This window comes from Triticum dicoccoides, chromosome 2B (genome assembly GCF_002162155.2).
Source record: "Triticum dicoccoides isolate Atlit2015 ecotype Zavitan chromosome 2B, WEW_v2.0, whole genome shotgun sequence".
In the NCBI taxonomy this organism is placed as follows: domain Eukaryota; kingdom Viridiplantae; phylum Streptophyta; class Magnoliopsida; order Poales; family Poaceae; genus Triticum; species Triticum dicoccoides.
This window is the reverse complement of record NC_041383.1, coordinates 46,974,195-47,031,834: the sequence shown is the minus strand read 5'-3', so window position 1 is coordinate 47,031,834 and position 57,640 is coordinate 46,974,195. Positions and strand designations below refer to the sequence as shown.

At 44.6% G+C, this 57,640-nt stretch overlaps 1 protein-coding gene and 1 long non-coding RNA gene across 6 annotated transcripts; both read left to right on the top strand.

The window, feature by feature from the left end:
- Nucleotides 1-26,562: 26,562 nt before the first annotated feature.
- On the top strand, nt 26,563-29,086 carry LOC119362036. 5 transcript variants are annotated; one of them, XR_005173103.1, is made up of 5 exons: nt 26,563-26,806; nt 26,920-27,007; nt 27,679-27,751; nt 27,943-28,388; nt 28,711-29,085. It is a non-coding gene; the product is annotated as an uncharacterized LOC119362036 (long non-coding RNA). The 5 variants fall into 5 exon arrangements; XR_005173100.1 differs by having other exon boundaries at nt 27,943-28,403; XR_005173101.1 differs by having other exon boundaries at nt 28,343-28,388; nt 28,711-29,084.
- Nucleotides 29,087-34,380: 5,294 nt separating this feature from the next.
- Nucleotides 34,381-36,802, top strand: LOC119360393. The gene is made up of 5 exons (XM_037626048.1): nt 34,381-34,465; nt 34,569-34,659; nt 34,846-34,936; nt 35,892-35,967; nt 36,511-36,802. The coding sequence occupies exons 1-5, from the start codon at nt 34,381-34,383 to the stop codon at nt 36,612-36,614; spliced, it is 447 nt and encodes a 148-aa protein (XP_037481945.1). The 3' UTR covers nt 36,615-36,802.
- The last annotated feature ends 20,838 nt before the right edge of the window (nt 36,803-57,640 follow it).

Below are 57,640 nucleotides of genomic sequence, written 5' to 3'. Positions count from 1 at the left end.
CGCGGGGGCGGGATGGGGCAGGGGCTCGGGGCGGCGCGCGCGCGGGGGCGGGACGGGGCTCGGGCTCGGGGAGGCTGGCGACGAGGACGGCGCGGGCTCGGGGAGGCTGGCGACGAGGACGGGTCGGGCTCGGGGAGGCGACGGCCTTGGCGGTGGTGGCGGCGACGGCGAGGTGGAGCAGCCTGGCAGCATCGAGGAGGGTCGGCGTCGTCGGGGGCAACTGGCGATGAGATTCTGAATTTTTGCAAAGTGTTTGATTATATAGCAAAGCCATTGGTCCCGGTTCGTGAATCCAACCGGGACTAATGCACCCCTTAGTCCCGGTTGGTGGCACCAACCGGGACCAATGCCCCCCCTTTAGTCCCGGTTGGTGCCACCAACCAGGACCAAAGCCCCATGTGCTGCCCGTGTCGGGGCCAAAATTTAGTCCCACCTCGCTAGTTGAGAGGGGCGCGCAGTGATTTATAAGCCCCACTGCCGCAGCCCTCTCGAGCTCCTTTCCACCGCAGGCTTTCGGGCCTACTTGCTATTGCTTTTCCTGATGGGCCTTCTGGGCCTACTGCGGGCCTGAATCCTGACCCATAGTAGGGTTTCATGTCGTATTCAGGCCGTGGGGGCCCAGTAGGAGGCATTTTTTTTGTTTTTTTGTTTTCTTTACTTATTGTTGCTATTTATTTTTTTCCAGTTTTTTTGTTTTGTTTTCTGCATTATTTATTTTCTTTTGTTTTTTGCTTTATTTTTTAGTTGCTTTTGCTTTTAGTTTTAGGAAAATTATAAACTTTCTGTTAGTGCCATTAGTTTTCAAATTTGAAAACACATTTTTTATTTTTCTGTTTTCTTTTCTTGCTTTATTTATTTTATTTTGTTTCTACTTACAACAAAATACTTATTGTTGTTTTTTGTTTTGTTTTCTGCATTATTTATTTTCTTTTGTTTTTTACTTTTTTTTTCAATTCTTTTTGCTTTTAGTTTTAGGAAAATTATAAACTTTCTGTTAGTGCCATTAGTTTTCAAATTTGAAAACACTTTTTTGTTTTCTTTCTTGCTTTATTTATTTTATTTTGTTTCTACTTACAACAAAATACTTATTGTTGCTATTTATAATTATTACGAGGGCCGAACCATAAGACAGTAAAGCATTTCAAATGAACTCTGAAAAAGTTGAAAGTTGGCATGGTATCATAAATTGACCCACATAGCATGTGCATGTACAAAACAGACAATGGTATCATACTCGTCAGTTACAAAGTTGGCATGGTATCATCATAATAGTTGCGGGAGAAAGTCTTCACTTTTTCTTCGCTTGTGTCATTTGCTTATTGCGCCGTAACCATGGATAATCTTCATCGTTTATCAGGATGCTGGGGTCAGCCTTGACTTTGAAGGGAGGAATTTCATGAAACTTTTCGTAATCTTCAGACATGTCTGTCTTGTCCTCCACTCCCACGATGTCCCTTTTTCCTGAAAGAACTATGTGGCGCTTTGGCTCATCGTATGATGTATTCGCTTCCTTATATTTTCTCTTTCTCGGTCTGGTAGAGATGTCCTTCACATAGATAACCTGTGCCACATCATTGGCTAGGACGAACGGTTCGTCAGTGTACCCAAGATTTTTCAGATCCACTGTTGTCATTCCGTACTGTGGGTCTACCTGTATCCCGCCTCCTGACAGATTGACCCATTTGCACTTAAACAAAGGGACCTTAAAATCATGTCCGTTGTCAAGTTCCCATATGTCCACTATGTAACCATAATATGTGTCATTTCCCCTCTCGGTTGTTGCATCAAAGCGGACACCGCTGTTTTGGTTGGTGCTCTTTTGATCTTGGTCAATCGTGTAAAATGTATTCCCGTTTATCTCGTATCCTTTCCAAATCAATACAGTCAAAGATGATCCCCTGGATAACAAGTACAACTCATCACAAACAGTGTTGTCACCTCTGATACGTGCTTCCAACCAACTGCTGAAAGTCCTGATGTGTTCACATGTAATCCAGTCGTCGCACTGCTCCGGGTGTTTGGAGCGCAGACTGTTCTTGTGTTCATCGACATACGGGGTCACCAAGGTAGAGTTTTGTAGAACTGTGTAGTGTGCTTGAGACCAAGAATATCCGTCCCTGCATATTATTGAGTCCCTTCCAAGCGTGCGTTTTCCAGCCAGTCTCCCTTCATACCGCGATTTAGGGAGACCTATCTTCTTAAGGCCAGGAATGAAGTCAACACAAAACCCGATGACATCCTCTGTTTGATGGCCCATGGAGTTGCTTCCTTCTGGCCTAGCGCGGTTACGGACATATTTCTTTAGGACTCCCATGAACCTCTCAAAGGGGTACATATTGTGTAGAAATACGGGCCCCAGAATGACAATCTCGTCAACTAGATGAACTAGGACGTGCGTCATGATATTGAAGAAGGATGGTGGGAACACCAGCTCGAAACTGACAAGACATTGCACCACATCACTCCTTAGCCTTGGTATGATTTCTGGATCGATCACCTTCTGAGAGATTGCATTAGGAATGCACATAGCTTCACAATGGCTAATCGGACGTTTTCCGGTAGAAGCCCCCTCAATGCAACCGGAAGCAGTTGCGTCATAATCACGTGGAAGTCATGAGACTTTAGGTTCTGAAACTTTTTCTCTGCCATGTTTATTATTCCTTTTATATCCGACGAGAAGCCAGTCGGGACTTTCATACTAAGCAGGCATTCAAAGAAGATTTCCTTCTCTTCTTTGGTAAGAGCATAGCTCGCAGGACCTTCATACTGCTTTGGAGGCATGCCGTCTTTTTTGTGCAAACATTGTAGGTCCTCCCGTGCCTCAGCTGTATCTTTTGTCTTCCCATACACGCCCAAGAAGCCTAGCAGGTTCACGCAAAGGTTCTTCGTCACGTGCATCACGTCGATCCAAGAGCGGACCTCTAGGTCTTTCCAGTAGGGTAGGTCCCAAAATATAGATTTCTTCTTCCACATGGGTGCGTGTCCCCCAGCGTCACTCGGAACAGCTAGTCCACCGGGACCCTTTCCAAAGATTACGTGTAAATCATTGACCATAGAAAGTACGTGATCACCGGTACGCATGGCGGGCTTCTTCCGGTGATCTGCCTCGGCTTTGAAATGCTTGCCTTTCTTTCGACATTGATAGTTGGTCGGAAAAAATCGACGATGGCCCAGGTACACATTCTTCCTGCAGCTTGCCAGGTATATACTATTTGTGTCAAGTAAACAGTGCGTGCATGCGTGGTATCCCTTGTTTGTCTGTCCTGAAAGGTTACTGAGAGCGGGCCAATCGTTGATGGTCACGAACAACAACGCCTTTAGGTTAAATTCCTCTTGTTTGTGCTCATCCCACGTACGTACACCGTTTCCATTCCACAGCTATAAAAGTTCTTCAACTAATGGCCTTAGGTACACATCAATGTCGTTGCCGGGTTGCTTAGGGCCTTGGATGAGAACTGGCATCATAATGAACTTCCGCTTCATGCACATCCAAGGAGGAAGGTTATACATACATAGAGTCACTGGCCAAGTGCTGCGATTGCTGCTCTGCTCCCCGAAAGGATTAACGCCATCCGCGCTTAAAGCAAACCATACGTTCTTTGGCTCACTTGCAAACTCATCCCAGTACTTTCTCTCGATTTTTCTCCACTGAGACCCGTCAGCGGGTGCTCTCAACTTCCCGTCTTTCTTACGGTCCTCACTGTGCCATCGCATCAACTTGGCATGCTCTCCGTTTCTGAACAGACGTTTCAACCGTGGTATTATAGGAGCATACCACATCACCTTCGTAGGAACCCTCTTCCTGGGGGGCTCGCCGTCAACATCACCAGGGTCATCTCGTCTGATCTTATACCGTAATGCACTGCATACCGGGCATGCGTTCAAATCCTTGTACGCACCGCGGAAGAGGATGTAGTCATTAGGGCATGCATGTATCTTCTGCACCTCCAATCCTAGAGGGCATACGACCTTCTTTGCTACGTATGTACTTTCGGGCAATTCGTTATCCTTTGGAAGCTTCTTCTTTAATATTTTCAGTAGCTTCTCAAATCCTTTGTCAGGCACAACATTCTCCGTCTTCCACTGCAGCAATTCCAGTAAGGTACCGAGCTTTGTGTTGCCATCTTCGCAATTGGGGTACAACCCTTTTTTTTTGGTCCTCTAACATGCGATCGAACTTCAGCTTCTCCTTTTGACTTTCGCATTGCGTCCTTGCATCGACAATGACCCGGCGGAGATCATCGTCATCGGGCACATCTTCTGGTTCCTCTTGATCTTCAGCAGCTTCGCCCGTTGCAGTATCATCCTGCACATCGTCTGGTTCCTCTTGATGTTCACTAGCATCACCGTATTCAGGGGGCACATAGTTGTCATCGTACTCTTCTTCTTCGATGTCTTCCATCATAACCCCTATTTCTCTGTGCCTCGTCCAAACATTATAGTGTGGCATGAAACCCTTGTAAAGCAGGTGGGTGTGGAGGATTTTCCGTCAGAGTAAGACTTTGTATTCTCACATATAGGGCATGGACAACACATAAAACCATTCTGCTTGTTTGCCTCAGCCACTTCGAGAAAATCATGCACGCCCTTAATGTACTCGGAGGTGTGTCTTGAACCGTACATCCATTGCCGGTTCATCTGCGTGCATTATATATAATTAAGTGTGTCAAAAATCATTACAGAACATCATGAATAGATAATTAAGTGACCAAATTAATAGAAGTTTATCATCACATTAAAACCAAAGTACATACATAGTTCTCATCTAACAACATAAAGCTCTGCAGAGCATCTAAATTAATTAAACCATACACTGAAACTATGTAAAACATTTCGATGCGAAAACAAATGCGATCATAATCGCAACCAATGTAACAACTGTTACAACGGCATAATGATACCAAGCCACGGTATGAATGGCATATTTTCTAATCTTTCTAATCTTCAAGCGCATTGCATCCATCTTGATCTTGTGATCATCGACGACATCCGCAACATGCAACTCCAATATCATCTTCTCCTCCTAAATTTTTCTAATTTTTTCCTTCAACAAATTGTTTTCTTCTTCAACTAAATTTAACCTCTCGACAATAGGGTCGGTTGGAATTTCCGGTTCAACAACCTCCTAGATAAATAAAATCTATGTCACGTTGGTCGGCATAACTGTCATAAACAATAGATGAACCAATAGTTATGAAAAGATAATATATACCACATCCGAATCATAGACAGGACGAGGGCCGACAGGGGCGGATACCAAAACCATCGCACTATATAAGATGCAATAATAAAAGTAAGAAAATTATACAAGTATCTAATAAACATACAAGTAAGAATTTTTTTCCTTTTCAGAAAGAAGATAAGAACAAGAGGCTCACCACGGTGGTGCCGGCGACGAGATCGGCGCGGGAGATCAACGACGGTGAAGACGGGGACGGGATGTGACAGACCGCTAAACCTAGACAAATATTAAGGAAAATGGAGCTTGGAGGTCGAGCTTGGAGAGGAGAAAGCTTAAGTAGTGTGGCTTGGGCATTCCATCGAACACCTCGTGTGCATAGGAGGTGAGCTAGAGCACCACAAAGCTCTCCCCTCGCCGGCCACGAAAAACAGAGCACTGGGAGTGCTCTGCTCGCGGGCGAGGGGCATATATAGGCAACTAATTGGTCCCGGTTCGTGCCACGAACCGGGACTAAAGGGCAGCCTTTGGTCCCGGTTCAAGCCACCAACCGGGATCAATGGTGGTGGGCCAGGAGCGAGGCGCATTGGTCCCGGTTCGTCCCACCAACCGGGACCAATAGGTCCAGTCGAACCAGGACCAATGGCCCACGTGGCCCGACCGGCCCCCGGGGCTCACGAACCGGGTCCAATGCCCCTATTGGTCCCGGTTCTGGATTGAACCGGGACTAATGGGCTGACCCGGCCTGGACCATTGCCCCCTTTTCTACTAGTGATGTGAGCCTCGACGCCACCCCTACCAGGAAGACATGCCCCCTCTGGTGCGCCTCGACGGCTGTCCAGCCCGACAGCCGAGCCCCTCGTTGCCTCCTCGCCCGATGCCAGCCAGGTGCAACACAGCCAACCAAACACCCCATTAGTAGTGCATTTCTTGTGTGTTGTTTGCATTGAGATTTTTTTGCCTTATTTTTCTTTGATCTTGTTTTTAAGAGCTTTCTCATCACCTTATACTATTTGGAAGTGTGGTTTTATATATAAAGGAAAGTGAAAACCTATTTTGTGAGTTTAGCCAAATTTATAAACAACACGTAGTTCCTGCATTTTTCAGAATTTTACCAATGTGCTTTGTAAAATTGAGAGATTTATGAATTTTACCATATGTTCCACTCTAATATATACTCCCTCCCTTCCGGTTTATAGGGCTATCTCACAAAAATATTTTTTTCATTTTATAAGTCTCAATTCTATTGCTCTTCATCATAAATTCAGATTTTAAGGTGCATTAAATTGGTGTATACAAGGATTAAGAGAAACTCATCATTGCGTGTAGTAAAAGGTTTTCATTATTTATTGATCATGTATGCATGCATTGCAATTAATGCAGTGGTAAACAATTTTTTTTTGTGGAAAACGAGTGCATTGATGAAGTACTTTTACGAACTAAAAAAATATTTCACCATTCACTGTCTACCTTGGTTAGTGAGATTTACAAATTGAACCCTATAAATTAGAAGAGAGTGAGTATATGCATCTTCTCAATCACCTAAAAAAATCCTGCCGACAAAGTTTGGTTAAGTAACCATGAGTGCCAAAAGGTATTAAATTCTTCACTTCAGAATTGCGTCTTCTCCTACTAGTATATGGTAGCAATTCTCTTGGCCCTGTGATGACATGGTGCATGCTTTATTCTTTGATTGAGATTTGCGTCGTCCCCCCTTAAGCATCGTTTCTTTCCTTTTTCCTTGTCCCCTGATCATTTCATTTTTAAATAGGCATACGTTCTGCTCATAAGCTTGAGATGTTGTAAACTGTATCCGTGTCGGGGGCTTAGCTGCTGCAGCTCTCGTCTCGTCTCGTCTCCACTTCAGCCTTGAGGGCGTCGATGTACATTCCCAACCAATGAAGCTTATAGCAGTAGCAGTACGTATATGTTTATCATCTAACATGTAGCTTGGTGTCGCAGGCATGGATCGAGAACAAGTCTCCAATGCCGCCGCCGCCCCGGACTCCAGCAGATCCATCATCGGCCAGCCAGAAGTAATCAAGATCGACATCCTTCTCGTTGTGCTCACCGTTCTTGTCGTGTTACTGAGGTGTCTAAGCCGGCGCCGGAGCCGTATAAGCCATGACACGCTCGGCCGCTACTTCCTCTTGGGCGCCTCTGCTGTGTACTTTTCACTTACTGCCTACATCTTCTCTATCCTGACCACCTACATGTCATCCTTGGATGAAGGAGACTATTTGTTGGTCCAGTCGATTGTGCTGCTGGTGATGGTCCTCCTCCAATTTCTCAAGTCGAACGCGGACATGGCTGCCCTAGCCGTGGGTGCCGTTGCCTCGCCTACGGCTGGCGACGACATCGACAGCCAAAAGATCCGCCCATCCATGGAGAGCCTTGTGTCCTCTCTCTGGGTGGCGGGCCTCCTCATCTACTACATATATGTCAAGGAAGGAGATGACCTCTACTTCCTCGCCTATGTGGATCTCCCAATATTTCTGCTATGGGCGCTTGGTGTTGCAAGAATGGTGCTCAGGTTTGTCGCATTCCAGCGCGCCAATGGGTCTTTCGCTGTCGGCCGGAATGCTAAGCTGATCGAGGGCTACATGGCGCAGCTCCAAGACCAAGAAGGTTGCCGCCGCTACAGTGAAGAGGCTGCGGTACCCCATCTCATAGTGACGGGAGAGAAGAAACTGGACGTGGAAGAAAGCCGCGAAGGATATCGTGTCAAGGAAGACAACTCCAGCTGCCTGGTCACACTAGACAAAGTCTGGTCATCTCGCTTGCCCTCGAAGGTCAAGGACCTCTGCCTCTCCTTCTCTCTCTTCAAGTGCCTACGCCGGCGGTTTGCCGGCTACCAGCTTGCCGAGGCTGGCTCTAGCTGGGCTTTCCATTTTGTTTGCAATGGGTTGCTCGGCCCGGAAGATGATCACGCCAGGATGTTCAAGGTGATCTCCAGCGAGCTCGCGTTCGCATGCGATTTCTACTACTCCCCACTCCCTGTCGCCTCTCTGGGCGCATGGTTCGCAGCTCTCCACTTCTTCTTGTCTGCTATAATTTGCAGCCTGACATTCATCATCATTCCATTGCTTTTATTCAGCATACCTCAAATTATGGCCATAATGAGTTTAGATGAGGATGATAGTGTTGGTAACACATTCTTGTTGCTCCTGGTCCTTGTTGTCGCCCTGGTCACTCTATGCGTGGAGATAGTGGAGATGGTGACCAGTGTGCGCTCTAACTGGACCAAGATAAGCATGGTTGGCCACTACATCAACGGATCTTGTTGGTCCTGGGTAATCTGTCCATGTTTGCTAAGATGCAAACCCCCATCGCGTTGGAAGGATGAGATCGGACAAAACCTTATCCTCAAGCCCAATCTTCCCTGGGCTCATATGTTCAAACAGATCTTCCATCCGAGGAAAAACCGTTACAAGGCTGTGGTCAAAATCCCACTAGAGGTGAAGGATGCCGTCATCAGATCCTTGAAGAGCACCAGCGGGCAGCTGACCAACAGTATAACCACCGTACGGCCGCGGTGCAGCCCTGACTTCACCTGGACATGCTACGAGAGAATCACCACCAGCACCGATGCCATCCTTGTTTGGTACATTGCCACATTTCTCTTTGAGATCAAATGTTCTTCACCTACTTCAGCGCCAACAAAAAGCATGGTAGTCGCCACTAGCTTGTCGCGATACTGTGCATACTTGGTGGCCGAGGCTCCAGAGTTGCTGCCAGACAATGCTGCCTGGACAAAGCACCGCTACCAGAAGGTGAAGAAATGTATCAAAGCAGCACATCTGGTTGACAACTCCAGCTCCAATAAGACACTGGAAGAGGATGTCGTGAAGATAGGATCAACGCTTGGAAAGGAGTTGGCAGAAGAGGTTAATAGGCAAAGAGATTCCCGAGGACAGAGCCAAGAAATACATGCCGGAGGCGAGGAGGTGGTGTGGGAGAACCTACAGAGTTCTGGTCGGAGATGATACTCTACCTCGCACCGTCGGACAATGTCAAGGGCCACATTGAGGCCCTGCGTCATGGCGGCGAGCTCATCACGCTCCTGTGGGCGCTGCTCCTGCATGCCGGCATCACCTCCAGGCCTGGTCACGATGACGTCCCTAATCCTTGATGAGTACCCATCTTCATCCATTATCCATCCACCACCTCCTGTGTGGGTTTGCTTTACTCTTCATGCAGATTTTGTGTTCAATGTTGTCCTTGTTTAATTATGTGTGTGCCGGTCATAATGAGCCATCAAGAATTAATGAGTGAATATTTTGTTTGTTTGCGTGTGTGATTGTCATGATGAGCCATCAAGAATAAGGACACGGCTAGCTAGCAACCGTTGGCTGGCTAGTCCACTGGAGCACATACCCAAAAATAGCATGTTCTTGTCTACACCTTCCTGTAAAGGAAAGGCTACCCTGCCCATGTGACGTTTAACACAATAGATGGCCTCTTCATGCATGACTCCTTCCTGCAATTGCGCGCAACACACAAGTTAGGAAATGCATCACAGGCATTTAATTCCATTCCAAAAAAATTAAAACGCTACAACTTTTAAATTGAATGTCAAAATTAAGTACCGTTTTCATTGTTACGTTTCTTGCAACAAGCTCTTCAAAACAAGATCCATCATGGATATGTTTCGGCGAACTTTTTTTTTATCAAGCAACTTTGATGCTATATGAAGCAATCTTAGTGCTAAAGTAAGCAACTTGGCAATAGATTGTCTATCACGATTTACATATCTACCCCCAAGCACTTATAAGTTTGCTACCAGGAAGCAACTTTGATATGGGGCAACTTTTTTGTTGCCTAATATCACCTATGCTTCCCCCTAAGTTGGAGACCATGACTGCCAAGTTACGCAGTTGCCTAACGTCATTTCTAAAGTTGCATAACATCATCTCTGAAGTTGCATAACATGACTAGTAAGCAACTTTCGAGATGATGTTATCCTAACTTGCCTATAAGTACTTTCTAGTATTTTAAGCAACTTAGCTTTAGAGGTAGACAAAACTTAGGAACAATGTTGGGCCACTTTACACAATATGGTAGGCAGCTAATTAGCGATTGTGCGCAACCGAGCATCATCGAAAGAAAACTAGTTAGCAATGTCAAGTAATTTATCAGACACAAATAGGCGACTGAAGAATCACAATGACAGACAACTAAAGATCGACAATAGGCAACTTCCTAGTATTGTAGGCAAAAGATAGGGGCAAGTTAGACAAATTCATTAGTACACACTTGTACTGAGCTTGCTTCTATGTACCACTAAAGTTGTGTCCCTTAGTAGGAAAATTGCTTTGTAAAGTGTCGTAAAGTTTTGCCACCCCAGGTAGGTTTGCCCCTTTCCTCAGACAACAAAAATGGTGTGAAGTTGCCAACCCCCAGCCAACTGACCACTTGTCGCGGCCTCGCGGTCAACTAATGGTTTTCATTTAGACAACATTCCCCCTATCCTCCTAGAAAACAAAACTGGTGTGAAGTGTTCCACCCAAAACAACTAGTCTCTTTGTCCCAGGCAATTAGTAGTTATTGTTTAGGCAACTTTCATCTTGTACAAGACAACTACTTTCCTTCTGACGGCGACGGTAGACTAGCGACGATGGGGTAGAAGCCGAGGAGGAAGGAGTTGCCAAAGGTGACGGCATAAACGAGCCTTGTACCAGACAAACAACAATTGAAAGGAGATTTGCCTGTTTGGTGGACCAAAAGAAAAGCTAGTTTAGTGTATCAAAAAGTTGAATAAAGAAATATCTATGAAATTTAGGTGATTTAGGCAAGTATTGTTTATATGTAGACAACGTATCCTATTGGAAATACCAACTTTTTGCAAATTAAATCAATTTTTTGATAAAAATATCCCTGGGCAACTCGAGTCAGCCTCTCTAGCAACTAACTATCATACATTGGGCAAGTTTTGGGCGAAATAAAACAGAACACTCTCATGAGTGGATCTTTGGGCAACTCATGTCATCATCTCTAGCAAATAACAATCATTTGTAATAACAACAACACTTTGCAATTAAATCAATTTGTTGCCAAAAAATATCCTTGGCACCTCATGTCAGCCTCTCTAGCACTAACTATCATGCATTGGGCAAATTTTAGGCAAAATAAAACACAACACTCTCAGGAGCAGATCTTTGGGCAACTTGCGCCATCATCTCTGGCAATTACCTATCTTGTGTTGGGCAAGTTTAGAAAACTTTCAGCTCAAATCATTGACAATTCCAGCCACAACATCCCCATGCCGCAAACCACACCACGCATAAAAAGTGTCGATTCGCCCAAAATCCCGATACCCCACGAACCCCTCTTCAACCACCCTATCCCGCCCCTATCGCACAGAATCGTAAAATGTGCACTCTTAGTGGGTCGGTTCAAAGTAGCATCATGTTCTTCATATAGAGAGTCTCATTTTGTTGTCACTTTCATATACTAGTGAGAATTTTTCATTATAGAACTTGGCTTGTATATTTCAATGATGGGCTTCCTCAAAATGCCCTAGGTGTTCGTGAGCAAGCAAGTTGGATGCACACCCACTAGTTTTTTTTGTTGAGCTTTCATACATTTATAGCTCTAGTGCATCTGTTGCATGGCGCATTCGTTGCATGGCAATCCCTACTCCTCATGTTGACATCAATTGATGGGCATCTCCATAGTTCGTTGATTATCCTCGTTAATATAAGACTTTCTCCTTTTTTGTCTTCTCCACACAACCTCCATCATCATATTCTATTCCACCCATAGTGCTATATCCATGACTCACACTCATGTATTGCGTGAAAGTTGAAAAGGTTTGAGATTACTTAAGTATGAAACAATTGCTTGGCTTGTCATCGGGGGTGTGCAAGATGAGAGCATTCTTGTGTGACGAAAATGGAGCATGACCAAACTATATGATTTTGTAGGGATGAACTTTCTTTAGCCATGTTATTTTGATAAGACATGATTGCTTTGTTTGTATGCTTGAAGTATTACTATTTCTTATATCAATATAAACTTTTATTTTGAATCATTTGGATCTGAACATTCATGCCACAATAAAGAAAATTATATTGAGAATTATGCTAGGTAGCATTCCACATCAAAAATTCTGTTTATATCATTTACCTAATCGACGACGAGCAGGAATTAAGCTTGGGGATGCTTGATACGTCTCCAACGTATCTATAATTTTTGATTGTTTCATGCTATTATATTACCCGTTTCTGATGTTTATGGGGCTTTACTTTACACTTTTATATCATTTTTTGGACTAACCTACTAACCGGAGGCCCAACCTGAATTGTTGTTTTTTGCCTATTTCAGTGTTTCAAAGAAAAGGAATATCAAACGAAGTCCAAACGGGATGAAACCTTCAGGAGCGATCTTTTTAGAACAAATGCAAACCTGGAGACTTGGAGTGGACGTCAAGCAACAAATGAGGCGGCCACGAGGGTGCCCGGCGTGCCCCTTGGGGGTGGGCGCGCCCCCACCCTCGTGGGCCCCTCGAGTGTCAACCGACGTACTTTCCTTCGCCTATATATACTCCCGTACCCTGAAAACATCAGAGGGCACCATGAAAACTTAATTCCACCGCCGCAACCTTCTGTATCCGCGAGATCCCATCTTGGAGCCTTCGCCGGCGATCCACCGGAGGGGGAATCGACCACATAGGGCCTCTACATCATCTCCAAGGCATCTCCGATGAGTTGTGAGTAGTTTACCACAGACCTTCGGGTCCATAGTTATTAGCTAGATGGCTTCTTCTCTCTCTTTGAATCTCAATACAAAGTTCTCCTCAATCTTCTTGGAGATCTATTCGATGTAACTCTTTTTGCGGTGTGTTTGTCGAGATCCGATGAATGGTGGGTTTATGATCAAGTTTATCCATGAGAAATATGTGAATATCCTCTGAATTCTTTTATGTGTGATTAAATTATCTTTGCAAGTCTCTTCGAATTATCAGTTTGGTTTGGCCTACTAGATTGATCTTTCTTGCAATGAGAGAAGTGCTTAGCTTTGGGTTCAATCTTGTGGTGTCCTTTCCCAGTGACAGCAGGGGCAGCAAGGCACATACTGTATTATTGCCATCGAGGATAAAAAGATGGGGTTGATATCATATTGCATGAGTTTATCCCTCTACATCATGTCATCCTTCTTAATGCGTTACTTCGTTATTCATGAACTTAATACTCTAGATGCAGGCAGGAGTCGGTCGATGTGTGGAGCAATACTAGTAGATGCAGAATCGTTTCGATCTACTTGTTGCGGACGTGATGCATATATACATGATCATACCTAGATAATCTCATAATTATGCACTTTTCTATCAATTGCTCGACAGTAATTTGTTCACCCACCGTAATACTTATGCTATCTTGAGAGAAGCCACTGGTGAAACCTATGGCTCCCGGGTCTATCTTTTATCATATAAGTTTCCCATCTACTTTTATTTGCATCTTTTACTTTCCAATCTATATCATAAAAATACCAAAAAAATATTTATCTTATCTTATTATCTCTATCAGATCTCACTTTTGCAAGTTACCGTGAAGGGATTGACAACCCCTTTATTGCGTTGGTTGCGAGGTTCTTGTTTGTTTGTGTAGGTGCGTGGGACTTTTGAGGAGCCTCCTACTGGATTGATACCTTGGTTCTCAAAAACCGAGGGAAATACTTACGCTACTTTGCTGCATCACCCTTTCCTCTTCAAGGAAAACCAACGCAGTGCTCAAGAGGTAGCATGGGTGTAAACCTTTAGGGTGTAAGTGGTTGTTTAAGAAAAAACTTAGGCCCAATGGTACAATTGAAAAGTACAAGGCGCGGCTTGTAGCCAAGGGATATACCCAAAAAGAAGGTGAAGATTTCTTTGATACTTATGCGCCTGTGGCGAGATTGACCACCATTCGAGTACTACTCTCATTGGCCGCCTCACACAATCATCTTGTCCATCAAATGGACGTTAGGACAGCTTTCCTAAATGGAGAGTTGGAGGAGGAAATTTACATGGAACAACCCGATGGTTTTGTAGTAGATGGTCATGAAGGAAAAGTGTGTAAATTATCGAAATCTTTGTATGGTTTGAGACAAGCACCTAAGCAATGGCACGAGAAGTTCGAAAGAACTTTGACATCTATGGGCTTTGTTGCAAACGAAGCCGACAAGTGTGTGTACTATCGCCATGGTGGGGGCTAAGGAGTTATATTATGTTTGTATGCTGATGACATACTTATATTTGGAACAAATCTCAAAGTCATTCCGGAAGTGAAAGATTTTCTGAATAAAAACTTTGAGATGAAAGACTTTGGAGTAGCTGATGTTAGCTTGAACATCAAGCTTCTAAGAGGTGGTGATGGTGGGATCACTCTCTTGAAGTCTCACTATGTGGAGAAGATTCTGGATCGCTTTGGATATTCAGATTGCAAACCTTCTCCGACACCTTATGATTCGAGTGTTTTGATTCGGAAGAATGAAGGAGAAACAAAGGATCGATTGAGATATTCTCAAGTCATTGGCTCGCTTATATATTTAGCTAGTGCTACGAGGCCTGACATCTCCTTTTTCTGTAAGTAAACTAAGCCGGTTTGTTCCAAACCCGGGGGATGTTCATTGGCATGCACTTGAGAGAATAATGCGCTATCTGAAAGGTACTGCGAGTTATGGGCTTCACTATGCCGGGTATCCAAGAGTACTTGAAGGTTATAGTGATGCAAATTGGATATCTGATGCTGATGAGCTTAAAGTGACAAGTGGTTATGTGTTTACACTTGGTGGTGCTGCTGTTTCTTAGAAGTCTTGCAAGCAGGCCATCTTAACAAGGTCAACAATGGAAGCAGAACTCACATCATTAGACACGGCAAGAGTTGAAGCAGAATGGCTTCAAGAACTTTTGATGGACTTGCCGGTGGTTGAAAAACCAATACCAGCTATTCTAATGAACTGTGATAATCAAACAGTGATCGTCAAGGTAAACAGTTCTAAGGATAATAAGAAGTCATCAAGACATGTGAGAAGGAGACTGAAATCTGTCAGGTTCATGAGAAACTCCGGAGTTATAACGTTGGACTATATAAACACTTCGAAGAATCCAGCAGATCCCTTCACAAAGGGTTTATCACCAAATGTGATAGACAATGCATCGAAGGAGATGGGATTGAGACCCACTACATAAGTTGTTCATGGTGGTAACCCATTCTTTGTGATCGGAGATCCCGTGAATTAGAATTGGCGAGACAAGCTATTGGATAACTGAGAGGAGAATATTTATTTGATAAAAATCCACTCCGTTATGATGCAATTCTCTCCTAATCTGTATGGTAGGATGATATTTATCTTAATGTGTTCTGAATGGCTTGGGTAGGCAAAGATGTTGTCCTACAGAACATCTACAAAGAACACATTTATATGAGTTAGACTGTTAAACGTCGCGGTCTGTGAGGGTTGGGTGTTCTCTAATAAACGCATGGAAAGGCCCCAGAGTATGACGTATATGCTCCTACCAGCGGGAAGTTTTCACCGTTCTAGTATCGGTCAAGGCTTTTACGTGAAACTTGTTTGCACAAAACTTGCAGTTCAAGGCGTAGTCCACTGTTCAAGTTGTGAACGAGTGTAGCGTGCAATTCTAGGTGGAAGTTCAACTTAACAGTCTTCACCGAAATACCGGTATATAAACAATGCTTTGGAACCATAGGCAAACTTGATGTGCCTCTGGGATCTGGTGGGGGATTGTTAGAATTATTGGGATTTAGACCATCTGTTATATCCAATAATTTCTAGGAAAATCCCATAGGCCCATGTGGCACGTTCATGCATGACAAGAAACAAGCTAAAATATTTGCGCTAGTGGAAAATGAAACCGAATGGTGGTGAATGATGGCATTCATCTCCTCATTGATGGCATCAATATTTTGGTTTTGGTTTCATTTCTTCATTAGTACTTTGGTTTTTTCATACCATGCATGCTAGCATATTTTTTCATGCAAGAACTTGAAACGATTTGCCTACTAATGGGAGACGAAACTCACCACTTAATAGGATTTTTAGTGTGTCTGTTTCTCCTCTCCTTAATGAGAATTAGTGCGTCTATTTCAGTTTCATCCCGTTACTCCTATAAGAGGTCGCTCCTCTTCCCAACGAGACACAACTCTTCGCATTGTTCCAGAGCATTGCACCGCCTATCTCTTTCCCATCTCGCTTCCTGGCGTGCACCGGAGAGTGAGACAGCAGGCCTCCGAAACCTCGCCTCTTGTGATCCGGTACGGGAGAGGGGTGATCAGGTTTTTGGGGAGCGTCCTTGCGCGACTGCTGGATTCTTGTTCATCGTGGCTGCGAACGGCGACATCACCGACAACGAGTTCCCCAACGACGACTTCTTCCCCGACGTCAACGACCTCTTCAGCGATATGATGATCAGGACATCTGCACCATCTGCTAGTACGTCGTATGTCATCTTATCCTCACTGTTAGGGCTAGCTAGCATTTGGTTTATTGCTAGTAGCGATTGACATGGATATGATGCATTTTTCTTATGCTTTCGATTACATGACTAGTCTCAACAAAATGTTGCTAGTTTCTAGTTTCACCACTATTTTGCTATTCATGTTTTATCCACCATTTTTCTGGATTAAACTAAATGGGAAAATGCCTAATTATTCAACAAAAGGGACTAAGGAACTAAAGTCGGTCACAGTTACTAGGAATGTGATGAGGGAATACCTATGTGAAAAGGTCATTCCGGTTATTGAAGAACAGTGACCCGAAGACAATCGAACCATCTACATCCATCAAGATAACGCAAGAACACATGTTCCTCTAGATGATTCGAATTTTCTAGCTGCCGTAGCAGAATCAGAACTGGATATCAGGTTGATGCAGCAGCCTGCAAATTCACCTGATATGAATGCCCTGGATCTTTGCTTCTTCAGCTCAATTCAGTCCTTGACACTTGAAAGTGCACCAAACAACATCAAGGAACTGATAGAATCAGTTGAAGAAGCATATGATAAGTATGAAGTGCACAAACTGGCGAGAGTGTTTATAACCCTACAGTTAGTCCTGATTGAGGTTATGAGGGTTGAGGGAGGTACAGGATACAAGATCCCGCACATGAACAAAGATAGGCTGGAGAGGGAGGGGATGCTACATATCAATCTAAGATTCGATGCTGAACTATATTGGAAAACCTTGGACATTATAGAGGGTCACTGAAGGAGAAGCAAACAGATGAAAGATGAAAGAAGGAGTATTCAGAGTGCCTAAAATTAATTCAGATCATATATAGATGGCCTAAAAATAATTTCAGAGTATATATAGATGTCATCCATCATCATCCATAATTTCCGTGTATGTATAATTATATTCAGGTATGTAGTTGTCCAACACAAAAAAAAGCCCTATGTTTACTGTCCGAAATGTTGTTGTCCAGATATATATTCAGGTATATATTCCTATAAAATTTAGTTGTACTCCAGATATATATTCAGGTATGACAGTAACAATACAAATTTTTTTATGATACTCCCATATTGTTGCAGACATTGGTGAAAATTGCAGTGGTCATCTACTCTATTTCTGAATTGGCCACATATTATGCAATCCCTCTATTTCTGAATTTTGGTTCGTTGCAGAGTTCGTATCATGAATGCTGATATCTTTTCCTACAAAGCTAGTCAAATTTTATAAAGTTTGACTTTGACCAATTCTTATATGCGAACTAAAAAGAACTAGAGGGGGTACAAGAGACTCTCACGTACTAACAGAACCAACCCATAACCTTATCCACCTCCTGGAATCTCGCTAGGATCCCAAATACTAGTACGTGCATGCAGCCAACAACCTCAACGGATGCATCTATATCACTACTTGGCCGAATCACTTGGCTAGACTTGTGCTGCAGACCATCAGGCTCCACTGCTCACGTACCATGGCATCTCGTCTTGCGCGGTTGCGCCACGTCGCGCAGCACCTCGACATCTCACCTCCTGCACGTTCAACTGAAGCTCCACCTGACTGCAGCTCCTAGACACTAACTACATGCATGACTCAACTCATGCGGCGAAATAAACATGATGAAACACCTATACAAGAAGGTTAACTCTAACAGCCGCCGCCATCACAGAGTCCATAACTAGCTTAGCTAGGTGCAAGAGGTGGTATGTCCTTTCAAGAGGTGGTATGTTGAGGGCACAGGCAAACGGCCGGCGGGTAGCAAGTGTAGGTAACCGGGTGGCCAGTTCTCCCGTGATCACTTCCTTGTCCCCGTGTGCGGTCGGTGCGCCTACCGATCCAGCATTTATCAGCGACGAAACAAAGAGGTAGCCAGCGAGGCAGCAGAGACAATTCGATTGTAAAGTGGATGGTACTAACTGGTTAATCAGTGCAACGATCTTAATTAGGACTAGTGGTTAATTAGGTAGATGAACATCAGCAGGGCCGGACTGAGACTTGACCACGGGAGTAACCTTAGACCGCCCGGCAAGTAGCCAAGCCACACCTGCATAATTAAGCTGTGGGTTTGACTAGTTGCTATGTTGCTCATGGATAAACTAACGATTGGTTTACACTTTTGAGTTGTGAGTTGCGACGTTGCTAACTACTAAGTGCTACCAGTAGCTGGTTAGTGGCGTTGGCATGACAGGCAAGTTAGTGTTTGACTCGGCAGTCATTAAGCTCGTTGCAAGCACGTGGAGAGCTCAGCCTTGTCCAAGGTATTACTTTCGGTGTGATATCTACATACAGCAAGTCGTACGTAGGCGTGCAGAGTAGCACCGCAGGGAGAGACGATGGATGCATGGGCTGGCGGGCTGATTGACTGACACCTCGCCGGAGAGCATGCATTAGATAAACGGCCGCTCACACTCAGATGGTCAGTGTATAGCACCTGTCAGTCATCTATGGGCATGGTGATGGACATGCATCCTTCCAGCATCATCCATGGAGAGCCAGCATCATCTCTCTACTGTACTGTACTGTTGGCCTATCATTTTGTTAGGACAAATCGACGGGTGATTATTAGGTTATCATTGTGTTAGCAGGACGATCGACACAGTCCATAGCATCATTTGTCCTTGTTCCACTGTTAAGCCGCGAGCTGTATCTGTATGTGGTTTTGGCCTTTTGGGGACGCACAATATACACGACCCCGTTGGTTTACCCGACATTTGTAGTGGGTGGCAGAAGGAAGGCCGGGACCCAGAACATGGAATGTTTTGACGGGAAAAGCGGTGAAGAATCGCGCTGAATCAGTCTCCTGTTACTCGCCTGCTCTTTGCTACTACTGAGCAGGGACACAACCAGAAGCTGCACGGCGAGGCCGCGACTGCGACAAGTCTGCACTAAGAGCATCTACAGCCGGACTCATCAAATCCGGCCCCTCAAATGCACACGGACGCGTTCAGGCGCCTCCACGGGCACTGACCGGGTACTTTCTATATCCGCGTCTCCGCACCCACGTATCTCATATTTCGTTCCCCTATTTTCATACTAAACCATGCAACGTTGATAACAAGTACGTAGATCATGAGCGGACAGACAAATGCACAATCGGTTCATCAAAAAATCACAATCGGATCATCAAAAGATTGCAAAGTTCAACATAATACACATAATACGACGGACAAGTTCAAACTACAACTGAAAACTTGATATAAAGACGGATTTTCACCACTTCCTCGCCGGCCCTTTGCCTTTCCGGCCGCCGGCGCAACTGTAGGAGTCCGCGGCAGGAGGTGGGTCCATGTCGGACCCGTTGGAGGAGGAGGAATCGGAGATGACGATGAAGCCTTGCAAGCACCGGGCGACGCGGTCTTGCTGGCGCTTGAGTTTGGCCACCCCCGCCGCCTCTCTCGCTGCCTCCGCCGCCTCCCGCTCGGATTGCTCAATGCCAAGCTGGAGCTGCTTGGCGTTGAGCCTCCAGAGCCGTCGGGCGTTCGTCTCTGCCTCAGTCAGTGATCGGCGGCACGCCCAATCGAAGAGACGGTCCTCCTCATCGGGCACCCGACAGCGGAGGGCGAACTGCGCAGACCCGTCGGACCCGCCTTCCATCTCCCTAGCCCTCTGCCTATCGCGGCGGGCAGCTCGTGCCTCCGACTCCGGAGTCCGCATCCATCGCATCGGCTGAGCGGGCACTAGAACCCAGCGCTGCCCGCGTGGAGCAGCGACCGGAGGTAGAGGAGGCCGTTGGGCGGGAGGAGCGGATCTGGCAGGCCTCGCTGATCCGCGCGCGGGGCTGGAAGAGCCAACGCTGGCATCAGCGCTGGCGCGACGGGCGACAAGGGGCGTCGCACCTGAGCCGGAGCTGCCCCCTGTATCAAACCGCGAGATTGATGCGGGGCACCAACTCCTACTCTTCTCCGGAGCTGTTGTCGAAGTGGCTGCCGGTGCTGGACATGATCGCCGGCACTATGGATTTGGCAGATTGGGGAGATGGGACGGTCAAAAAGGGAAGGGGATGGGAGCGGAGTGAGTTAGGATTTCTGCCGGACGGGGTTTTTTGTGGAGTCGGGGTGGTCAACGTTGGGCCGGGCTGATGTGGCGGGCGCGCCCGGGCATGCCCGGACCGCCTTATATCCACCCTACATTTGGAACAGATATGAGGGATGCCGGTCAGCTCGGGCGTTTGAGGCCCGTTTGAGAGCTTCGGTTTGATTGGTATTTTGTGACCGAACAGCCTGACCGGATGTACGAGATGGATATAGGACGCCGGGTTGTAGATGCTCTAAGGATGGCACAAGAGGAGGATGGCACGACTCTCTGCTCTGCTAAGATATCTCTCGATTGGCATTGTATTATTTTTCAATAAAAAGTGATTTTATTTTCTTATAAAATGTAGCATCAAGCAAATACAACGCATCATAATGCGTGACACCTAACTTTTGCATAACTATGGTACACACACAGTACACAGTCAAGGTCTATTATTTTTATCAGGTCAGTGCTTTATTTCGTATCGCGCTCGTGGCATTAATTGTTAAACATTGTAACGTGTGCGTGTGTGAGTCTGTTGTAATGTGGTTAGGCTAAGAGATATGGTCCCATATTCTGTTAGGTTACTTGGAGATCAATCCTAGCCTAACCAACTCCTATAATCTTTTGGCCTTCAAGCCCTATATCAACACGCACGCGTCCCTGCACATAGCATACGCTTAAGCCTAGTTTTCACATGGTATACAGAGCCTGGCTCTTCCATCGCATCTAGATGTCGTCGTCGTCTACTCCTGCCATGGCCGCGCCCTCCCTCGCTTCCCTCGGCCACAACATCACGGAGAAGTTGAATCAGGAAAATTTTCTCGTCTGGAGGGCGCAGTTACTGCCGCATATCCGTGCGGCGGGCATGATGGGCTTCCTCGATGGTTCTGTCAAGGAACCCTCCCCTGAGATCCGCACGGAGATGGAGGTCTCCGTCAAGAAGGAGGTCACCGTCGTCATCAACCCAGCGCATGCCGTGTGGGTTACCCAGGACCAACATGTGCTCTCGTTTTTGATTGCATCTCTCTCTCACGAAGTACTCCTGCAGGTCAGCAAATGCACGATGGCCGCCGCCACCTGGAGTGCTCTTCTTCAGAGCTTCTCCTCACAATCCAATGCCCGCATCATCCAGCTCTGGGATCAGATTGGCCACACCAAGAAGGGCGACCTCTCAGCAGCTGCCTACTTCACCAAGATGAAGGGCATCGCCGACGATCTTGCAGCCGCCGGGAGGCCCCGGGATGAAGATGATGTTGTCTCCCACATCATCCAGGGCCTCATGCACGAGCCGGAATACAACGGGTCCGTGTCCGCCATCTCCACGCGCACCATCACCGACCAGTCCATCAGCCTAGGCGAGCTGTTGTCGCTGCTGCTTGCTGCTGAGTCACTCATCATCTCCGCGCAGACCTTCGCCTACTCTGCCAACCTTGCTGCAAAGGGCGGGGGCCGTGGCAATTTCAGCCAGGGTGGCTCCCGTGGCGGCGGGAACAGCGGCTCCCGTGGCTATAACAACAATAACGCAGGTGCCCGCTCCTTCGACAATCACTCTGGTGGCGGCGGCTCTGGTGGAGCGCCTCGCCAGGGTGGTGACCGTGGTGACCGCGAGAAGTGCCAAATCTGCAAGTTTGAAGGGCATGGTGCGTGGCGTTGCAAGAAGCGCTACGACCACAACTTCAACAACAACGTGCGTAATCCCGCGGGTGGTGGAGGTGGCGGCGGAAACCGATCTGCCAACGCAGTCCACTCCTATGGAGTTGATACCAACTGGTATCTTGACTCCGACGCAACAAATCACGTGACTGGTGAGCCGGAGAAGCTTGTTGTTCATGATTGATACACCGGCTCGGAGCAAATCCACACTGCAAGTGGTCATGGTATGGACATTGCACATGTTGTTCATTCAGTTCTATCTACTCCTCGTGGTTCCTTAGATCTAAAGAACATACTGCATTCTCCTCAAGCCGACAAAAGTTTACTTTCTGCCTATCAACTTATCAAAGATAATCATGCTCTCCTCGAGGTTTACCCTAAATTTTTTTGTTAAAGGATCGTGCCACTCGGAGGATCATTCTTCAAAACGAGAGTAGGGGTAGTTTGTTCCCTGATTCTGGCCGTCAATATGCCCCTCCTCAACAAGTCCTTAGCGTGATCAAGCCATCTACCTCACGATGACATAAGCGCTTAGGACATCCCGCATTATTGGTGGTTCAGAAAATTCTTCATGATTTTAGTCTCCCCGTGTCGAATAAACAAGACCATATGTTCACTACAGGAATCCGGGTATATTGCAACAAAATTTATTGCTACAACTATCTTCCGTTGCAATAAAATGTGATATTACCAAAAAATTCCATTTCATGGTAATAGCAGCAACATACTGCCACAGTTTTGTTTCATCGCGGCAAGTACTCCTTTTGTTGCAATAGAAGCCACGTATTGCCACAAGGTGTATCAGTGTTGTAATATGGTAGTGATATTGCGACAGTTGCGCCGTGTTGCGTAAATTAGTCATTTTGTCGCAATAGAGACTAGGTATTGCAACAAAGTAAATATTTGTGGTAATATTTGAACATATATTGCAACAATTCTGGCATGTGGCGCTAGTCATAGATATTGTTGCAAAAAAAACGGCTTCGTATTGCAACAAAACATGTATTGGTTATAATATGGCGACTTTTTGTCTCACATTCATTTTGTTGCAATTACTATTACATATTATGACAAATTGTGCATCCATGATAATATGCACAACATATTGCAACAATCCCCTAGTGTTGCAAAAAAGAAGCAACAAATCATCTATGCCTTTTTTTGTTAATTAGAGACATATAATTTACATTATTTGGACCTATAGATAAGGAGTAATTAAAGTATTTTTCGATAATTAAAGACATATAATTTACATTATTTGGATTTATAGATATTAAGTTATGATTTTTGCAAGTTTTAATGAGTAACTAAAGTATTTATTAATTGCACCAATTTTAATTAACCAAAACCGAAAAATAGTGGAGCGCCTCCGTGATGTATATCAAGGTTCAGATCATTTGGTTATGTGTGTGTTGATGAGCAATTATGGGTCTAACGTTAGATATTGTGTAGCCACGAGGTTAACAGTAAACCAAAAAAAAAGTTGAGCCTTCAGCCTCTGGGGGATTTAAACTCACGTGCCTCTGTGATGCAGATTAAGGTTCAGACGATCTATTAAATGTGTCACTGGATTCTTCATATATTTAAATCCATTTAAAGAAAAATGAATAAAAATAGAGATAAGAGAATAACATGACATTCTCAATATAATACTTTGGAAACGATTTAAATGTACCATTTTGCATATTTGGATCTTCCCAAAAACTCATAGGATTTAATAAATCCTCTAAATATTTTTAGTGGTTTATTAAGGCCTATATGCATTTTCGTAAACAAAATTATTTTCTAGCTTGGTTACAAAGTATAATTACTAAGCCCATTATAAATATTATTTTGTTCTACAGGATTTTCCTGTTTTTGGAAAATATTTGGCAATTATATATGCCACGTTCATGTTCCTGTATTTAATAAATAGAAATATAGTTTTTTAAATTGGAATATAGAAATATAGTTTAGAAATCCAGAAATCGTTTTGGGCCGAATCTTACCAATATGTTTCCTATCGTACACTCGAATGGGCCTGACCACCTGTTTTTTCTTTCATTCATTTTTCTTTACGTTTGGGCTGCTCCTATTTCCAGCCCACCAGGCCGAATCAATCCAGCCGAAGCGTTCCTGATTGTCTTCCTCCTGGAGCACGTACAGAACCTGTACGTTTCTACCATGGCCACGGCCACCTCTTCCCCTCTCCTTCTGGAACTCGAATTAAATTTCCACCATCACAAAAATTACTCCCCACTCCACCATGGACCACGGTCTCATTCAGGGAAATTATATCCCACTTAGATTTCTTAAACATCCAAGCCGACGTGGTGAACTAAATGCCAACCGGTGGCACTCGTCTCCTGGTTACCCTTCTCACTCTATAAAACGCGAATCTGAGCGCGTCACTTCGTGCCACTCATGCTCCTCTGCCACTTTGGTTCACAAATTTCTCCGTGAGATGCCCTGTACAGCCTGTACCGCCCATGCTCATTCAGGCCGCAACTTCATGTTCAGCGCAAGATCCTGTCGCACAAGGTGGTCATCTCGACGATTTCTCCCACCATCAGACTCCTCTCTACCAGTAATACTTCTAGGACATGGAAGTGCATCGTATTGTTGCTGTTGGACGCGCCATCACAGAAGCCATGACATCCACGACGCCAATGACCGCTTAAGAAGCAAGTTGCACACCTGCCATCTTCAACAACCGTGTCATGACCTATTCCTCATTCCCGCAAACCTTCACATCGACTACTTCACAGAGTCCATGATCATCTAGTTTTGAAGTTTTCGATGAGAGGAGCTCAAAAGTGAGAGCGATTCGTAATTTGGATAAGCGGTTCTCAGCATATTTCTTTTTAAAATTTCGGTCTTGAAAGTTTTGACCGGCTTCCAGCTGAATCAGTAAAAATTTATTTTGACGGGAAGTGGATTGAAACCTTTTGACACACAATATTTAATTATTTGTACATTAAATGTGGTGTAATATTTTTTAAATTTGTGTGGTCCAAATTTGCAACAACAAATATTTGGTACGTTAAAAAAACATTTTTCACAATCAAAAAATAAAAAATTCAATGAAACTGAAAAATTCTTCGGCAACATTGTTCAGCATCAAATATGCACGATATGGGCACATTTGAACAAACTATGTCATGCACCGTTGCTATTGTCAATATCAACGTATAACATTATTTTTATAAAGAATCCTTGAGAATAGGATCTATGGGACCTGTAAGTTCTGCGTCCATATGTCTCTCAGATCCCATAGATCGTTTGCTTGATATAACCATAAGGCATGTTCATCATACGCATATCAACCATCTATTTGGTAAACGATTTCGCCCCCTCCTCCCAATACTGCCTTTTCTTCCAACACGAGTCCACGTGACCGCGATTGAAGAACCTAAGTAGCACATTAGATCGACACGAGGATCCATCGTCACCGCGAGAAGATCCCACGCCACAGCCATCTTCTCGTGTCAGTGTCAATTATGAAGTAAACCATAAATTGACATGATCCAGAGAGTAAGTGTGTTTCTCTTGATAAGACAAACACCTTTCATGTTGTTGGCTTTTCAATCTGATATCATCGTGCTTCTTTTTTACCATGGTCAGAGCACAACAAAAATCAGTAATCTCGCTATCAATGTTGACTATATGAACTCGGATTGACGTTATTTTGTAGTTTTATCATTAATTTGCATCTGACCTTGGAACCATGATTTTTGAGATGTTGATTAGTCACGGACTAAGCACCAAGTCGTTTTCTCAAAATCAGGGCGACTCGCGAGTAATCAGGCGACTTGCGAACTTATACAACGATTTTGGTCGAATATACAACGAGTCGCTAGGTATTCTACACATTTTTGAGTCGCGACTGGAAAAACCTTGCTCGGAGCAATATGATCGAATTTTTGTTTTTGTCTTGATGAGATGGAAAAATTCATATTGATGATAGGAAAAAAACGAGCTTTCAATTTTTGAAAGTAATTCCCTATATTTTAAACCAAATGTATTTAATAGAATATTTTTCCTGCACGAAACAACTATTCACTCTAGTTTTCTAAAAAAAAATTACAGTGAATAGTTGTTTCGTGCAGGAAAAATATTCTATTAAATACATTTGGTTTACGGCAAAAAAATTCACTCCACCAAAACACATATTCCCTCCACTTCTTCAATTTTTGGCGTCCTGCCCCACCGGTCGGTCACTAAAATTTTCTACCTTAATCGCGCGCGTAGCAGTTCGCCCCTCCCCCATATTATCTCCTGATCCTCTTCCCCCTTTCTCGCCACAGCAGATCGGAATCGGAGGTCCACCCGCCCCAGCCAGGTCGTACTCCGCCTCCTCCTCGTCGTCATCTACGGGATTCTGCTCGCCGCCTCTATCGCGACCTTCTCCTCCGCGCCCCAGGCCGCGCGAACGCCGTTCCCCTCCTCACCGACGGGATCTGAACCGCCGGCCTCACCCGCGAGAACGCCGCCACCTACCTTAGAGAGAACGGCGCCACCGGCCGCAAGGTAAGAACATCTTATACGAAACTTTGTCGTATTGTCGTACTGGATACTCTTCGTGTATTGGTTGCTTGTCCGGCGGTTTCTAGATCGTGATTACGCATGTTTGCTCCGTCCAGATGATTCAAGCTGAATATTGTCCTACATGTTGGTTTTTTCTCCATGAGATCTGCTATGTTCGTCTGGATGCATCCCATGCCCGTCCGCGTGAGTACCAACCCACCAATTATTTATGTTAATTCATGAGATGAACTCGATTCGATGTGATGGTCGATTCTCGTACGCATTCTCAATTCCGATTTTTTTGTATTGTAACCTGATCGGCCAGCCGGCCGGCAAAGACCTATGGCCGACTGCCGTCGGGGCCTTGAGCCATGCCTATGCATTTGATGCATGCCTGCCCAGGATGCTGCAATCCCTTCGCATGTGATGCATCACGGAAGTTGCTAGTAAAATTCCATGAGATGGATTGGGATTCTTTTCAGCCACATACAATATGATTGCAAGTGCTGATCAGTGTTGGTTAGTATATTTGATATGCAAACATGTGTGTCTTCTAGCCGGACGATACATACAAGCAAGATCGATTCATATGATGGATCTTTTTTTGTTGGCTGCTGCTACTAGTACACTAGATGTCTGTGATTTAATTTATATGCTGCAGCCAAGCATCTTAATTTATATGATATCTATATATCTTAACACTTGAAGTATTCTTGTTTTTTTGCCAGTCATCATTTTAGATTATGACTGTCATACACAGTCAGCTCGGTGATGATATCTAGATTTGTTTTGAACACTGTATTATATAATTTATATTAGCCATTGTCATTTGCAGTGAACTGTGCTAAGAAAATTTTCTTTTCTTTCTGTTATAGATCATCACAGGTTATTGGGTCAATTTTAGGCCCCGGGCGGCGGGTTCATATGAGCGAAATATGAAATCAATAGGTACTCTATTTTCCTTTAACATTAGTTTTTGTGACTGGTTCATGTGTGCTGAGCTCCTGTAAGTGAACATATATGCAAACCATGTGTATTAGTTTCTATTACTACTATGTTAATGATGGCAGTTTAGATATCCCTGTGTTAGATAATTATCATATTTAGAAGATGATCAAATTTTCTTCATTCATTTGTAGCTCATTGTCGGATTATGCTGCTGCTGCTGGAGATGGACATGCTGTTAAATTTTTTCCTGGAGCTTGAAATCCTTGAAGTGCTTACCATGTTTTTTTTTGAAATGGAAGTGCTTACCATGTACTCTCTTTTATAAACTAAATACCTGTGGCTAGCACAGGAATTGGGAGGTTGTCTTTGTGATCATCTACTCTTACAAGTAGCAACTGCTGATATACAATTGCAGCTTGATCCTTTTATGTGTCACACCAACCGTTATTTTTCTGAACTTAGTTTCATAGCAGCTTGTCCTGTACATGGATTTTGGCAAGCAATGCTTTATTTGTGGATCCATTCAGCAGCAGCGAGGTTATGTTATCTGTATCTAGTCTTATTTATTTCTGAAAAACTTGCATTTTGTAGGACACCTACGAGACTGGTACAGAAAAACAGTAAGTTAAAGGATGAGGTACGGTCACTGAAGGTACACTTTTTTTACTGATTTTTCTTTGACTGAAGGTACAATCATCTTGCTAACTAAGTTTTTCACTATTTGTGTGGAGTACGACTATGCATTGTGAATTTGTGATGTTTGCTCTATCTGAAGAAACTCCTTATATTCGTATTGCACTATCATTGAATTAGGCATCGCATAGTCAGCGCCAATTTTCATCTAAATTATGCCTGAAATCATGCACGCCATTATCATTGCTTATTGCTTACTCTCTATTTTTGGTTGGATTCACTAGTCACTGCTCACTCTCTGTTGTTGGTCGATTCTATTGTGGTAGAGGCAACGCGGTGCTTAACGATGGGGTGTTGGGGCGGAAGCAATTGGATATTCTGAGCTGGAGCAGATGGTATGCGGTGCTCGGCGACCACACGCCGGAGTGCGAGGGATGAGCCAGATGCTGGAGCAGAGACGATGTCGGATCACGGCGCAGACGACGGACTAGTTTAGCAGAATTCAAATTCATGTATGAAGGGTAGAAATGTCCAGTCATTTCATTTGCTTGTCCGCTTTACTTTGTGATCCAAAGAACTAGATGGACTTGACTTTAGATCACGGGCAGTTTAGTCTTGGCACTTAATTAGGATGGCTATATTATATTTGAGTTTCATTTGATGGATATTTACTGTGAGAATTATGATTTTTATGAATCTACATATTATATGTATGGTTTTGAGTATTGTAATTGAATGCCTCTATTTTTTTATGGTTACTATAGGCTATTGCGACAACCCACTTTTAGTTGCGATAACTGTTTGGCGCCACCAAACTAATTTTCGTTGAAATAGAGTATCGCCATGAAAAAAATTAAATGTTGCAACTTCTTGTTACGATGACTGGAATGTTTGTTGCCATAAGTTAATGTCACAATCGTAGCAGATTGTGGCAAAATGCTAAGGCCATGAAAAAAGGATTGTTGTCATAGTTTGTTGCCACCGTTGACTATTGCCACGAAAGAGTATGCGCCATGAAACGAGCGTTGTTGGCATAGGTTGCTGCCACAAATGTCTGTCGCCACGAGCTATCAGTCGCCATGATTCGTTACATGTTGCATTAAAGCTATCTCCACAAACCAAATTGTGGCATCAACTGAGTGTTGCCACGGGAAAAAAATGTGGCAACTTTCCACCTGGCTGTTGCAAAAGCGCAGTTTTATTGCCACAATTGCTTTTTCGTGGCGATAACCTATTACCATGCGTCCAATTGCAGCGGCTGCCAACGAAAGTCGTTTCGTGGCAATAGGTACCTATTGCCACAAATCCGCATGTATTGCGACAAACGATTTTGTTGCGATAGACCTGAATCCTTGTAGTGGTTGGTTTGTGATGCTTGTCAGATGACCAAGAGCCATCAACTTCCCTATCCCAAGTCTTTTAGTGAGTCAAAGACTCCTTTAGAGCTTGTTTTTTCGGATGTGTGGGGTCCTAGACCCATCTCTGTAGGCAGAAAAAATATATTATGTGAGCTTTATTGATGATTTTAGCAAGTTTAGTTGGATTTATTTGCTCAAAAATAAGTCTGACGTGTTTGAGAAATTTCATCTCTTTCAACAACATGTTGAACTCGCTTTGATCGAAAAAATTCTTGCTACGCAAACAGATTGGGGGGTGGGGGGTAAATACCAAAAACTTAATTCCTTTTTTGAGCACATTGGCATCACTCATTATGTTTCATGTCCCCATGCTCACCAACAGAACTGATCCGCAGAAAGGAAACACCAACATATTGTGGAAGTTGGTTTATCCCTTCTTGATCGTGCTTTTATGCCCTTAATTAACACTACAAGAAATATGTCAACTAGTGACCTTCTCTTAGTGACCCTAGCTGAATTGGTCGTAAATCCACGGCCATTTCGCTTGGAAGGGCTCAAACCCTGAATTGCCTTACACCAAATTGTCATAAAGCAGACAAGAGTGGTCCATGACCTTATTTCTACCTGATTACGACCAATATAAATGGTCATGAGGTTGTGAACGTGGATGCATTAGTACTTATTGCTATGACTAGGCGCCACCTCATCAATTTTGCCTATGTGACATGTCCATGTGGTAGTTTTTGCCCTAGGTTGTGAAGCAACCTATATTTCTGTCATTCCCAAAATTCCCAAAAAATCTCATAAATTCTTTGGGTCATATCTTCATCAAATATGTAAAAAACCTTCCTTGCCTAGTTCATAAATAATTCAAAAATATTCATTTTCCTACTCTGTTCAGAAAAACACTTTGTGAAGGAAGTACCACTTTGGCATGTCCAAATGGTATCCATTTTCTACAGTGCTTTCCTATGCCCAAATAACCATCTTCCACCAAATGCCAGCTCAATCCATTCATTATTTTGAGCCCAGCTTCAACATTCGTATTTATGTCCAGTGTGGTACTTTGCAAAGCAAGTACCACCTAGGCTCCTCCTTTTGAGCTGAAAATTTGTGAAGACGGTCTTCTTAGTAACTGATCATCCTCAGCCAAAACTCATGCCCATTAGCCATGTGCATTTCCTGTACCGCTAATCAAACACTTGGCTGCTTATTCATGTTTGAGCATCAATCGGTCTCCTCGTTAGAATCTTATGTTGTGATTTTCTTCCTAGCACCTACCTGGGGAGTGCCCAACCCACTAGACATGCCTAGGCCGCCCAGAACACATGGAAATGCCAAGGTCACGCGGTGACCATGCGGCGGGCATGTGAGTTTACGCGCTCTAGAGTTGGGGCCCTCGGCCACCGTCCAAACCTCGACGTATCACCACCAAACCATGTATTTATGATTAAATAGGTACTTATGTAACTAGAAATGATTTTTGGAAAAAATAAATAGCAAACTATGAGGCAGTTGTAGTTTAAATTTGACCCGCTTCCTACTAAATCGGCGAGAATTTGTCTTTTTCACCAGAGGTGGATCAAAACTTTTGACACCCAACCATTTTGTCAATTATGCATTAAATGTGTCATAGTATTTTATAAAAATGATTTGGTGCAATTTTGCAACAAATATATGGCAGGTCCTTCACAAAAAAACTCATTTCGGGCACTCGGAAAATGGAAAATGAATTTTCCGTGCAAAGAAAATGAAAACTCCCTTATGCAACATTGTTTGGAATTCCAAGATGCACTCTTGTGCACAATATGAGATCATTTGAATAAACTATGCCATGAATATGGCCATAAGATTGATCATTTGGCTTGAAAGCCATGAATCTTCATGCATGATAGCTCATTTCTCAGAACATTTTTTTAAAATAATTGCCATATTACAAGTTTATTATTTTTTTCCTGGAAACTTGGCCACATATAATGACACAATGCGAAGGTTTCCAATTTTTTGATTTTTTTTGAATTTTTTATGCATGTTTGAAAATGCAGTTAAAACGGTGGGCATGACCGTTCCTAGCTAGTGGTTGAATCTTGGATTTTTTTGGTGTTTCTCTTCTTAAATAGATACTTATGTAACTAGAAATGAATTTTGGAAAAAATAAAGAGCAAACAATAAGGTAGTTGCAGTTCAAATTTGACCCGCTTCCTAATGAATCGGCAAGAATTTGTCTTTTTCACCAGAGGTGGATCAAAACTTTTGAAACCCAACCATTTTGTCAATTGTGCATTAAATATGTCCTAGTATTTTATAAAATTTATTAGGTCCAATTTTGAAAAAAAAAATATGGTAGGTCCTTCACAAAAAAAACTCATTTCGGGCACTCAAAAAGTGGAAATTGAATTTTCCGTGCAAAGAAAATGAAAACTCCCTTAGGCAACATTGTTTGGAATTCCAAGATGCACCTTTTTGCACAATATGAGACCATTTGAACAAACTATGCCATGAATGTGGCCATAAGATTGATCATTTGGCTTGAAAGCCATGAATCTTCACGCATGATAGCTCGTTTCTGAGAACACTTTTTAAAAATAATTATCGCAGTACAAGTTTATTATTTTTCCTGGTAACTTGGCCACATATAATGACAGAATGCGAAGGTTTTCCAATTTTTTGATTTGTTTTGAATTTTTTATGCCCGTTTCAAAATGAGGTTAAAACCGCGGGCATGACTGTTCCTAGCTAGTGGTTGAATCTTGGAAAAATTTTGGTGTTTCTCTGATTAAATAGATACTTATGTACCTAGAAATGATTTTTAGAAAAAATAAAGAGAAAACTATGAGGCAGTTGCAGTTCAAATTTGACCTGCTTCCAACTGAATCGGCGGGAATTTGTCTTTTTCACCAGAGGTGGATCAAAATTTTTGACACCCAACCATTTGGTCAATTGTGCATTAAACATGGCTTAGTATATTAGAAAATTGATTTGGTCCAATTTTGCAACAAATATATGGTAGGTCCTTCACAAAAAGCCCTCATTTTGGGCACTCGAAAAATGGAAAATTGATCTTTTGTCCAAAGAAAATGAAAACCCCGTTAGGCAACATTGTTTGCCATTCCAAGATGCACCCTTGTGAACAATATGAGATCATTTGAACAAACTATGTGATGAATGTGCCCATAAGATTGATCATTTGGCTTGAAAGCCATGAATCTTCATACATGATAGCTTATTTCTGAGAACACCTTTTTAAAATAATTACCGTATTACAAGTTTACAATTTTTTATGGTAACTTGGTCACAAATAATGACACAATGCGAAGGTTTTCCATTTTTTTTGAGTTTTTTGAATTTTTATGCCCGTTTCAAAATGCGGTCAAAACGGCGGGCATGACCGTTCCTAGCTAGTGGTTGGATCTTGAAAAACTTTTGGTGTTTCTCTGATTAAATAGATACTTATGTACATAGAAATGATTTTTGGAAAAATTAAAGAGCAAACTATAAGGCAGTTGCAGTTCAAATTTGACCCACTTCCTGCTGATTCGGCGAAGATTCCTCTTTGTCAAGAGAGGCGGATCAAATACTTTGACACCCAACCATTTGGTCAATTGTACATTAAATATTGCCTAGTATCTTATAAAATTGATCGGTTCAATTTTACAATAAATATATGGTAGGTCCTTCATAAAAAAACTCATTTTGAACACTCGAAAAATGAAAAATGAAATTTCGGTAGTTAGTCATTGAATCTCACAAACATTTCAGAGTATCTTTGATGAAATATATACTTTAGTATCTATAAATTATTTGTGGAAAAATTAAATAGGTACTTTAGTACCTTTTAATGTGAAAAAGTAGAAGAAAACAAAAATGTAAACACAATTTTTTTTAATTTATTCTCATTGGTGGAACTAGCTCTCACCCGGATCGATGATGTGGCGGCCATCCATCCATCCAACCCCTTGCCCTAAAAAAATAAAAAATCTACCCATCCCCTGCCCTCGTCTCCCACCCACCCACCCACCCCGACCACTTCCCTCCCCTCGCCGCCATCCCGCCCTCCCGCATCGCGCCGCCATCCACATCGTCTCCCCAATCTAGAGCCCTAGGCCGCTCTCCCCCGTTCCGAGCACTTGACGGCGTCAACCCGGCCCCCAAAACCTCCGCGGCGGCCACCGCATCCCTCCATTGTTCGTCGCCACCGCCGCCGCCGCTCGATGCACTTGGGGATCTGCTTCGTGCGACCCCAAGCGGCCCTTCTACTCCTCGCCCTCCCCGCCTCCCCCGCGCCGTCGTACATGAAGAAGGCCAAGCTCCCCACCGCCTCCTCCTCTTCCGCCGGTCACACCACTCGTCCCCTCCTCTCGGTCCCCCGCACACCCTCTCTCACGCAGCAAATCACAGTGCTCCCCGATCCAGATCCCTCTCCTCCCCTCGCCGCCACCCACCCATCCGTCGCCGCCGCCACCACCTCCAACACCCACCCTTCCCCTCGCTGCCACCCACCTCCACCACACCTCCCCTCCCCCCTCAGATCCTCTCCCCACTCCCAGATCCAACTTTCCACCGGAGAACGAGGAGGTCGGGGCCAGGACCTTCGAGACGCGGTGGTCATCGACGCGGGGTCATGACGCGGGGCCGGCTATGGAGGCAGTGGTCGTTGACGCGGTGTCCAAGCTGCTGAAGGCCGGCATCACGTTGTTCGAGATCTCCTCTGCTTCCTGGGCTGGTGAGTCACCAGATCTCCTCTGCTCTTGTTTGATTCACTTGAGATTTCGCGGGGCGTTGTGCATATGCGTGACCCTCCCTGTTCGGTGTGTGTCTGCGGTCAGGTGATGCCCTCGAATGTGAAGACGGACTGAGATGGCAGGCTGCTAGTTGCCTCGGCCTCGAAGATGAAGATGAAGGTGGAGGAGAGCGAGCGTGGGTGAGATTGCGGGATGTTGGTTGCCTCGGCCTCGCACAACATGTCCGACCGCCCCTACTCCCTTGACGAGCGCATGCTGCAGCTCCTAGGCGAGGTATGCATCTCCCTCTGTCCTTTCCCCTCGCCTTCCCCTACTGCTGCTGCTCTCCCCGGTCTCACTCCTCATCTTGTCCCTTGTGCAGGGTACACAAACTCCACTTCTTTCACCAGCCACCCTCCCCTCTGCGCCCAGCTTGTGGAACACCTCCACACCATCTTCGGAGCCGCCTGCCGGTGAGATTGGTGTTCATTGTGGCGCAATAGTGACTACACATGCCATCGAGTTAGTGATGTAGTCATGTAGGCAGCGAAGCTTAAAGTGTTATGTTAACTTCACATAAACTGAAAAGGGTATCATTTCATACTTTTGGTTTGGTTTGTTAATCTGCTTCACTTAAATTTCAGCCTCAGCTAGTAGTCGACTAAAGGAATGCTCGGTACATTTAGAGATATTATATCACTATGCTAATGTGTTTCAACAAGGGAGATTCCTGCTAATAGTATATAACTGCTTATTATACACAAACATGATATTTCATTGTTCGAGTCAATAATCTTGATTGGTACCATCTGTTTTCTGGTTATTATATTTTTCTACTGCAAATAAAAAAGATAGAACTATCTATGATTACTTGGCACATATTTATTCTTCGATAGTTTCTTATGCACTACTGCCAACATTTGATAGGACGTACTTGGTGTTAAATTCATTGATGTTACTCTACACAAGTTACATATGCACTGGTCAGTAGTACTTCTTCCTTGGTTCATGCAGAACTGAAATATGAAGTAGGAACTAGAACTTGTCGTACTGTAGTACAGTTCTGGTTTTGCTTTTCACAGAAGAGTAGGATTCGAGATGCATTGTTTTTGAGTCTGCTGTATCTAGTTATACATATCTTTGTGGTTTAGTTCTCTGGCTCGTTCAAACCGAGAGGACTGTGTTCTCAGATTGTTGCTAGAATTGCAACTGCTCATTTGTATTTAAGCTAGGATTTATGCACAAATCTTGCTATTTCTGATGCATGATATTAATCTACTGAAATGCTGCCATGGCCATGCTGCTATGTTAACTTGATGATGTTAATTCATTTCTACCATGCTGCTATGTCGACAAAAGTAAATTTTCCCATGCCCATTGCCATGCCTTCCTTTTGTTAACTTAATTTCAGTTTACTTGATCGTGCAGGTGGTCGTGCTGAAGGTGTTCCTGCACTGCAAAGTGTGCGCTGGCAAGGTGAAGAAGCACCTCACCAAGATGGAAGGTGAGCAACAACATCTCTTAAAGTTTGGTGACAAAAGAATGCATCTTGAATCCTGGGAAGACCAGTTACTTACTAATAATATGTCATTGGAGGATATGCTACAACAATGCAGCAATTTGAATTGATATTCACATTGAATTAATGACTTGTCTTGTTGTATGCAATTGAAACATACCCATATAAAAGAAGTCTGTTCCATGCATCATTTTTACTGTTTTACTCAACTAGTTTTCGTTGTTACTTGATACATACTACCTCCGTCCCATAATAAACCATCAAATGTACTCCTGGGAGGGATAAACATCTTTTTTTGAACATGGGTTGAAGCAGATTGTACTTGCTAATATGAAGATAGCATTGTGTTGAATCCAGTACCGATGATTGTTTTCATTCCCATATAAACTAGTTAATGATGGTGATTTTGTACTAGCATATAAACTTGTTTTTGTTGTCACTTGATACATACTTAGTTTGTACTTCAAGTTGTGGGTTAATGCTGGTAATTTTGTTCTACTTGTATGCATTGGTATCCCCATCATCAAGCGCACGGATGCAATGGTGGCAAGAAGATCATGGTCGTGTGCATCATCAAGCACACCATGGCAAGCATCCACCTCCTCACAGTGCCAAGAAAAGTAGGTGCCTAGTTTGTAATCGTTGTTGAAGGAGGTCCATGCTGAAGAACATAAAACTTGTAGAGCTTGTAAAGTACCATGCTATTGAACTTTTGGAGCATGTAATTGTGACTACCATACTGTTGTTACACTTGTAGAGCTTGCAAAGTGTATGTTAGAGCTTATTACGTGTTATTTGTACAGCAGCAGCTTTGTACTGACTCTGGCTGATAATATTTGAAGTATTTTGTGTGTTTTCTGTGTGCCAATTTAAATATTGTGTATTTATTTACGTTAAATTGGAAAACGAAGAATGTGACCCTGACAACAAGGACCCACTTTACTAGTGAACACATTTTATAAAAAAAGAAAACTGAAACTGTTGAGACAAAAAGCCCACGACCCAAAAATAAAAAGGCTGCAATGTTGGGCTTGGTCCATGAAGCTGACAAAAAAATCATAGGAAAAAATATATAAATGGGTGGAATTAATGGGCTCGGCCCATATAGACACCCAATTGGACCGGGCTGATTCTTGTGCCACATTAGCTTGCCATGCTGGATGCCTACATGGCTCGGGGAGGTTGCTAGTGACCAAAAATTTGGTCGTGGAAACAATGACCTTTTACATATCACAAAGAAGGTCACTAATTTCAGTTTACGACCGCCATCTTTTGACCTTCTGTTTTTGCTCACAAAAAGGCCGCAAATGAGAAACTATGACCTTTCAGCGATCAATAGTGAGGGTCACAAGTTGACATATTTCTTGTAGTGAAAATTTTGGGATGAGGCGTTTCTTACCGCTATTTACCTTATCAACCATGTCAATAGTAGGGTCATCAATAATCAAACTCCTCTTGAACGCCTTTTTGGAAAGAAACCTGACTATACCTTTCTTCGCATTTTTGAATGTGCCGTTTGGCCTAATTTACGTCCCTACAACAAACACAAACTTCAATTTTGGTCAAAATAATGTGTTTTCTTGGGGTACAACAGTCTCCACAAAGGATACAAGTGCCTAGATATTGTCTCTGGTCGTGTCCATATTTCTCGGGATGTGGTTTTTGATGAACATGTTTTCCCTTTTGCCAAACTTCATCCAAACACCGGTGCACAACTACGCAAAGAGCTCACTCTATTGCCGTTTCATTTGCTGGCATCACCTCGTTTTGATCAAGGGGTAGTAGTAGAAGACGCTGGCCGCATGTCCATATCTAATAATAATACCTTTGATCAAAACCCTAATGCAAATGTGTAGGAAAATGGAGAAAAATTTGGCGAAAATTCGCATTATTTTATGTACACAGAAACGACAGGAGAAGCTGGAGAGGATCCAGACATAAATCTTGAGGAAAATCACTCGGGATCCATTGTGCCAGACGCGTCAGGTGCTGCTGGAGAATCCCTGGCGGGATCTGCGCCGCCCTTGACTCGGCAGTAGACTGTGTTGCGTCATGAGGCGGGTCCGTGGTCCGTCGCATCGGTCGGCCGCAACCCTCAGCGGGGCCAGACGGTCGGCTCCCTCGCGTGGTCGAGCGCGGTCCACATCGCGTGGGTGGGAATGCATGCTCATGCGCGCCCGACAACCCGCTGCATGACAGTCCAGGCACGCCAAGTAGCAGTTCCGGAGAAGAGGTTCCGACTGCACCCGTGGATTTGCTTGTCCCTAATCAGGATCCACTATAGGAGTCGCCTGGTGGATCTTCTACGGCCGATTCTGGTGTAGCTGTGTCATCCTCTTCAAATCGCCTTCAACAACACATTGAACGACCAGCTCCACCACCTCCTGCGGGCTCCAACACCTGGTCACAAAGTGGTATTGTTAAACCTAAAATATATAAAGATGGTTGTGTATGTTGGGGCTCCTTTTGTGCAACAGGTGAACCGCAAAACTTTGGAGAGGCGCTAGGTGAACCTCGTTGTCAGGAGGCCATGGATGAGGAGTATGCTACTTTAATGAAGAATAAAACTAGGCGTCTGGTTCCACCAGTCAAAGGAAAAAACATAATTGACTGCAAGTGGGTCTACAAGGTAAAGAGAAAATCTGATGGCACCATTGATAGTTACAAGGCACGTCGAAAGGATTTAAACAGAGGTATGAGATTGACTATGAGGACACGTTCAGTCCGGTAGTAAAAGCTACTACTATTAGATTAATTCTCTCAATTGCAGTATCTAGATATTGGTGCGTAAGACAGCCAGATGTGAAGAATGCGTTCTTGCATGGTATTCTAAAAGAGGAAGTGTTCATGAGGCAACCTCCTAGGTATGAAAATTCAAATGCACCACATCATATTTACAAGCTTGATAAGGAATTGTATGGACTAAAACAAGCACCTAGAGCTTGGTACTCTCACCTGTCCTCTAAGTTACAATCTCTTGGATTTACTCCCTCAAACGGAGATACCTCATTATTCTTTTACCATCGACGTGGATAACCATTTTTATGCTTATTTATGTTGATGATATAGTTGATACTAGCTCATCATCTAAAGTAGTTGAAGCTCTTCTTATGGATTTGAAGGAGTTTGCACTAAAGTAGTTGATACTATTGATCTTCATTTCTTCCTTGGGATCGAGGTAAAAAATGTAAAGAGTGGAATCGTGTTGTCACAGGGAAAATATGTGCAAGAAATACTTTAGAGAATGGGCATGAAAGGATGTAAGCCATCATCTACACCTTTGTCTACCTATGAGAAAATGTCTCTTCATGATGGAGAGATCCTTGGAGCAAAGGACTCCGCCAGGTATAGTAGTATTGTAGGAGCATTATAGTACTTGACATTAACTAGATATCTCATATTCAATAAATAAAGTATGTCAGTTCTTACATGCTCCTGCTAGTATACATTGGACTGCAATAATGAGGATACTTAGATATCTTCAAGGGGCACAGAGTCATGGAGTAAAAATTGGAAAGTCAGATTCGATGCTTGTAAGTGATTTTTCATATGCAGATTGGGCAGGTTGTCCTGATGATAGAAGATCAATAGGAGGTTTTGCAGTGTTTCTTGGCAGTAATTTAATTTCTTGGAGTGCTCGCAAGCAGCCAAACAGTATCTAGGTCAAGTACATAAGCTGAGTATAAGGACCTAGCTAATGCTACTGCTGAGATTATTTGGGTTCAGAACTTGCTGACAGAGTTGGGTGTCTATCATCCAAGAGCAGCATCGCTTTGGTGTGACAATCTTGGTGCAACTTATTTGTCTACTATCCTATTTTTCATGCTAGGACAAAGCATATTGAGATTGACTACCACTTTGTTCGGGAAAGAGTGGCTGACAAACTGCTGAATATCAGATTCATACCTACAGGTGATCAGGTGGCAGATCGGTCTACTAAGCCTCTCACCTTGCGACAATTAGAAGCTTTTAGGCACAATATCAACTTAGAAAGTTGTGATTGAGGGGGAGTGTTAAAAATCGTAACGTGTGCGTGCGTGAGTCTGTTGTAATGTGGTTAGGCTAAGAGATATGATCCCATATTCTGTTAGGTTACTCGGAGATCAATCCTAGCCTAACCAACTCCTATAATCTTCTAGCCTTCGAGCCCTATATCAACACGCACGCGTCCCCGGACATAGCGTATGCTTAAGCCTAGTTTTCATATTAATTAGTTGACTGGCCAAAGGAGGATTAGTTTTCCTTGTGTGTTCCTGTCCCTCCTCCCTCCCCCTTTCACTTTCCCTACGGCATGGGCGAGCGCACATCTGCGGCGGGTGAGGCCATGTTCTAGGATGGTGCACGTGAACTAGGAGCTTCAGGGCTGCTGCCAACACCAAAAGGTTGTATTCATCAGAGAACGAATAGGAAGACTATCCGTTTTCTTAAAAAATAGAGATAAAAGATTTATGCCATCCATTAATTAAGAAGACATACAGAGATTAGAGAACAAGTGGCATATTACAAACGGGTCTTTATACTCTCTCAAAACCATTATACTCAAATGCTTAGTACCCGCAGTGAGCCAAAGCTTTGCCTCCTTCTTTATCTGTTGCAAGAGGATCATGGGCAATGCAGATTTATTGTGGAAGATCCTAGTATTCCTCTCATTCCAAATTGTCCAAGAGACTAGCATGGTTAAAGAGGCCATCACTTTCTATTAGGCTTCATCTCTTTGGACATGCTGTTCCACCAATTTTTACTGGATAGCTCCATAACTCGTCTTGACGTGTCAATGCAATGAATGTCCAACTACTACTTGACCATCCACCATAGCCTGAAAGTTAACCGGTATTTGTAGAAGAGGTGTGGCGCCGATTCGATTCCTTGCTTGCAAAGAGGGCAAAGGCCGCAATTTGGCCAATCCCGTATGGCCAACCAGTATGGAGTCAACACTCTGTTTTGAATGGCCAACCAAGGGAAACACTTAATCTTCACGGGGCGCGAGAGAGGGGGAGGGGCAAACTTTCCCTACGGTCATGTCCATCTTCATGCGAGTTTAATCACAGAATTGTGCATGGTACGTTGAGGAAGTGGAGTACTCCCCATTGCTGGTATGCTTTCAAAATATGACATCCTCAATGTTGTCGTTCAGGTGGATGTCCTTAAGTTGCGCCAAAAGCACCAACATTGAAGCAAATGCTCCATGTGGGGGTTGGTGTGCAATACACGTTGGAAGTCAACTTCGTCTCTGATCTATGAGTGGTGGGCCTTCTCATCTTTCAGTCTTGATTTCTTCTCCGATGAGGGGTGGCATAGCGGCTGGTGTTGCTTGAAGACGACAAGATAGTTGTCAACAAGCATGGTGTCGTGTGTAGGATTTTTTTGAAACTAGAATTTTTATTCAGTTTACATGGCACGAGTACGTGGGACCGTGTTCCATGACATACGGGGCGTGAAACATCTCCATGGGAGCCGTGTGGGTGGGGCTAGGTATGACTATGCGGCCATTGGCTGCTGGTTGATCTCGGTCGGTCGCTCTATTCCCCTATCTCATTCACCTCTACTACCGCTCAAGAGTCTCATTTCCTATCCCTTGTCCACCACCAGCTCCAAGGGTGAGGTGATGTCTACTACGCAACTTTATTATTTTAGACACATGTTGGGCCTCCAAGCGCAGAGTTGTGTAGGACAGTAGCAATTTTCCCTCAAGTGGATGACCTAAGGTTTATCAATCCGTGGGAGGCGTAGGATGAAGATAGTCTTTGTCAAGCAACCCTGCAATCAAATACAAGAAATCTCTTGTGTCCCCAACACACCCAATACAATGGCAAATTGTATAGGTGCACTAGTTCGGCGAAGAGATGGTCATAAAAGTGTAGTATGGATAGTACATATTAGTTTTTGTAGTGCAAACAATAAAAGAATAGTAAGGTAGTAAATAGTAAAAAGGAGCACAAATGGTATTGCAATGATGGAAAATGAGGCCTAGGGTGCATACTTTCACTAGTGCAATCTCTCAACAATCCTAACATAGTTGGATCATATGATTATCCCTCAAAGTGCAATAAAGAATCACTCCTGAGTTCCTATTAGCGAAGAACAAAAGATAGAAATTGTTTGTAGGGTACAAAACCACCTCAAAGCTATTATTTCCGATCAATCTATCCTAGAGTTCGTACTAAAATAACAGCAAGCTATTCTTTCTGATCGATCTAATCAAGAGTTTGTACTAAAATAACACCATATGATGCATATCAACCAACTCTAATGTCACCTAGATACCCCAATGTCACTGCGAGTACGCATGAGTTAAAAACGTGCATATCAAACATTTTTAGATTCATAATACTCAATCCACATAAAGAACTACAAGGAGACCCCAAGTTTCTATCGGAGAAAAGATAATAAAAACGTGCATAAACCCCTATGCATAGATTACCCCAATGTCACATCGGGAAGCCGCAAGTTGAGTGCCATAACATATATCAAATGAATCAAAATAATACCGCATTGTCACAATATTCATATGCAAGATATATATCATGTGTTCTCAGATCTAAACATTCAATCCGACAAGACAAAACTTCAAAGGGTAAAGACTCAATTCATCAAAACAAGAGTAGAGAGGGGAGAAACATCATATGATCCATGTATGTTAACAAAGCCCATGATACTTCAAGATCGTGACATCTCAAGATCGCGCGCGAGAGAGATTAAACACATAGCTACTGGTACAAACCCTCAGCCCCGAGGGTGGACAAATCCCTCCTCATTGTGGTGGTCGCCGGGATGATGAAGATGGCCACCGGTGATGATTTCCCCCTCCGGCAGGGTGCCCGAACAGGGTCCTGATTGGTTTTCGGTGGCTACAGAGGCTTGCGGTGCCGGATCTTCTGATCTAGGGTCTCCCCGAGGGTTTTCAGAATATTTGGGAATTTATAGGGCAAACAAGGGGTACGGGAGGCCACTGAAGGTGGGCACAACCCACCAGGGCGCGCCTGGGCCCAGGCGCACCCTATTGGGTTGTGCCCCCCTCGAGGCATCCCAAGGTGCTGCTTTGGCCCAATGGTTCTCTTCTGGTCCATAAAAAATTCACAAAAAGTTTCGCAGTGTTTGGAGAACTTTCATTTCTGCACAAAAAACAACACCACGGTAGTTCTGCTGAAAACATCGTTAGTCCGGGTTAGTTCCATGCCAATCATACCAAAACCATATAAATTATTGTAAACATGGCATGAATACTTTATAAATTATAGATACGTTGGAGATGTATCATGAGGGTATGTATCGAAGCGTGGGTTGGAGGTGTCACTACTGGAATCAGCTTCTTTGCCAAGGCACAGATCCCGGATAGCAAAGTCCTTTGCCGTCAGACAGCGGACAGCAAATAGTCCGGCTGAACACGCGCCAGCAAAGGCCTTCTTTACCGTCCGCTTCGCAAAAATGGATGGCAAAGGATTGTGCTGTCCGCCATCTGAGGCCAGTAGACGGCAATGACGACGGATGTCAGTGGTGTGGGATGAGAGCCGTTAGGGGGTTAACGACGCTCTTTGCCGTCCACTGACAGATGGCAAACAGCTTAGCTAGGGCAGCACTAGGAAGTTGCCACGTGGCCAGCTATGCCGTCTGCCAGCAGATGACATAGATCGCCCTGTTGGCCAGGCCTATTTGGTCACTTTGCCGTCCGCTTGCAGACGGCAAAATGAGCAAATAGGCAGCCAGTATTCCCAGTTTGAACAGGTGACTGCCATGTGTCCTCTTTGCCGTCTGCTAGTAGACGGCAAAGCTCTTTGCCGCCGGCTAGCGGAAGGCAAAGAGGCTATACATCCCCTATTTTTATTTTAATCCAATTAATTAGACATGGTTTCAAACACAGATATACATGCATACATATCCAACATATCCAACAGCATGTCCAACAACATATTTAATCAAATCCAACAACATAGTTCAACAAAGTCCAACATATCCATATATACATACACTACAAAAAAAGACACATCCGTGACATTTTGGGCCGAACGTTTTTTCTGTCATACATATGACACTTTTATGACGATAATTGTGACAAAACCCGGTATCATCATAGATGTGGTGGCCTCCTAATTCTATGACAAAAATCATGACAGAAAATGGGCTTTTCGTCTTGAGCGGGCCGGAGACATAGCTGCATGACATTCTTTGGGTCGTCTATGATGGAAAAAACCGTGGTAGAAGCGAGGGGGAGGAAAATTTCTCGGAGTTGCCAGTTACGGTGGGAGGACGGGGGCCGAGCGATGCGCATTTCTCTCGTACACGTGCGAGGCGTTGGCTCTAACTGAACCCGAGCGAGGCGTTGGGATCTAACTGAACCCGAGCAATTTCTCTGCAGGCTACGCGTTACTGAACCCGAGCGATTGATCGATGGCTGTTAACTAAACCCGATCGAGCGATTCCTTTGCTACTACTGCTAACTGAAGCCGATCGATTGGATGAACAGTGAGCATTGTAGGGGGGGGGGGAGGGGTGGATGAACAGTGAGCGGTGGCGTTGCCTCTGGATGAACAGGATCCTGTGGTGTGGAGGGCTGGATGAACAGTAGATGGTGGAGGGGTGCCCGTGGAGGGGTGGTTGAACAGGACCCCGTGGTGTGGAGGGCTGGATGAACAGTAGACGGTGGAGGGGTGGTTGAACAGTAGCCGGTGGAGTAGCGCATGGTGGAGGCTGGATGAACAGGAGCCCATGGAGGCTGGAGGAGGTCGACGGTAGCCTGTGGAGGCTGGAGGAGGTCGATGGTGGAGATGAACAATATCCCGTGGAGTCCCGTTTTTCGGTACGCCACACCCCTCCTGATGAACAGGACCGCTATTTCGACCGTAGCGCTCCAACACAAGTCCGTTTCGTCCGTTTTGCGGTACGCCACACCCCTCCCGATCAACAGGACCCCCGTTTTGACCGTAGCGCTCCAACACAAGTCCTTTTCATCCGTTTTGCGGTACGCCACACCCCTCTTGATCAACAGGACCCCCATTTCGACTGTAGGAGGTCCGTTTCCTCCGTTTTGCAGTACGCCACACCCTTCCCGATCAACAGGACCCCGTTCCGAACATAGGAGGTATGTTTCCTCCGTTATGCGGTACGCCAGTCCTCATTTCCATCACCTGTTCCGTCCAAGCCCTCCCGATGAACACGACGATGCATTCCGTTCCGACCCAGCCGGTTGGCTCCCACGCGTTCCGTTGCCTCCCGATCAATAGGATACATTCCGTTGCCTCCCCACAAACACGACGCATTCCGTTGCCTCCCCATGAACACGACGCATTCCGTTGCCTCCCCATGAACATGACAACGACACTGTTTCTCCGTTCCGACCCAGCCATGTACATGAGCCCTGGACGTACGTATGCGCGAGTAGGCGTTCGAGACCCCGCCGGTATGTACACATACATGGCCGTATTTTCTTTCTTGCACCCTGGCCGCTGTACGTACGTGTACATGCTACGTGCGCGCCTCTACTATGACACGTGCGCTCCTCTACTACGACACATGCGCGCCTCGACTACGACACGTGCGCGCCTCTACATCGACCAGTATGTACGTAAACGTTCACGACCAGGATGACAACGCTACGTACGCTTCGACCAGGATGACAACGCTACGTACGCTTCGACCAGGTGGGTCCCGACTGTCAGACACTTCCTTGCCTACGAAGATGTAGCTGGTGGGTCCCAGCAGTCAGGGGGCGAATCATTTGGTTTTATTTTTTGCCTGGATGCACTTCCTTGCGTGCGAAGGTGTAGCTGCTGGGTCCCAGCAGTCAAGGGGGCGAATCATTTTTTTGCCCAAACGCACTTCCTTGCATGCGAAGGTGTAGGTGGTGGGTCCCAGCAGTCGGGGGGCGAATCGTTTTTTTCGGACGCACTTCCTTGCATGCAAAGATGTAGCTGGTGGGCCCCAACAGTCAGGGGGTGAATCGTTTTTTTCGGATGCACTTCCTTGCGTGCGAAGATGTAGCTCGTGGGTCCCAGCAGTCAGGGGGCGAATCATTTTTTTTGCGAAATGCGGTGGCCCGTCCGGTGGGTCCCTGCTGTCAGGTGGAGGAATAATTATTTTGCGCGTAATAAGGAGGCACTTCGTTGCGGCTGCCATGGACCCAGCTGTCAGCCTCTCCACGTACAGTCCACGTCCGATGGAAGTCGTTCCTTGACCATGTTGACCATGCTGCCCCGAGAGCACCACGGCGGTGGACGACGGCGAGTCCTAGGAAGGGGATGACACGGAGCCGGGGAAGACGCGGCAGTGGATGCACACGCGGAGAGGAGTACGAGGGTTCACTGGTTCGGCTGCACTGCCGTCGCTGCAGAATAATAGGGGGTGTGGGTGAGTGGAGGAATGGCCTGGCCAGCGGTGGGAGTAGTAGGGGGCAGTGAGTCCTCCGCGGCAGCACAGCCGGCCACAGGAGGCAGGAGCAGGCGGCAAGACCGGCGCTGCTTTGGGCGGCTGGAGCAAGAAGACCAGAGGTTGAAGAAGCACGACGGCCGTTGGATTGACATCGTATGGTCACTACAGGTAGAGTCGTTTATATTGACTAAGTTGACAAAGCCCTTGGTACGTCAAATTAGTAGGACCACAGGTCAGCTTCCGAAATGGTGCGCCCCAGATGTCAGGGGGAGGAATCATTTTTTGGGCGGGTGAAGGTAGAATATCCGAGATTGAAGAAGAAGCACGGCATCCGTTGGATGGACATCCAACGGCCACTGCTGCTAGAACCGTGTGTTAACTATAAGTTGACAAAGCCTTGCATACGCATCAACTTTGTTTTTTTAGGGGACGCGTCAACTTAGTAAGGCCAGAAGTGTGTGGCATAGAACTTATAGCCCATTTGAGATTTGTAAGAATGTGTAGCCCATTTTTCAATTCTAATGGAATTTACTACAACCCATTTACAGTTTGTTAAAAGTACAGCCCATTTCAACCAACCGTTCAAAACAGAATTCAATAAAATTTCCCACATTTTGATGGGATCCGAATATTTTTATCCCGAAATTTCTAGTCAGATTAAATACAATTTCAATATAAATTTATATTACGTAAAAATCCAACGAAACATTGCGCTGGCAACAATTAATGAAATTAAAATTTTCAATATCCAAAAATAATATTTTATAAAGTAATCACCGTTTGGTGCATTTTTTATAGTTACTACCCAATTTTTATAATTACATCCCATTTATTATTTCTTAAAGCCCATTTTCTTGTTAAGCCTAATGCATCCCTCCTAGGAAAGATTTGCAGCCCAGCGGGGCGAAGAATAACAACTTGACCTTGCCTGGTTATTCCTAAAAAAAGTATAGCTGGGCTAGCCATTTTCAGCTTGAAAAAAATTAATATCTGGGCTGGATATCTGGCCCGGGCTAGACGGGCCACATCCCGCCCAGTTAATACCTGCAGTGATGTTTTCGTTGTTGTTCAGAGGAGAAAAATTAATATCTAGGCTAAACATCGAAAAACTCTGCAGTGCTCACACCTCAAAAACACAAATATTGCTCGAGCTGCTTGGTCCTAGCTGTCGGCCGCTTCTTGTGCAATTCTCTCGTTTATTGATTACTTCCTCCTTTCCGGTTTATAATGCTCAATTCAAAAATCTCACCAATCAAAGTAGATGGCGAGTGGTGGAATACTTTTTATAGTTTTGCAAAAGCACCTAATTAATGCTCTTGTTATCCTCAAAAAATTATGTTTATCAATGCATTAATTGCAATGATTTAATGCATCTTGGAATCTGAACATGTGATGGAAAACAACCAAATTGAGCCTTATAAAATGGAAAAACTAAAATTTTGAGATAAACCCAAAGGAGGGAGTACATAGGTTGACAATGGTGTGGGACCGTGATGTTAGGAAACTAGGAGGAAGCAAAATAAATTTATATATATATATATATATATATATATATATATATATATATATATATATATATATATATATATATATACATATAAAATAAGGAGGCACTTGCGTACGTGAGGCTATGGACCTGGTGGGTCCCCATTGTCATCCTCTCCAAGTAAAGTCATCTCCTCGCCCGCGCGCGCTTTCCGCCCGAAACAGTCAGCGCCGGCCGCCCCGCTTCCTGCTGCAGGCAATTGCTCTGCCTTCAAACGACACAAGTGCCATCCGTCCGTCCATCTGCCGCACACATTAATGATACGCGGTTGCCGAGGCGGCTACTCCGGCTCCACACGTCCGTCCCTTCGCCCGCCCACCATTGCTATATAAACTGCTGCGCCGGCCATAGCCGCAGTCATCCGCATCCGTTCCGTTTCTCCTATCTACACGACTACTGCCCACCATGGCTTCCTCGCGCTCCAGCGCTCTTCGGAACGGGCAGATGACGGACCACAAGGAGATGTCAGCCATTGCTGCCGACCGGCTGGCCGGCAGGCAGCCGGAGGACGACGACGTCCCAATGGAGAACATGGTAGTCGATGATCCGGCGCTAACCCCCTCCTCTGCGCCATCCTCGCCGGTGCATTGCACCATGACCATCGGTGAGACCCGTGCCCAATATATGGACAGGGTGAGGCAGATGCGTGAGGAGCAGTTCCGGGAGGCGCAGGCCGACGCCGCCTACAACCACCGTCTCCTCCAGGAGCACCTGTAGGCGTAGGAGCAGATCAGCGCGGAGCAGGAGGCGCTGCTCGACTCGTACCGCTCCGCCTGCAAGGGCCGCCTCGAGCGCTGGCGGTACCGCGTGCGGGTGGCGGAGGCTGCGACCACCTACAAAGAGGCTAGCAAAGAGGGCGATGAAGCGGGCGAGGCGCTATTTGGCGAGACCGAGGACGAGGCAGAGGACAATGCCGGCTCCGTCCCCGCTCCGCTGGCGTCGATGAGGCCCTACTCCGTCGAGGCCCCGTGGCACCGACAACGAGGCAGAGGACACCGCCGGCTCCGCCGAGGCCCCGCCCCGCCAACAACGAGGCAGAGGACATCGCCGGCTCAGCCGAGGCCCCACCCTGCCGGCAATGTGGGGGAGGATTTCCACCGCTCTGCTGAGGCGCCGCCTGCCGGCAACGATACAGAGGACATCACCGGCTCCGTCGAGGCCCCGCCCGCTGCCAACGAGGCCGCGCCACACAGAACACGAGGAAGAGTAGAACACGGTAGGTCGCCGCCGCTCAGGTCCAAGTAAGGCCACCGTTGCTACCCTTCGGTTGAAGCCAAGCTAGGCGGGTTGACCATTGACGGCCGGTTAGCTTCTTGGCGGCGACGTGGAGTCGGAGAGCTGCGCTGGAGAAGAACGCTGCTTCTACTTAACGGCTGGTGTAGTTGGCTGACTGACTCGTGGGCCCAATAGGCCACATGTCAGTTACGCAACTGCACCTGCAATTAAGTCACTGAAGCTTCTGTTCGGCTCAGCGGGACACAGGTGGGTAGCTTCGGTTAATTAATTATACCTCCAGCGCACCCCTTTTTAGTTGAAGAATGTTTGAAATGTAATGAAATCCGGCATGTTTATATGAAATCCGACCATGTATGAATGAATTTATTTCGATTAGTTCGAATTCCTGTATCACTGGCATTGGATGAACATGCAAAACAATATGTACTAGCATTATTCCCAGGGTGATCACCTCATTTGCAGCAGTTTCACATGTACTCCCTCCAGTCCTTTCTAGTCTGCATACAAGTTTTGTCTACAGTCAAAGTATCTCTACTTTGACCAATCTTATACAAAAAGTATGCACTTTCACAATGTGCAAAGTAAAAAGGAACAGAAGGAGTACAAAGAGTTTGAGCAGCTTTTTAGCGTTTCTGTACATTGCAATCAAACACACATGCCTGGCAATTCATAGAGAACATTGAAAACAATCTATGATTATGCATCTCAGTGACTCACATGTTAGAGGCAATATTTACTTCACAACTAAAGAATAAAGAAAAAATTGATCGACGCTGCTGACAGCAAAGGGTGTCCCATTTGAAAATATCAAACACATATCTTGCTAAAATCAATGAGCAAAATTTGACAAGGTTGTCCCATTCCAAAATATCAAATTCCTACGATTGTGGAATGGGCAGGGTTTGCCATCAGTTCGGACATTGACATGGCACCTCGTGCTAAATAAACCAGCCGTTCTTTTTGTGCAGTTCCACCAAAATCAACCGAATTCGCGCGTAACTTGTATGATTTCACCCTTATATGTGGCAACGCCTTGAACTTATGGGCGCCTCCTTTCTTGTGGTGGAAATGAATGATTCGATGTATTCATGAACATTTTGTGCAATTCCCATTGAAATCAAGCTAAGCACCCCTGTTTGCACAAATACAAAAAAGTGATTAGTATAAAGCAAACTGTACTATGAATTGACAGTTTCAACAGGCACATACATGGTCCATGTAGAGCACACTTTTAGAAAAATGGAACTCACCAGAAAGAATCCTAGAACAACATTGTACTCGCGCATCACAGCAAAAAAATGGATATTTGTGAGTCCTTCTGAGCTGAAGTTAGTTTGGTCTTGTGGGGAGTAATGTAACCATCCTTCAACTGCTCCTTCTGATGAGAAGATAGACATGGCTTCTTCATCCTGGCATAATCGGAACTAGTCACTTCACGTACTCCATATTCTTCTTTAGAGGAAGATGATCTTGTTGTGCAAAGACAAGAGGACTACTAAATGCTAGCATCCATGTTTGCTCGAAAAAAAGGAAAGGAAATATTTAAAACAACACAGATGAAGCACTTCTCAAGGACAATACCACTTTTTCATGACAGTATCTAAACAGTAGCACAACACCAATAGAGATGACAAAGCTCAATCATATGGATGAAATCAGTGGGCGAGTACCAACTTTTGTCAGGAGGCTTATTGTGTAGAGCATACAGATGAATCACTTCTGCAGAACCATCTGTTGCTATCTACGGTGGTGGCCATGCTTACCATATACTCCTCGATTAGTTTAATGTTTCCAATATCTTCTTGTGCAGTTCCACTAAAATATATGGTATCTTCAAAGAAGATCCCTGTTTCCACAAGTAGAGATAATTACGTATTACATTAAGAGTGGCATCCAATCAGTGGAAAAACAATTGCTCATTCCAACCATAGCAATAAATTAAGATGCAAAACTATATCATTACTTGTGTCATCACAGTTCCAGTGCTTCATTACAGCACCGGGAGTTGATTTTTGTTTTTCTTCCGCTTGTTCTTCCCCTTCATCACTTGGTTCAATAACAAACAAGCTTCGGCTTCAATGTAAGATTTGGCAAGTCAATTAGGGAGCACAAGTATAGTACTAAATTTAATTTTCTGATGAAAGTGGCAAAATACAGGCCAGCAGTTGTGAAATATCCTTATCTTACCTCAATGGGATATTACGGTGCACATACAGATTGGAAGTCTTGTCTCCATTTGTGCAGTTCACTAAAATCAAGCAACATTATCGTACAAGTAGCACAACATATGAAAGCACACTAGGAATCATGTGAAAGAAGGCTAGTACTGACCTCTCATGATGTGGAATTAAAACAACTCACAAGAATAAGATCTGAACCAAATTCGCCTTAACAAATAGGAAGTAAGATCTCCTCTTGTGCAGTTCCACTAAGATCAAGCAATCAAACAACGTTGTCGGTGTGACATTTTGGTTGAACTGCACAAAACACTCTTAAAAGAAAAGTGTTTTGTGTAGTGCAACAAAAGGTCACAATGGCAACGAGGTGAAGTAGATAACCCTGTTTACACAGAGGTGCAAAGGAAACAATTAGTGGTCAATAATGGTGGATGACACAAAAGCCAACAAAAAGAAGCATCTACCCTATCTAAATGGGAAAGAAAGTAAGACAGTAGCATTTCTCAACCGGTGGCATTGATGAATATTAACATAGAGATTATATTAACAATAAAATTTGTTAAACATGTAATTTGCTTTTAACTGTGGCATTGCATCAATTTTCCAGCGGAATTATTAGAGATTGTTTGTTTACAGGGACATTTTGGTGTAGGGACTAAAAATAGTCCGTGTCAGTCCCATCTAAACCAAACAGGAGGGACTTTTAGGGACTAAAAGTGGGCATTTGGGACTAAAGAAAGAAGACCCCGAGGGAGTCTTTTTGGGACTTTTTCCAACAGTTGCCCCTGCCACGCATCGCACCTTGTTTCTATTAGTTCATTACTAGGGGTAACATGGTCTTTTAGCATGTCATTTAATAACCTCTAGTCCATGTTTAGTCCCTGGAACCAAGCAGGTAGGGACTAGGGAGTTTTTAACCAAACAGGGCCTTAGATTAACAACAGGTAATGAGTTGCATGGGACAGTGGACGCACCAGCACCATGTGCATCTACCGATGTACTGTGGTCATGCACAGTCTGTTGCAACAAAGAACAAACAACCAAGGAGCATATTTGTGTTGGTCCCAGTTTTGTTATCTTTAGACACCTTTCCCTATGTGAGCGCATCAAATCTAGTCCTGCTCAAACTCTACAGCCCTGTCCCTTCCTTTCCTTTTTGAACTAGTACTTTCGCCCCTTCCTTTCCTCTTTGCCGCACGTCCTAGATTTATGCGATACAACTTTCCCCACTACTTTCCCCCATTCCTTTCCTCTTTGAACCACATCCTAGATTCATGCTATACAACTTTCCCCCTTCATTTCCTCTTTGAACCACGTCCTAGACTCATGCTATATACAACTTTTCCCACTACTTTCCCCCACTCCTTTCCTCTTTGAACCACGTCCTAGATTCATGGTATACATGCAGCTAGAGCAATGCATGTGGAGTAAGTAAAATATACCTTAAGGTTCTTGGGGCGTCGTTCGGTGGGCGACGGGACTGCGACGAAGAAGAAGGGGTCGGAGGCCCTCCCGCGCCGCCGCTGGGTGGAAAGTGAACAGCTGTGCCGGTAGTGGATTCCCTTCCTCGCCGATGGCGACAGCATTAAGCCTCCTTCCCTTCCTGACGGACGGATCCTGCCGGCTCTTTGAGCAGCAGTGAGGGGAGAGAGAGGCCAACGAAGTGTTGTTTAGATCTGGAGAGGGCGAGAGAGTGTGAAGAGAGCAACTACAAGCGCTGAGGCTCCAGCAGGAGAGGGCGAGAGAGTGTGAAGATAGTAACTACAAGCGCTGAGGCTCCAGCGTGTATATATATACTGGAGAGAGTGTGTGAAGCGTGCAAACCCTAGAAAACATTTTGACCAGCAAAGAATCCTCCTGGCACAAATTATGATCAAGTGTAGTTATCGAACCCGAGACCTCAAGTTTGATGAGCGAATAGGCTAACCAGCTACACAACCCTCCCGATATGTTCACCGAGAGGAAAATAACCTTTTATACATTCCTGCATTCGTGTGACAAGCATGCCGTGTTTTTTTTGTGTGTGTGGGAGTCATTGGGATTTCAATCATAATCGTGTCATGTGGCTTTGGTGGTAAGACTATCCATAGTGGCGCAGAAATAATGCAGCCTTAGTCACCTTACCTCTCTCCATGTAGTACGTTGGGTCCCACCAGTCAGAGGGTGAAACAAACAAATTAATAAGAAAAATTAAAAGCACCAGCGGTGTATCTTACCTCACGCATCTCGCTACTGCTCGAGAACACTGTCCAATTGATCCCTCTGTTCGCTCACGTACTATTTTAAGTGAATCCTTATTATAACATGCACACAAATTTTGGGCACTTGTATTCGACTTAAGTCAGTGTGTCACCGTATCTCGTATACTTACTACTCCCTCCGTCTAGGTGTAATAAGTCACGTTAGAAGGTGCAACGGGACCAAGGTGTGTGCGTGTGCGTGTGTGTGTTTAACAGCATGTGTGTGTTAGAGAGTGCGACAGATCGACCTACTCCTACAGAGAGATGGTGTGTAGTGTACGATTTTAGCCACGAGAGCCGGTGCATCCTCTCGTTTCCGGGCGTGTCCGGTAGGGACATGCGAACAACTGCCATGCCCGCTCCTGACCAGCCTGGCCCACCCAAAGCCCCTCCATCGCCCGCGCGCGCTTCCCTCCCAAAACGGTCAGCGCCGCTCCAAAGAATCGGTGCCGCATTCATGCCCAGGAAGAGCGGACGCAACCTCTCACTGGCGCAAGAGTGATGGTTGCTTCGTCCGTCCAACTTACTGCTGGGTCTATGTGATTTGACGGCTCATTGGTCTTTATTACCGAGGTGGTAGGACTGCTGGATGTCCCATGCTTTCGGCGAAAGGAGGTACTACTACTACTAGATTACAATTTTCTCCATTCTTACAGTAGAGGAGTGCAAGAGCAGTGAAAACACGCAGGCTCGATGATTACATGGCCCACCTCACACTATCACCGTGCGACACCTAACTCTTTACATAGTACTCCCTCCGTTCCTAAATATTACTAGATGAGTCCCCGCGCGTTGCCGCGGAACAGCGGTATATCTCTCTGTGCAAAATTATCGATTTCATAGAACTAAAAAAAGAACTCTATAACCGCATGACAAATGTGGTAGCCAAACTAAATAAACGGCCATCATCATTTAGATCATCCCACGTAAGGAAAAAAGATCAACCAACTCTTACTGCATAACGGGATTATATTTTTCTTTTTGACATGTTAATGGGACTTAAAAGCTCACTTACATGCATGCTACCGGTGCATGCTTGCATGCAGACATGTTGATGTGATTTAAAACCCACTCACATGCATGTGCCACGGTATTTCTGCATGCTTGCATGTGGCTTAGTGCGGAGCCTCTCAACGTCTAGATCAGACGGCTATTATGGACTGATTTACTTCATCTAACGGCTACATCAATTTTGATGATGTGGCTCAAGGAGAGGATAGAGAATTCCTAGTAGTGGGGGCTAGCTATTACTAGTAGATAAGTCTTTATAGAGATTCCATTAGGTGAACTACATATGGAACAAAATGAATGAATCTACACTTAAAATGCATCTATATACATCCGCATGTGGTTCATGATGAAAGCTCTACAAAGACTTATATTTAGGAACGGAGGAAGTACTAGTATAGTACTACCTCCGTCCTGGTTTATTGGTCCCCTTCGTATTTAATGTCAAACTTTGACCATAGATTTAACTAATAAAATGTCAATGCATGTCACCAAGAGTTATACGATTGAAAACTATGTTCCAATATGAATCCAAGGATATAATTTTTTATGACATGCAATAACATTTTATTAGTTATATTTATGGTAAAAATTTAACACAAAATACGAAGGGACCTATAAACCAGGACGGAGGTAGTACATACTGTAATTTATCAGCGGGATAAATTTGTACAATGCTATGAAGCTTCCAGCTTCTGTTACATGTATCTTGCGTCCAAGGTTGCCCATTGCAACATTTCAACAAATACAAAGGAGACTAACATGCATGCTATTGCATCTCAATGATTGACAGATCATAGCAAATATGTACCCCCTCCGTTCCAAAATAAGTGTCTCAACTTTGTGCAAACTTTAGTACAAAGTTGTACTACTACTAAAGTTGACACTTATTTTGGAACAGAGGCAGCTAAAGAAAAAAAACCATCCATGCAGTCCCCATCCCTTGAACCGTGAACCCTGACCAGGCTTCAATTTGCTGGCAACGTTCAAGATTCCTAATAAATGAAGTTTGCAACCTTTTGACCATCGGATCATTTTGTGCAGTTTCACCAAAATCGAGATGAGCATCCCCATGGCAAAGAAATTGAAGAAGCGTGATTAGAATAAGATTACTAGGACTAGTTGATGAGACATAAACTCATCACAAATACAGTACATAGAAGCCAGTAGAGGTATCAGGTATGTGCGGGGCAAAGAAGTAGAGAAATATCCACAGGGAGTGATGTGGGTAGCTGGAGCAGTGGTGCAAGCCGGCTGTAAAGGGAGTTGTACCTGAGGGACGTAGCTCAACCTTGAGGAGGGCGGCGGGAGGCGACAACTTCCCACGTCGCGGCAGTGAGCAAGGGACGAAGGTAACCTCACCGGCTTTGTGAGAGAGAACGGCGGGGACCCCTGATCGGGACGTGCCGGCAATGGGTTTTCGCCGTCGGACGTGATCTACACTAAGAATCCACCCCTTCCCCAAGAGGACGTGATCCGCCGGGATGTTAGAGATGTGGCCACAGTCGTTTTGTGCGAGAAAGTGTGAAGAGAGCAACCCCAACAAGCAACCGTGTAGGCTGGCCCGTCCTGACTATAGTGCTGCGGTTTCCTTTTCTTGCCAGATGAACCTATCATATTGCGTATGTGCCACTGAAGAAAAAAACTTTATTTATAAATGATGCGGCACCTACTACTCGTTCTCCTATAACCTTGCGCTTGGCATATCCAAAATATTAACCTTGCGATTGGCTCTTCGCCTCTTCGGGAAGTCGAGCAATAATGGTAGTGCAGTATATATCGTTCTGGCTATATGAGACCGAATGAATTGCTACACGTCCAGCACGTTGGCAAGGGTCAAGGGGCGTGGGAGAGTGCTACTACCTCCGTCCTGGTTTATAGGTCCCTTTTATAGTTTGTGCCAAATTTTGACTAAAGATTTAACTAACAAAATGTTAATGCATGTCAAGAAAAATTATCTCATTGGATTCGTATTTGAACATAGTTTTGAAAAATATAGTGTTTGGTGACATGTGTGAACATTTTATTAGTTTAATCTATGGTCAAAATTTGGCACGAAATACAATGGGGACCAATAAACCCGGACAGAGTAGTACATACGGAGCAAAATGAGTGAATCTACACTCTAAAATACGTCTATATAAATCAGTGTTTGGACTATGTACTAGTAGTTCATATTGAAATCTACTAAAGGACATATATATTCCAAACAATATGATATAATCTCTATAACCAAGGTAGTAGGGACAAGGAGTAAATGGAGGGAGTAGTAAATTTTTCTCCTCGTCCTGCGAGCCACCGCACGCATTGGCGAGGGAGCGGGCGTAAGGCGGAGCAAGCTTCACCTCATCCTGCGAGCCACCACGCCCATGGGCGGGGGAGACGGCATACTAAGCAAGCTTCTCCTCGTTCTGCGAGTTAACGGGACACATCAAAAGTACTCCAATGTATAGAGCCTTGCCTCTAAGGTAGGCCCCACATGGTTTGCCTCTTTTTTTAATTTAACATAACGCGTCAAGTCGCAATTTGTTTGTTCACCCGTGGTAGATGATCCTCCCTCCACCAAGTGGACAACCAGTACACGTACCAAATTACCACGTGGGCTGCCTTTTTCGTACAGAAATGAGCTCCACCGTGTACTCGTGCGGGTGTGGTTGGGAAAGAGACGGGAGTACGTGCACCGTGCATGCACCTCTTCTCTTCGTGCACGTCCCCCACCTACGTGGGTGTGTGTGAGAGATACAAACCGCGTTCGTGAGTGTTTTTTGTTTTGGGGTGGGGGTTGATTTCGTGAATTATTTGTGGGGATATGTGTCGATGACATCTCAAACAAAACTTTGCATGCAATGTGTGTGAAATGGAGGCCTATCCATATCATACATAGAGGGTCGGGCAATCCACGAGAAGAGAGGGAGGGGTCATAGCTATCGATAGAGTAGAAGAGAGGATCAAGTGGGTGGGTGCGAGATCGATGAAGAGAGCCATCGAAATTGTGTGTGTGTGCAAGTCAAAGATATAGGGCGACTGGCCTATCGGAACGTTAGAGGGAACATGTCAAGTTTGTGTGTGGCAAGGAGACATGACTAGAG

Coding starts and splice junctions, on each gene's coding strand:
- LOC119360393 (XM_037626048.1), top strand. CDS start 34,381: ATGGAGGCAGTGGTCGTTGACGCGGTGTCCAAGCTGCTGAAGGCCGGC. Junction 34,466..34,568: donor CTCCTCTGCTTCCTGGGCTG/GTGAGTCACCAG, acceptor GTCTGCGGTCAG/GTGATGCCCTCGAATGTGAA. Junction 34,937..35,891: donor ATCTTCGGAGCCGCCTGCCG/GTGAGATTGGTG, acceptor TTGATCGTGCAG/GTGGTCGTGCTGAAGGTGTT.